Genomic DNA, 72,089 nt, shown 5'->3' with positions numbered 1-72,089 from the left:
GGCCCCTAAAGGCTTTCGGGTTGAGATATTCGATAGTTGGTGCCTTCTATAAAGGCACTGCTTATATGAATACAGGCTTGAACAAAATTTGTCAAATGAGTCTTAAAACAAAAAAAAATTATGTAACTATTTACACGCTACATGGAAAACGGGCAAGCATAACAGCTATAATAATATCTGGGGTTTAACGTCCCAAAGGCAAGCATAACAGCTCAAGGTATTGCTTGGCAGAGGGTAAAGTATAGAATGGTCAAGCAAAACTACAACGTTCGGTAATGAAAAAAAATAAAGAGCAGTTATTTGAATATGAGTGAAAAATAATAATGCGCAGAACAAAGCCATTGGATTGTTAATTAGAGGTGGTTGCTTCAAAGTTATCATCCAAAGTACTGAAATGTGCTGATGTTAGTTTCCGTAGCGATGCGTGATGGCAACTGGTTGCAAACCTTTGGCGAGATTGGTAGTGTTTAGAACGGCGCATCATGTAATTTAATTTTGTTAGGATCAAATCATATCTGAAAGCGGCGCAGATTTCGGGAGGAACACCTCATTAAAAAATGCGCCGTCCGTATGCTTACTTCATTAAAACACCGTTTCGTGTAGTGCTGAAAGAAAATTAACTCGAATCGCATGCTCGCTACACAAGTGTATCGAAACTGCATGACGTCATCCTGAAAATTGTTGCGATGCCTTGCGAAACCACGGCCTGGAATTCGCGCATTGCCGTACGTTGACGTGAATTATTGCAACTTTAATTAGTGAATTTTAATTAGTTAGTGGATTACGTGTTCGGATTCCTCGCGGAAATATAACGTCCACCGCATGGAGTACTTGAGCTTAGTGACTGCAGTTACTTTGTCTGTCACAAGCTTTCTTTTCAATTTTTTCGTATTGGGTAAAAAGAAAAAGAACGCTTTATACACAGCGAGAAAGCATAACGCAATTGTTTTCGTCTTGAGCTGTTCTCTCTTCGGAGATTTTCGTGTATGGTATAAAAAAATAAAAAGCTTTTCGGTTTTTATTTTTTTATCCAGACAGCAGATAAACAGCGAAGGGTTCTCGTATTGGCTGCAACTCTCACTGTACTCGCGACCTGGTCCCCGGCAGAGATGAAAAAAAGAAAAAAAAATAGAAACGAAGATATACGTCTAGATAAGTAATAAAGAAAAAGAACGTTGCCGAAAGATATGAGTATCGTCACAAATTTGAAATGAACGAAGTAGCGGAATATACGCGAATAAAGGACGGAATTTTCCAGGGAACCCTATTCAACCGCGTAGATCGCTATCGTTCTCTCGTAAACAAGCGTCGTCTACAGGTGCGCGTGTACTGAAAGTGAGAGCCTACGAGAATGCCTGCGTGCGATACTTTAAAAACGATAAGCACCACGCGGTGACATGCTTGCCTGCTCGTTCGCGGGGTGAAAGATAAACCGCCGTTTTTGTTTCGACTAGCCGCCGGGGAACAAAAAATAAAATCTTCGTGAAAAGACCCGATTAGTCGCGCAGGCGAAGCGCTTTTTGTTTACCCGACGCCAAAGTTCTTGCTCCTTCCCTGTATTATTTATATATCTAACCCGACGCAATGAACCGTCGGCGTGTGTGTGTGTGTGTGTGTGTGTGTGTGTGTGTGTGTGTGTGTGTGTGTGTGTGTGTGTGTGTGTGTGTGTGTGTGTGTGTGTGTGTGTGTGTGTGTGTGTGTGTGTGTGTGTGTGTGTGTGTGTGTGTGTGTGTGTTGCGGAGAAGCGGTGCCCGCAGGGGAGCGATATGGCGACCAGTGCGTCGAACCCGATAAGGGCGCTCTTAGGCAAACGCTACTTTGCGACGACGTCGGCCGCAACAACAACAACAAACGCGTGAGCAGTGCCGCATTTGGAGAGAAAAGCAGCTTGCGAAGCTGCGTTAAGTCGGCGTTGGAGGGCTAGCGACCTCAAGGGCAATTGCCCTTACGTTACACGAACTTTCGTAACATGGCTTACCACCACTTCGCGTGTTTCCCGTTGTCTACAATCCTCGTTGCGCGTTATGAAGCGGTTCGGGCTTCTTTTTTAATCGCTCGTGAATGCCCACGGGGTTAGTTCCGGAGCTCGCGTGCATAAGACGCCGTCGTAAAAGGCGAGCATATTATACCGGGGTCGTTAACCTAACTGCATGTGTTGACGACCGTGAAAACCTAATATTCGTTTGTCTCTTTCGTCTGTTATTATTTAAATGGCAGTGTTCAAACTCGAGAAATAAAATGAGCGCGGAGCGTTAATGTTAAAGTGGTAACGGCGTTCGTCTGCCCCGGTGTATTCCCTGGGTTAAATCTGTGTTTCGCGCGCTGCCGAGGCGGATCTCGGAGGCCACTTAGAGAGAAGCGCGTGTTTGAGATCTGCATCGCCAGGTGCCGCAACGATCGGAGCTCCTCACAATAGTTCAGTGAACTAGATCAAGTAGTTTTCATTACCTCCTGATAGTTATTTGTCCGTTATCTTTAGTGAAGTTATGCTGCGATGTCGCATGTCTCCAACGTAAGAACCAGAACCATCGATTTCTGTGTTTAGAAGTCTTTTTTCTGAATATTCGGAACACCGGAAGTAAGTTCTCGACCGGAAGTGATTGTAAGAAGAACAAGAGTGTCTCTCGACGCTCGTGCCGTAGAGTTTCCTACAATTACCACGAGGGAACGCCGGCGCTGCGATCGTTCAGACATCATGACAATGATGGGTGGTATACGGATTTGCCTAATCTTCGTACTTGCGCTTCGAACGCACTTGTGGCTTTGTTTATTCTTGTGTGTTGGCGTTCGTTTCGGATGAAAGAATATACCGTTGTGAACTTCGTGACCAGATTTGAATTGGTGAACCTAAAAAGGTTAAAGTGGTGAAGTGGAACTGCTGAATCTTGCTGAACTTCGTCTTGCGACAAAGTGAATGCAGGCGACGCGGAGCCAAATGGAGCCGAATGAACGAAGTTTAGACAAATCAGTGTACTACCCATCGTTCCAATGCTAGCTGAAGCGCCATGCGTTGCACCTCCCATAGACACTAGCACCAGAGGTTCCTCTAGTGTATCTATATGAATCTCTGTGGCTCGTGCCACTGAAAAGTACAGAATTCTAGGCAGAGGGGCAATCCTACAGCTGTGGTGTGAGCAATACCAAGAAGGCCAGTATTTGCACAGGAAAGGTACTCGGAGCTCTGCGCTAAATATAGCCTGCACAGAGATCTCTGTCTCCCCCTAAAATGTCACTGCTTGTCTATACCTGGCCACAACTTTCTGTGGCAGCACAGCCAAAGCTACGTGGGCGGAGCTTCTGCACACGGGTTACTACGGCAAGTAGTCCGTTTGCAGACGATTGTTTACAGGCACAGGAAAACGTGAAGTCGACTCAAGAGAGCCAGAAAACTAGAAATCGCAAAAAACGAAAATCCTTTGCCGGATAACCTCTCTTACTTAGAATGAAAAAAGTATTGAGCTAATACCTATTTCTTCTCTTTCTATGTTTTATTGCATGCTACGTAGCCTACAAATGTTAGCGTTCCCGAACTACATACAGCAGCGTAGTAAAAAAGTGTGTGCTTCGCTTCCATAGCCTTGGCTAGAGTGAGCTGGAAGAGGGTAGTTGGCTTGCTGGGATCCCCTGCTTGACGCCGGGTATGTCACATGTGTGGTGGCGCCACCAGCGACTTAAATGTGGGGCACTGCCTGACGGAGGCGTTTGTGCGCAACTGAAGTCATGCTTTTTTGTGCGCTGTTATCATATGCACTGGACGGAAATGCACGCGAATTTCAGCAGTGTAAACGGTGATGCTGATGTCGCTGAGACAATAAAAAATAAAGAAAGAAAACTAGCGCGAGCTAGGTGCGTTGGCCTACATGTGCGCGTAAGGCATGGTAACCATCTAGAACACTGTAGCACGGTGTATGCAGCTCTGCTGTTAGCTAGTTATGTGATGGTAAATGAAACAAACCGAAGACCGTCGGTACTCGGGCGAGTAAAGCAGCACAAAACATTCTTTTCTGAAGCTCTGTCGCCGTAAGTCGCGCGAACGCGCGATTAAACTGCATGCAGGACTCGATGCATGCAAGGGATGTTGCGCAAATTTGAGATGCATATAAACTGCTCTTACGAGTGATAAGCAGCGATGGCGAACTGTTCAAAGCTTCCGCGTGTTGCGGTTATCAATTGTAAACTGGATTCTTTGCATTTCTTGGGCAATACTTTCACCACGCACGCCTTTTACGAGCGTGTGAAATTACTGCCGATGCTGACCTTGACACACACTCGGGAGTTTACCACGAGCTCTTAATGTTATACATTCCACAGCATTTAAAAACCTGCAGCTGCTCATTCTTTCTTTCCGCAGATCTCCAGTACCTTGACTCTGTAATTTGGCTATTTCTGCACTGAATATTCCTATGCAAAGACTGTAAAAATCCACAGATAAGAAAAACAGGAAGCCACCCTCCTCAAGTACTGGGCACAAGTACATGAAGGAAGGATGGAAGGAAACAGAAAAAGGAGAAGGCAGGGAGGATTTATTCATCGGATATTGGGCACAGTTGCACACTTTACTTTGGCTGTGGGCTGCCACAGAAAGTTGGCGCCAGGTATAGTAAGTGTTTGACCACTGGCTGCAATGCTTAGAGACGTGGGAGGACCTTGAGACGTATGTCCCGGAAGAAGAAATACTGATTATTGTACTATGCTTTATCCTAAAGACAAAAAAAAGCATAGCGTTCTTCAACTGCACCAACTGAATTGTGGCTTTTTTCTTTATTTTATGTGTGTCGCGAATGCCGCTTTTAGCTAGAACCACGAGTGCGCGCACGCAAGCTTTATGCATCCCCTTGTTGAATTATGCATGCACTGTGGTATGCTGTTACTGTAAGCGGCTGTGACGTCAGCATGTATACTGTATAACGTGTCAGCTGTTAGCACCCGGCAGACTGTTTCTCCAGCTTTCGTGGAACACGGAAATGCATTTCCTTTCCATAGCGACGACCCACTCAGACTGTAGGAACGGCAGTCACCTTTCGTATTTCCGGTCTGAACGCAGTTTTACCCCACCACGTGCGTTTTTGCACTCCGCACTACTCTGTGTGTAAGAGTTAAAAGGATGAGAGGGACCACCTCGTCTTCGATATTACGGGCGAAGCTCCTTATAGCATCACCTGGTCAGTCGTCGCACCATCCGGCGTTCCCCGCCGTCGCGTCTCCCGTATCATTCAATAGATGGCGCTGTCCCATAGAGATGGCGCTGTCCCATAGGAGGCTCACCAGTAAATATACGGCTGGCAGTGCGGGCGATATGGCAACAAGGAGCATTAAGCGGAAGGTCAGAGAGGCGGAGAGGACTTATTGGATGACAGCGATGGAAAAGAAGCCGGCTCTGAGTAACTACCGAAAAGGAAAAAACGAAATAAGGAGGGAAAGGTTTTATGATAATTCAAGGGGAAGCGCTTTACTGTTTGAAGCAAGGTCGGGCTGCCTTAGAACGCGTAGTTATAAAGCGAGATTCAGTAACGAAGAAGAACATTGTACATGCTGCGGGGGAACTAAGGAAACGATGGAACATGTACTGATTGAATGTGGCGATATTCACCCAGGTATACGTGTGGGCACGAGTCTACATGAAGCCTTGGGTTTTAGGGACAACAATGGAAAGCTGAACACGTCCGCGATAGAAATAAGTAAGAGACGGTTAGAGTATTGGTGGCAGAAAAGTAGAGATAAAGTACAAAAATAATGAGGGAAAATAAGGTCATTCTGCCTTAAGAGGCAGAGAGATGGACCGTGAATTTATATTTTTTGGTATAATAACATAGATTTAATCAATGTAGATAAGGCATTAGGACAACATGAAACAAGGAAGCTTTTTTTCTTCTTTCTCTTTTTTTTTCGCCTTCGAGCCTGGTGGCAGACATGTCACCGCCCCGTTATAAAGGGGACGCTCATAGCATCCATCCATCCATCCACATGCAAACTGCAGTTGGGTGGCGATATACTAGATGGCGCTGTCCCATAGAGATGTGTGCAATATGTGTGCAAAAAAAAGAAAAAAAAGAAGAAAAGCAGCGGCACCCTGCACGCTAGATGGCGTGCAGTTTCGCCCAGCAACTGCTGGGCAAAACCACTGAACATTTCACGGTGTAACCATGATTGCTTCAGGAGCTTCGCCCAAGCTCTTCATCATTCACCCGTGGATATGCTGTAATTTTTATATCTACAACCACAGATGTATCCAGTTTTTATCTATTTGAATTTTTTGCCAGCTGCTGCCTCTGTATCCTGTCACAGTGCATGCATACAGTGCTCTCCTCATTCCCCTACAATTTATTAAACAGCGCCTACACTGAAAAAATTGGCTGTTACTTATTTTTGATGAGACCCGGCTTGGCACGTAGGTCTATGTAACTCTCTTACATAGGCCTACGTGGCAAGCCATGAAAAAAAAAAAGATTCCTGGCTACGTGCCTCTCGCAAGTCACGCCTGATCAGAAGCAGTAAGAGGTAATCTTTCTTTGTCTTAACGTGTAGGGTGATAGAAATTTGTAGCATAATTAGGGAAACTTACGTCATTTCTGGTTTATTTCTATAAGTTGTACTTTCGTGTTGTCAACATTTCATGTGTACTTGTTCAAGTTGCTTACGCTGGCCTGTGGTGAGATCTCTCCGCAATGCCAACAGTCTTAATTACGCCCCGATTTCGAGGTTTTCGGCAACATTATTTGTCACTACGTGCATATGTAATGCATTACGCTTGTGGAATCGTCAGTTCATTCGCTAATGCTGAGGAGCATCATCAGCACTCGCTGTTCACGTGCTAAATGCGCTACGTTTTACGGCTGCAGCGTGTAACATAATGTAGTGGCGTGTCTGGTTTCCAATACTATCTCCATCCATCATTTGCAGTAATCGCTGCCAACAATCGTAGGAGTCCTCCAACGAAAGCTTGATCGCCTTGGTTAAGTTGCGTTTTAATGGATAGAGTAATATACCGATAAAGCAGTCGAGACGTAGCTGCAGGAATGGACAGTGCGTGATGTTTCGTGTCTGTGAAAACCTTTAAGTAGGGCGCCTAGACGAACGACGTGTTCGCTGAGCAGTCACAGCGGAATCGATTAATGTATATCCCAAGACATAGCCTCCGAGACTTTCATAAAAATGCGCCAAGGACAGCAGTATAGGCGTTGCGTGATCTCTGAGCTCATGTCGAGGAGCCGCGCTTCCCTTTCTTCAATCACATCCGGCGAGGGGTGATGGCGTCGTTTACTCAATACGGGGCCTTCTGTCGTTAGCCAGACGCCGGTAATTTTCGAAGTTAGCTTTTTTTTCCAAGTTCAAAAAGCAGATTGAACGAGCGAACGACCAATCGCGCGCCAGTTTTTGCAGCTATTCCAAAGCAGCGCCTACTCACAGTAACGCGACGTCACATCTCTGTTCTCTCGTCTTGACGTCATAGCACTCGTGTTCTCGCGCCTTCATGATGAGGGGAGGGCTCTTCTGTAGTATGTTAATTCCGGCGTCACTGACGTCAAGATACTGCAGGTGACTCACCAAGCAATTACTGTGAAACACACTTTGACGGAAGCGCTTAGAGGCTCACTAGACATCAAGGTGTGTGTGGAAAATCGATGTATAGATGTACACTGCCGATTTTCACTACCATACGGAACTAAATACTTCTAAAAAGGGCTCAGCAATATACACACGCAATAATATACAGGGTGTTTCATGAAATGTGTCCTAAAATCCTAAAAATGAATTAATTGGAATATTTGCTCGCCGCCCTCGCGATTGCTTTTTCTGTGGCCGCAGATATCTCAACATGCGTACAGACATTACTAACGGCAGTAATCAAAGAAATTAGGTCAATTCGCTTTCTTATTAAGGCAGACAGACGACCGGGCCAAATGGCAGAATCAGAACCCTTCCGGCGAAGGAACCGTTGCGGCTTTGAAATTTCTATGAAAAAAGTGGACGCTGGTAATTTTAGCAGAGCGTTGGAATCGGCTAATTTCGCCTGCGAAACCAAAACGCGGAAGAGTGCTACTGCCATATCATTCCGAGACGTCCAGGATGAGCGGGCGTCCTTATATTAACCATCTTCACACTTCGTTTCGTCGGTGTGCGGGCTGTAGTCCGATTATAGCACTCACGGTCACGTATGTTAACGAACGCAGAAGAACTAACCCCACTGCAATCGTTGTCGTGAACAGTGGTGTAATTCTGGTCGTCTGCTGGTTTCACTGATCTGCGCTTCGGTTTTGGTTTTAATGGTGAATTCGGTCACTTTTCATTACTCTGCAATAATTGACAGAGGTCGCTTTTTTTTTCGAAATCTCAAAGCGCTTACGGGCTCTTCGCGGGAAGGACTTCAATTCTGCCATTTGACCCGACCACCTGTCTCCGTTAATTAAGAGTTAATTAAGCTTCTTTAATTATGAACCTAATTGATTTCACTAGTGATATTGATATGTCTGCCGCTACATAAAAGGCAATTACGAAGGCACCGAGGAAATATTCAGTTTGCTTTATTTTTGAGCATTTTTCGGACGTACTTCCTGAAAAACATTGGATGCCCAAACTTCTGTGCCTAAGTTCGACGAACGATAAAGTCTATTACACTACTCACTTCCCGTGATGAGACCAATAATAATAATAATAATAATAACTGTTGGGGCTTCACGTCGCAAAACCAAAAATTGATTGTGATGGACGTCAGGGTAGAGGGTTCCGGAAATTCCGACTGTCTGATGTTCTTTAATGTGCTCCTAGATCCAAGTACACAGGCCTCTAACTTTTCGCCTTCATCGAAATGTGGCCGCCGTGGCCAGGGTTCAATTTCGCGGAAGGAACCTAAAATGACGCGCGTAAGCAATTGTAAGGCGTGAAAATGGCTACCCGGAAAGGCGCTCTCTGCGGCGATGACTCATAGTTTCTCCAAAAAAAAGCAGAAGTCCGTGGGAGACGTCAAGAAAAACTTCTGCTGAAAGAAGACATCGCGACCTGCTTGATTAGCGAACTCGGGAACGTTTTTCTTTTTTTTTTTGTGCGGTTAAATAGCATCGAATGACGCTCGCACGTTTCGCAAGTGTTCGCAGCAAGCTCGCTCGAAAAAGATTAAGTGGTCCGCCATCGCGCTGTTACAGTCAATGCCTGTATAGTCCAAGGTGCTCGTATGGCGCAGTAGGACGTTATGCATGCGGGACATTTCGCCTTGAACCAAATTGACCCGATGCGATATGCGTACGCACGAAAATGAATCATCGCTGCGGGGAATTCGCGCGTCAAGCTGCGCGTGCGTCAGATTTGTAGCGTCTGATTGAATGAGTCATCCTGACAAGTTGACGGTGCGCTGTATTTTAGGCGCCCTCCTCGGACTTTTGCCCAGGACTCACTATATAAGGTGCCGGTTATAACGGTCAGTCAGTCTGCCCACCGCCCGGCACTACGCGAGTATTCACTTTTTCTTCACTGCTTTGGTCGCGCTAAATTATTTTTACTACCATGTCCAGTAGGTAAGTTGTTACTTCTAATAATAATGTCGTGTTGTTTTAACAGTGCCGTTTTGCTGTACGGTAATACCGTACCGTCGTGGATGGCACGCCGCTTTTTTTTAGTATGCAGGGCCTCTATTCACCGCTTCGATCAACTCATCGCAAGCTGCTCGCGCGGCTGGAAGGTTTAAAAAAAAAGCTGCGTGCCGACCGCGAGGATACGGTATTACCGTACTTACCATACGGTAAACCGGCACTGCTAAAACACTCTAACATCTCGGGCTTTACGTGCCGAAACCACGATAGTAATATGAGGCATGCCTTAGTGGAAAGCTCTGGAAATTTCGACCACCTGAGGTTCTTTAACGTGCACTGACATCGCCCAGATACACGGGCCTCTAGCATTTCGTCTCCATGGAAACACAACCGCAGCAACCGGGTTCGAACCCACGACTTTCGGGTCAGCAGCATGTACTGTACCACCGAGCCGGACAAGTTGTTGCTGCTCTGAAGCGTACGTGGAAATTTGTAGCGGCCATCTAAATTCGTTAAAAAGTGCTGCTGTCTCCATCGGCAAGCGAACTCAGCAAAAAATCGGTGGGATGAAAAGGGCCAGGATGTTGTTGAATGAACGATAGGGAATGATTTCACTGGACGGCTACTTCACATCGCACAGTAAAGCGCTGCAGTGAAGCTCACATGATAGGTCAACGAAACGAGAATAAATTTCGAACAAACGTTTGTCCTTTTCTTCGTATTCAGTTGTTGTGTGTGCGTGAGTTTTGAGAAATGCTACCAGACTTCAACGTGGCTTTTTGTCGCAAGACTGTGCATCAGGTAATCTGAACTGAAGTAATGTAGTTAACCTAACTAACTCCTCCACGTAGCGTGCCTTCGTGGCAGTTTTCTTTTTATCTTTTTATCATATTTGTCATTTCTGCTACGCACACTTCCTTATAGAAAAGTACTTGAATTGTTTCATCATTCTGCGGTTATACGAGAAACATAACCTAACATCCACCACTTCTTATAAGCGCCTGCATTAAAAAAAACAATGTCTGCATATTTGCATATTCTTGTTCTCTATTGCTCTGCGAATTACCAAGTTTCGACAAAAAGGTCATTTTTACTTTACTTTTTTTTTCTTTTTTGCTCCCTCCTCGTCGCACCAAGTCATGGCTGGGAATTGAATGACCAAACCTTCATGCCCACAGCGATGGCAACAGCAGTTTAAAGAATGTGCGACAAATAATAAGCAAAACCATTACTAACAAGCAAATACTTCGTAAAGAAATCAGTCACGCCCTTGCGCATCAATCGACGTCTGGAAACCCAAGAAAGAAGGAGCAGGCGACGTTGTCGTGGCGTTCGCTCATCGGTCTGACTAGCTGCTAACGTATTACCACGCAGCGTCGTGGTTAGTTATACGACTCCCAACTCACGCTGTTACAACCAGTCCCGCACCATTTTGTTGATGGCTTGGTCCCTGCTTTTATTTCTTTCTTTTTCTATATTTTTGTAGCAATAACACGCCCTTGTTTTTACGGCCCCTTGCAGGTGTAAACAGAATAAAGCCTCCGAGCCATGCACACGAATAGATGCGCCTGCTTTTCGCGTTTCAAAGGCGGCCTCCTGTGTAGGAAGGAGAGAGTTGGCCGGCAAAAAGAAAAAAAAATCGCGCGCTTCAGGTCGACGTCTCATATGTTCTTCACCATTATTTCACTGGAAATATGCGCCGCAATTTCGGCGCTTTTCTGCGGCTAAATCACGATTATGAGGCACTCCGGGTTGAATTTCAGCTCCCGGGGCAGATTAAGATGCATTCTCACGATGGTAATAATCGTGGGGGTTTAACGTCCCGAAACCACGATATGATTATGGGAGACTCAGCATGGAGGGCTCCGGAAATGTTGACCGACCTGCGTTCTCTAATGTGGCACCTAAATCCAAGCACGTGCACCTCTATCATTTCGCCTCCCTCGGAAATTCGGCCACCGCGGCCGGGACTCGATCTCGCGACCTTCGGGTCAGCAGTCGAGCAGCACAACCACTAGACCACCGCGGTGGGTCGCCGCAGTTTATGAATGAATGAGTGAGTGCTGGCGTTTGCTGTTAGCACTTCCTCATTCTCTGGTCTGGCAGGTTCGAATCCAGCTGAGTGATGACGTAACGGGGTGACGTCACAGTCATTCTGCGCACGCGTGAGCTGATCAAAATAAGCCTGTCGTTGGGTTGAGTGTGATCGCGTGGCCCAGGTTGGACATAGATTGACGCGCCTCGCCCCAGTGGAAACGCGGCTGCGGTTGCCGGCAGTCGAACGCCGCATCTACAAGCTTACATCAACTCAGCAGCTTAGCCGCAAAGCAACAGTACGGTGGTTCTGAGTGTACGTACGTGCATGAAGAGGGTGCACTCGAAACACGATTTGCCTTTTCGTTTCTCGCGAAGAGGCCTACCGCTCTCTTCAAGCAGCGAGTGGTCGAGGTTAGACTTGACGTCAATAGTAGACCGATGACGTCTTGGGACCGGTCAATATTGTCACTCATTTATCGCTCGTCCCATTGTTCTTTTATCTCTAAGAGTCCAGGCCGCCCGCACTTACCCGCATAGATTCTCAGTACTTACACGTGGCGGTCACCTTCGCGCATTTATCACGGCCATCTATCCACAACGCGGACTCTTTCAAAATGTCCGCAGCTGAAGTTTCGTACATACACTCTTGGCTCGAGTGGGCGTCCCCTCGCCTCTTGTGCATCTTTATTCTCTGTTTCTTTCTTTCTCTTTATTTGTTTTTAATGTCATCTCTTCGCGCGCGAAATATCAGTCTCCTCGTAACGTGAGGGCCCTCTGTTACCTGTAAGTGCCAGATCTTCTTGGAAGGAGCTTGCGTCAATCGATTCCGTAGAAAAGCACTAGGAAGTGAGCTAGCTGCTGCAAATGCAAATGCGAACAATGAACCCCACAACGCATGGGGTTCATAGTTCGCAGGGTTGCCGTTGGTGGCTACTTTGCGACCCCATCTGGCGACGGAAATTTCAGGTTCGATCCATGGCTACTTTCTGGACACTTTTTCAACTTCTGTTATGGAGAATTAGGTAGCTATTTTTCTTATTATTTGCATATAAAAAACAGTTTCCACGCTTCGCTCTCCCTCACGCTGCTGGCCATCTATGCCGAGACTAAGTGCAAGTTAATTTGACGCGCAGCACGTGTTCTCGTGTGACCTTGGCGAAAACAGAGATACGGATCAAAATGAAGCTTGGCTGTTCATCTTCAACCATATTTCACTCTGTACAACTGGGCTCGTATTATGTGAACTCTTCTAATCGAATTCGGCCTGCGGCTTCAAGGAAGAACCGCGTCAACGTTTATTGTCCCTACTGACTTGTTGAGTGGAATGCTCCATAATTACTCTGTATCTGGCAAGAACTCCATTCTGCAAAAGCTGTATGAAGGCGCACTGAATTCGCTATAATTTATTTATTTATTTATTTATTCGCTACTTTTCTGTAGCTTGATGACCAAGCAAGAGACAAAAATTGTGCTCTTGTGTCTATGGCCTTGTTTATTCAGAATAGTATTACTTATTGTTCAATAATAATATCACCGCCCTTACACCTTGTGGTGATCCGTATTTCGTCGGCATATACAGTTTCGCTCTAATAACTCTACTCATATTACAGCTTTTGTTCTATTTGGCTAACAATCTGGCGCCAAAGCTAAATATAATGGCTACTTTGGCTACCTTTAGCTTGAATCCTGGCACTTTTTCAAGTCCACCTAACGGCAACCCTGACAGTCCGACGAATGCTTTCTGAATTCGTGCGGACTATGTTCTCAATGCGCGAATGACTGCTGTGGTGATTTTTCTATAGATTTTCCCAGTATTAACGCGTGACAATATTAACTGTATCTATAGAGATTCGTGGCCTTGTTTGGCGATGGCTTCTCTTCACTGTCGCTAAATTCGGCTCAAATGAAAGCTCACAGCTGGGGCAGTAATGGTAATAATAATTGCTGAAATTTTTCGCGCCAAAACCGGGACATGATTATGAGGTACGCCTTAGTGGATGACTCCGGATTCATTTCGACCGCCTCCGGTTTTTTAGCGCGCAGCTAAATCTTAGTACGCGGGTGTTCTTTACATTTGGTCACCATCTAAATGCGGTCGCCATTGCCGGGAATCGTACCCGTGCCCTCGACTTCACAGCAGAGGCATAGATTAGGAGAAATAAATGGAAAATCAAACATACGTAGGTTTATCATTCCTCAAATGAACATGCATGAAATATAAATGTTATTGGTAAGTCGCGAATGTGGAGCCACCTGAGCGCCCACTTAAAGCACAAGAGAAATATCAACCCGAAAAGAAGAGAAAACACGCCAGCAAGGAATACCTGCGTCTGCAAAAAAGCTAAATGTCAATGAGCACAAGAATAGAAACAAAAAAAAAAGATACAAAATACCGAGTACTCTGGCTTTCAAAATAATCAGGTGTTCAAAGTTCCTTTGAAGATTTCCTCAAATTCGCGCGCAGCGGTTAATTGCACTTTGCTTGTGATGACACATTGAACGTCATGCATTTCCTCATAATAGTAGTCGATACTAAATTCATGGAACATGAACTGGCACGTCTGTTGTCGCACATTCAGCCTGTGAGCAATGGAGCAAGAAAGTGATTGCAAGACTGTAGCTTCGCTGAGCACAAAATGTTGGGAGATTAGATAGATAGATAGATAGATAGATAGATAGATAGATAGATAGATAGATAGATAGATAGATAGATAGATAGATAGATAGATAGATAGATAGATAGATAGATAGATAGATAGATAGACAGACAGACAGACAGACAGACAGACAGACAGACAGACAGACAGACAGACAGACAGACAGATAGATAGATAGATAGATAGATAGATAGATAGATAGATAGATAGATAGATAGATAGATAGATAGATAGATAGATAGATAGATAGATAGATAGATAGATAGATAGATAGATAGATAGATAGATAGATAGATAGATAGGCAGGCAGGCAGGCAGGCAGGCAGGCAGGCAGGCAGGCAGGCAGACAGACAGACAGACAGACAGACAAACAGACAGACAGACAGACAGACAGACAGACAGACAGACAAATAGATAGATAGATAGATAGATAGATAGATAGATAGATAGATAGATAGATAGATAGATAGATAGATAGATAGATAGATAGATAGATAGATAGATAGATAGATAGATAGATAGATAGATAGATAGATAGATAGATAGATAGATAGATAGGATTCATTGCTTTGCTTTAACCTTTTTGTTTATTCCGCTGTCGCGACGCCCCTAAGCGCCAGCTCCGAGAGGGCTGCCTCCATAACCCATTTTATTCAGCGCGCATATGTACAGTGCGTGTGACGTAGGTTGCATATGGCGCAAGCGGGCCCTCTGTATTTCCCAAGGCGCCGATGACGAACCAGCGGGAAAATGCCGGATCCAAGAGAACGTCTCCATTTCCATTAAACAATTAAAGATACCGTCCGATCGTTCACTCCAGTTTTATAGACGTATGTGCATCTACTTACGCACGTGTTCCTTCTGACCTAAACTGAACATTAAGGACGGTCTGTTTCTGTTTTGTTTAGTTTCCGAGAAATAGCGAAAGAAGTTTTCAAGTAGCTTAGTCTTTGTTGTTGGTTGTTTTGCTGTCTAGTGCGTACGTGGAGTGAAACACAGTGTCATTCAGCCGAATACTGAATTATTCACGCGTATAATCGGACACGTGATCTCATCCTCAAGATAGAGAAGTGCAGGAAAGAAATGAGATTATTCAGAGCAGATGTCCAATTAGCTTCCCTGTTCGTGGGAAAGGGAAAGACCGTGTGAAAGAATGAACTAGAAGAAGACTTCATGACTACACTTCAAAGTAAATAAGACAATGCCAATGTCAAACTAATGCACAAACACATTGCTAATGCACAATCTCAATGTTCAATTCAGTGCGTGGGCAAGTGCCTTAGAATTTTGCTGTCGTCAACCTATGGTCAGCGCATGACATCTCGATGGACAGGGTGTTGTTGTATGTGCCAAGCGTTTATATTCAAGTGAATCGTGTTGTTAAAAAATTTCTTAACCTAAACCTGAACGAAAGGAAAACGACGCTCATTTTTCTTTTCTGTCTCTAAGTGTACTTAAGACGCTAAAAAAAAAAATTTGCACCATCTCCCGCTAAAGGGAACCTTGTGTGGATGCGAAGCAGCGGGGAGATGGTTCGCTTGAGGGGGAGATGGCGTAATTTTTTTAGGAGCTCGCTCGCCAGGTTCTTAAGCAGCGACTAAGTCTCGCGCCGTAAGCTGCATCCATCCATTCAAAGCGGAACGCGAAGAGGAACGCTACGCGCGACCTGTCTTCCCTCTATCCTGGCCGTTAATTCGCTCAGCGAGGGCGGGGAATGCGGTCGACAGGCGCGCGAGAGGGGGGGGGGGGTCGGAGCGTAGTAGAGGAGAGAGAGGGGGGGAGCGGACGTTGACACTAGAGCTGTGCACGGGCCGTATTTCCGAGCCCGAGCCCTGCCCGGGCCCGCTGACATTGTCGAAGGCCCGCCCGAGCCCGACGGCAAAGGACTGCGAGCCCGCCCGGCCCGGCCCGACGTACGAAAACACAATCCCGAGCCCGGCCCGGCTTTTTGAAGGTTCGCTGCGAAAACAAAACATCGTTTTCCGGTAATGTGGCGTTTTATGGACCATATCAAAAATGATCAAACGACACGCTAAGAACAGTCTCTATTACACAGATTACAAATTACAAGTAGACGGCCTCATGCCAGCAACAATGGAGTTCGCTCGCGAAAGCCGTCACGTGTATGGGGTATGCCCATGCAAGCGTCAGCTTGCACGAAGGCGATCTACGTCGGGTCGCTCGTCGCTGTAGCGTGCATTTTCACTCGTATGGGATTTGGCCTTAAATCTAACGCGAACAGTCGCGTGGCGCCGTCACTAGCTCAGGTGGTGTTACTTCTCTGTTTGTCCGAGTGCAACAGAGGCAGTGCTTTATCTGCTCCCCTTTTGCTTAAAGTAGCAAATGGAAAGGAAAAGCGGTAAAGGGCGGTCGCGGAAAAGGCGCTGCATGCGTGCTGGAAAACAATTCCCGCTCATTCTCTGTATTTCGGGCTTGAGTCGGGCTTTGCGCCGGGCCCTAGCCCGGCCCGATAAATCTTCTAGTAGCCCGAGCCCGTCCCGGGCCCGAGGTGAAAATACGTCGGCCCGCCCGAGCCCGGCCCGCGGGCCGGGTCGCACTTTCGGGCTACCCGGAGCCCGTGCACACCTCTAGCTGACACTGGTGGCGGCGTTGACGCTGGCGCTTATCGCAGCGTTGCGCAGGAGAGAATGAGGCGCACGAGAGGGGGGGAGCACAGGAGAGACGAGAGAGGGGGAGGAGACGCGCATGCGCAGTGGGGGTGTGGGCGCCGCGGGAGAGACTGACAAAGGCCCCGCCGCAGCATTGCTTCAAAATTCAAAATGTCGCAGTTTTGCGTCAATACTTGCAAATGAAGTCAAAATTTGTACATTGTCCAAAGTTTCAGGGCATATTGAATGCCTGTTTGCATTTGTCATTGGGTTTGCAGAAGAGCTTCCTGAATATTTTTTTCTTTTGTCTGAGAAAGGGGCCAGTATATATGTTGCGCTGCATGCATCGAAATGGCTTCCCGAAGTACGCTTCCATAACCCGACACAACCCCTGAAGTGCCCCGGAAAGGTTTCGCGACTAGGACATAATCCGTCTGCAGTCACGGCCTCTGGTTTCTATTGTAAGAAGGTGAATGATACGGCTTCCTCTCACGATCTAGCACTTTATTTTCTTTGTCATCCATCGTTCGCGGTGGGCTCATGCCGCTGATAACGTTATCGGAGCGCTGCATTGTGCAAGTGACGAACCGTGACGACGAATCGCGCCGGAATACAAGTGCTGCGGGCACGAACATCAAATGCTTCCGCGGGCTGTATCCGACGGAACTGATTGCGGAGTCGCAGTCACATCCTACTATCGTAGCCCCATTTCGCCAGTACCCGGGCTGTCAACCCTTCTTAACGATGGATAGCATCCCTCATGCGTTGGCGTTGTTTATTTATTCATTTTTATTTATTTCAACATACTGCAGCCTTTAAAGGCTGTCGCCGGAGAGTAAGTAGCAAATACGAAAATTGCGAAACCAGGCAGGATGCACTGAACACGAGCATTAGTAGTTAGTAACGTAACAAACGAATTCAGCAAGTTGTTGCTAAATATGGCCTCGAGTCGTCTAGAAAATGTGTGAATAGAAAATGCTTCTCTATGCAAATGCAAAGACTAAACGCCTTTAGTCTTTGCCTCCGGCAGGGAAATTTTGTATTTTTTTCCTGCAAGTAAACAATGTTCAATGTTCAATGATAATAACTAAAGAGCTACTATAACTGTTGCATGATGCAAAATCAGAGCAAAAAAGTGAGAACGTGAAAATATGAAGTATTCGTCCTTTAGCATTCAGTCGCACCTGTAGAGACCATCGGTAGGCAGTTTATCTGTACTTCACGAGCAATTGTGGCTTCTCCTTCGGATAATCCCCTTCGAACTAACTGCTTGAAGAGTAAACGTTTTTCTCCTATTTGGTAGGGGATAAGATGTCTTAGCCTCGTCGAAAGCTGGCCGCAGCGCATTATGTTCAGTATAATAAGCGAATGACGACGCCCGATCGATTGTAACAACGAATTCCGGTCTTTCAACCAAACGAAGCTGCTGTACATGTGGAAGAGGCAGCCGATAAACAGGCGAGCTGTATTTTCTACATGCGAGAGTCTGTACTTCAAAGACAAACGACACCGCTAAACATCTGCGTGTTTCGCCGTTCTGCACTACTGACAAAGGGGTTGCTTGTAGGAACCACTAGTGTCGCAGGTGGCTGCTCTCTTATATATGCATATATGCAATGCTGAATCAAGGGCGATTTAGGCAAACGTGAACGAACCACGGTCGGCCTTATTCCATCTCGATTTCCCGCATTATACGTTTCTTTCCTTGGAAAAGTAATAGTACACGCTGACTGGGTTGATTGGTAGGTTTGTTCAAACGCGATTTTCGAAGGAAAAGATATTGCTACACTGCGCTGACGCACTAATATATATATATATATATATATATCATGTTAAGCCTCCTCACTACGCCAACAGATGCTTAGATGGTGTAATATTGCTACACCGCCTACCTTAAATTTCCACCCTACTAAGTTACTCAAAGCGTTACACAGCTGCAAAGTTTCAGCATCTTTTAATGAGACATGCCATTCGCGTCGTATTAAAAGGGCAGCAGTCTTAAGAGGGACACGACCCCGCTCGACGACTCCGTGATGTGTCTGAAAAAAGAACGGCCAGTCATTTGTCACCACTGCTACTGATGCACTTGAACGACTTAGAACTGCTTGTTAAGGAAAGTCCACGAAGTCAAAAAAAAAAGAAAAAAAAGAGAGATGAAAAGAAAATAGCAGTGCGCGAAATCACGGAGCCAATCTTTCCGCTCTCGTGCAGCGTCGCCTATTGCTCAATCACGACTGCTCGGCAAACTGCGCCTCCCGCTTCATATATACGAGGACGGGATTCGTGCGAGGGCTGACGGCGACGCCTGCTGGTCTGCTCTTCGGCTGTCGGCCTGCTCGACTTTCTTTGCTACGTTGCTTATGATCGACGGCGTCTACATCACGTCTAATCGGGTCGTGACGTCATTCGACCGCACTAGCGCCGAAGCCCTGCGCCAGATGCACGAGACCTCCTCCCCCTTTGAGCCTCACTCTCTCTATCTGCCGTACTCGGGATGACGTGATGCGCCCTTTCGCTGCCAGGCCGCGGCCTCTCGCGCCGTCTCTATAAACGCAGGACTTCTCCGATGTGCGCGCGTATATACGTGCGGGTAAGTCAGCGGCGTCTCTATATTCTTGTGTGTCTGTTTGTGAGAAAATGCCGTGCGGCAGCCGAGACCACTAACGGCCGCGTCATTATAGGCCATGGTGCGAAATGTCGAAATATGACGCCTGGGCGTGCGGCTTGCTCGAGCATAGACGCGGAGAGAACGGGCGTAAGGACAAACAGGTTTGAACGGCTAAAAAGAACAAAAGAAAAAGAAAACTCGGAAATAATATTGTCGTAATAATAAGCGGGTTGCATACCGCGGGGCGGGTGCTTTGACTTCGACTGCGCAGTGCGCCCTAGAGTGCTGAGGACGGTACTGCGCCAAAGGGTGGATGAGGCTAAGACGAGGAGGCGAGCAGCTGGAAGTTGCGGAGCTGCGCGCCCAAGCACTTTCGCTCTGGCGAAATCCTATTTGGTTTTCCGCCGATAAAGCGAAAGAGGGAGAGGGGAGAGAGTGAGAGAGAGAGAACTAAAAGCAGGGGGGTTATTCATTTATACTTCCAGCTTTGATCAAAGCTAGGATCAATTTCTAATGAAAAATAGCTCGAAACTTCTCGCGAGAAGCGAAGTGTTATGAAGCGACATTTTCCGTACCGCGTTTCGTAAACAGTCGGCGTGTTTTGTTTCGTAAAAAGCGTATCCTGTGAATTGCAAATATGCCGTGTTCCTTGAAATTCTCAATTCTTTTTCTCCCCTTTCCCCTTCTCCCGTCTAGGGTAGCAAACTGGGTGCAACCTGGTTGATCTCCCTGCCTTTCCTTCGCCTTGATCTCGCTCTCTCCCTCTACATGTGTTCGAACATATGTCTATTTGTGAAAGGATTGTAGTGTAAAGTATATATATATATACAGTAGAACCCCGCTGATACGTTTTTGAAGGGACCGTAGGAAATAAACGTAAGAGACGGGAAACGTAAGAGCCGAAAAACAGGAAAAACGGCAAAATATTTAGTTGTACAGAATTTTATTTCAATTCTTACGAGCAGCACGAAAATTGGCGCGCTCAGCCGCGATCTAGTCGATGGATAGAAACGCGGAGCTTAGGACGGCCTCATCCACAGAAATGTAATCAACGTATGTGATTTTTTTAACACCAACAGCTGTAGGCATGAAAGAACTAAGCACACGCAATCACGACCGGCGCGGCGAGTCCGACCGCGAACCGCACGCACGACCGTGCGAGCTCCAACCAGCTCGAACTCCTCCCGCTCTCCGACAAATAACGATGATGATGAGTCTACGCCAACGCGATGACAGAAGTGAATGCCAATCTCGAAGGCCTTGCTTTCGCGAGCAGTTACGTCATAGACGCCATCTTTGCAATTTGAATCTCGAAGGCCATGCTTTTGTTTGCATCAGTTGAAAGATTCTGTTGCTTGCGCCTCTCATGCGGCTAATATTACGGTCAAACGAGGCCAAGATGCGTGAAAATGCACCATGGCGGCTCTCTTTGGTAGTTACTCGGTCGGCTCCGAGCGCACTTCGCGACGTATCATACGGGAACGGTCCGACACTTACGACGTAACAGCGGGGTTCCCAATACATTGTATCCTATGGGATCTATGCCGGGACCGGCGGAAAACGATGTAACAGCCGGGAAAACGCAGCAGTGAGGAACGTAACAGCGGGGTTCTACTGTATATATATATATATATATATATATATATATATATATATATACCTCCGCACCTCCACCAAATTATAAAGATGTTTATTGGCGGACACTCGGCGAAGATGAGCGACAGCGACAGTCAAGGCGGGGCCGACTCTGCGCGAGCTGCGCTCTGTCCGAATAGGGCAACCCCCTAGAAGGGGCCGGAGAGGACGACCCACTTCAGGGTTCCAATAAGCTTCGCTACAATATATATATATATATATATATATGTGTGTGTGTGTGTGTGTGTGTGTGTGTGTGTGTGTGTGTGTGTGTGTGTGTGTGTGTGTGTGTGTGTGTGTGTGTGTGTGTGTGTGTGTGTGTGTGTGTGTGTGTGTGTGTGTGTGTGTGTGTTTCTATAAATCCGCAGCCAGCCAATCACTATTGATCCAGATGCGTTTTATACCATTTTTGATTTCATTCATTCGTTCGTTCGTTCTTTCGTTCGTTCGTTCGTCCGTTAGTTCCTTCGTTCGTTCGTTCGTTCGTTCGTGCATTAAAATGCGTATGCAAACAGTTTGGTAATGCCTGTGCCTCTCATCTCCTGTAACGTATTTTTACGGAATCTGCGAAGATACCACGTGAACTTAGCGCCAGCTTTTTATAAAACGGAAGAGTAAGAGCTTGAAAGCATGGGTCAAAAGTGCGCACTATTCTTTTTTCGTCTGTCTTTTTTCTTAGCTTTGTTAACATTCCTGATAGCGAGACGTTAGTCATTCAAACATTTCAGATAAAGTATCAACTAAAAAAAAAAAAAGTCGCGACAAGATTAAGGTCATGCGCGCGGCAGTGGGGCACGACCTCTGGCATAAACTGTCGCAAAAATCTGTCTAGACGTACTACGACTGTTGAGAAATGTCTCCTGCGAAGACACGGACATTTTACTGTGGTTCGCTACTGGGCCACAGTGTGGCTTAATATTCATACGTCTGCGTGCTTTGAAAATAGGTCGCACATTTAGTTAAGCAGACAATGTCAACGCGTGATATTTACCCCCTGCCGCATATCTTCCCGTTTCGAGAACGGCCTTTCATGTATGTCGTGTGCTCGAGGAGCACGAAAGAAAGCGACTCTCTACACCGCTTGCTGCAGGTACAGTGTTCACTGCTGGTAACAAAAAAGCGTTTATTCCAGAGGCGCCCGGACGCGCCTCCTCTCGTCGGGGTGTAATCCGACCCGCGCACCGGGATGGCGCGCTGGGCTGTCCGCCGTTTACACTACGCGGCGCGTGTGTGTTACAGTAGGCGAGGCGCCCTGCCACATCTCCCTCTCTTAAAGGAGTCCTGACACAAAAATTTTCGCCCCGCGTTTTTTTGCTGCAATGTGTTGCTGGGGGCCTGTTAGTCATAACACGGCACATAGTTTGCTGCAGCGCGCGACAGATTATTAATTACAAGCTCCTCATTACCGACACAACCTCAGTTTCGGTTTGACAGAGCTCCAAAAACGGCAAGCCGCCGGGTGCAACTATCACCACCTAGCGAGTGAAACGCTCGGTCACGTGAGCACACAGAACAGTGACGCATTTCCGCGCGGTCTGTCGTCGTCGGTCTCATCGTCGTCTGATGGCGACGATTTTCTTGCGGCGGGGATCGAAGGAATTTTCGACGTGGCGAATCACTTCATGTTTGACCCGCTGGCGAGGAGCGATTCGTCGGGAAGCGCGTCAAAACAGAAATGGCGGCTACGACGTCATCGTAACTTGTACCGGCTGCAACGGTTACGTAGGGGAAGTAGGGGGGGTCACCTCGGGTCACCTCCGAGGGTGTCAATGCACTAGGTGCGGCCTATAATGCTGGATCGCAATCGCGAACTTCAAAATTCATATCAAATACCTTCCAAGCTTTATTCTCTGCCGATATTTTGCAGGTGGTACACGCACGTACACGGGAATCGATCCAGCAGGCTATCTCGGCCGCGAAATTTTGTGTCAGTACCCCTTTAAGTGACTACACCGTAACGTTCAGGCACAAAGACTCTGCGGCCGGAACGGGTGGTGGTTGCTGGAACCCTCGATGTCTCTGCTGCAGCATCGTTGACTGGCTTGGGCAGTCAACGATGCTTCGAATGCTCTACCTTCGATGCTCTACCAACCGAGCTAACGCGGCGGCCTTCCCACCGACCACTTTATAGGGTAAATATGTACATTAAACGTGTTGGCGTCACGTGCTACGTGACGCCAACAGGCAGAAAAAGAGTGTTCCACACTCGCCGTCACGGCTATTGGCGGCGCTGACTGACGCTCTCACGTTTAAATGTACATATATACCTTATAAAGTGGACGCGGGGATGGCCGCCGCGGTAGCTCAGTTGGTAGAGCATCGGACGCGTTATTCGAATGTCGCAGGTTCGGTCCCTGCCCGCGGCAAGTTATCTTTTCGTCCACTTTTCTTTCTTCACATTTACCTTACATTTACTACTAATAGTATCCCCTATACTTTCTTGGCATTATTGTCTGCTCATTAATATTGTGTATAACAAAGAAAAACAAGCCCTCAAAATTAACACTTCTTTCCTATGATCACCGATAGTCGCTTAGGGTATGAAGGTTATCGAAGCCCTATGTTATCTTAATCTGTAGAACCGTGCATATCTGCTTCAACAGGGAAAGCTACAGAAATACAGGTACGCTAATTTCCTCGGCAAGCCACGGATAGATAGATAGATAGGTAGATAGATAGATATTGGGATGTACCGAGTTTCCGAATTTTTCAACGCGTCAGGAGCACGCCTCGTCCTACAAATTATCGTCCTACTTCCCTGCAAGTAACGCCCTCTTGTGGCCTTAAGTGCCGTTGAAAGAGAAGAACTATCGAATGGCGTTCACGTGGCGTCGTTGATTTACGCTAATGGCTCGTTGAAAATGCTTCGAAATGCGTGCACTGCCGGCGCACTGCGGAGCGTGTCAAAAACATGCGCCGGTCGACCAAAGGTGTGCGCGTGCGTCTTTTGCATGAATCATCTCTCGACGTTGCCTTCTTGATGCGATTATCATTTTAACCTGAACGTTCGCGACAGACGTTCGCTATGATTCAGACGGGTCCCCTACTATGTACATACCCACGTAAATTAACAGCTCGTCGTCTTTGATGTATGCGTGTGTCAAATGTTCGCGGATTCGCTCACTGTGCGTCAGTCGCGGTATTATTTTGCGTTTTTCTGAGGAGTATTCATCACTGTCCAACGACGTGCGCGCGGCAGCCAAGAAATAGAAGCAAAATTAGCCGCCGCTTAATCACACCAATCGCCGATGTCCAAGCGTAAGTGACGACGCGTTGTCGTTACTAATGATGTATAGCTTGTTTTGACGCTGGCTCCTCTAGAGGAGTGTGCGCCTAGGCGCGATGACGGGTCGACTTTTAGCGAGCTGACGGGGCCCGCTGCATTTAACTTGGATCAATATTGTCAATAAAGAAAAAAGGATGCTATTGCGTCATGTGCTAGTTCATGCCATCTTCGACAAATGGCCCCGGTGCGCCGTTCCAGCCAATCATAGCAGCGCTTGGGCGCCCCTGCGCGCACCAGTGCAATTCGTCAACGAACATTATCTCGTCGCGGCGCCATCTATCTATAGTCTTACTGGCCTGAAAGCAAATACATTGCAATAATAATATCAAATCATCGCTTATACCTTGTCCTCAGCGCCTGATCAAACTAATCGATGACTTATTTTGCCGTTTAGTTCACGCTGTCACGATGAGGAGCAATTAAAACGCATTGGTATTTAAGCGGGAACAGCCTGCAGGCGCTGGCAAGTTGCCATGCAATCGCGAGCGCATCAACCAACAGAACTGGAACTGCACCGCACACACACAAATATATATATATATATATATATATATATATATATATATATATATATATATATATGTGTGTGTGTGTGTGTGTGTGTGTGTGTGTGTGTGTGTGTGTGTGTGTGTGTGTGTGTGTGTGTGTGCGTAGTAACCTTTCTTGCGATAGTTTGCGAAATGCAAAGCAGAGCACAGCCCGGGGCACGATTAGCTTTCGCTTTTGTGTCCTGATATTCGGCCACGTTTTTCGCTTATCGCAGGCACACCTCCGCTAGCGATAAGCGATCGCGCCAAACTCGGTGATTGTGCCCGCCTCGCGTTGCGCACGTGATCAAACGCCGCCGCCACCGTGCACCGTAACTGCCACGTGCACGGCTGCTTCGGGGGGCGTGCAAATGCGTCGACAGGAACACGTGCATGGAAGCGCGCTACGTCACGTGATGTAAAATTTGCGCTGACCGGAGTGGCCATCCGGCGAGCTAGCCAGCTGTTTTCGGTAGTGACCCTGGTGACCCTTCGACGACGCAACTTGTGAATACGATGTGGCAAGTGGCCTCGTGTGCCCGTATCTTGTTTTATAGCATTCTCAACAGTAACGTTAGGTAGTTTTTGAAGCAAAACTCGCTTGGCGTGTCCAACTTAGTCCTAGCGAGAAAGCCGCCATGTCGACAAACGACGATCTCCTGGCATGCACCGTCGGGGACAGCAGGACCGTTACCGCGTGAGTTGGAACTCTACGAACAGCCATGCGCGAATGTGTCCACCACGGTAGATCAGTGGTTACGGTGCTCGGCTGCTAACCCGAAGGTCGCGCGTTCGATCTCGGCCGCGGCGGTCGCATTTCGGTGTAGGCGAAATGGTAAAGCCCATGTACTGTGCGATGTAAGTGCACGTTAAAGAACACCAGGTGGTCCAAGTTTCCGGAGCCCTCCAGTACGGCGTCCCTCATAACGATATCGTGGTTTTGGGACGTGGAACCCCAGACATTTGTTTTTTATAAGCGAATGTGCACCACGCATCTCGCAAAGAGGTTGCATGCCGTTTGCGCGCCGACTCTTGTGATACGAAAGGCGACGCGCCCATCTAAGCCTAACCGCCCTCGGCTCACGTATCCGAACGCCGCGTACTGTTAAAATGAGCTGTAAGACAAAGAAACTTCTCTTTTCTCCGCTGTCCAACCACTGAGTCGGACGCGCTACATTTCGAGACGATAGTGGCACTAGCCATTTTGTTCACTGTCGATTATACTTAGTCGCCATGGTGATTTGATTCACGTCAAGATTACCATGTAGTCCAGTCGGCTTCCGTATGTCGTGGGTTCGATTAGCGTCCCCCTGGGAAGCCTTTGTTTTTCATTGCTGGCAATAAATGCAAGAGCGCTCACGTACTGGGCTTTGTTCACGCGAAATTATCGCCTGCTCTTAGTAATATATACGCGGGTCTTAACTGAGCCTCCTTGCACATTCCTGTAGCTAATTAAACTTCGGGAATCGAGCCCGTTTGATGCGGTCTCGGCAGGGTCTTGTTGAGCAACTGATGGCATTGGCGTAGCCACGAGGGGGGGGGGGGGGGGGTCAAACTCTTCCCCCTAATTTTTTTCAATTTTGCATGTGCATATAACGCACACATACAAACGCACGCACGAACATACACAAGGTATGGTGGAACACCCCGCCCTCACCCCGAAAAAAAATTTCCGGCTACGCTACTTTTTTCTGATAACTGTATCTCTTAAACGAGCAGAGTACTTTCTGATAAGCACCCGCAGCGTACAATTCTTACCCCTTTTTGTGCCTCTCTAACTTCACGGTAAAACGCGAAATACAGTGCTCGTCAAATGAAACCCGAACACCGGCAAGCCGTCGCAGTGGTGTAGTGCGCGCCGTCCACTTATCACCATGGACAGGCGCGCAAAATGCGCACTGCGGTCAAACCGGATGCGTGCGCCTGTCAGTGGTGATAACTGGACGGCGCGCACTATGCCATGCGAAGGCTTGCCGGTGTTCGGGTTTCATTTGACGAGCACTGTACTACACTACTGCTGCTTGGCCACTGGAAAACGTACGGCAGTGACGCGATTGCGTCAGCTTCAGCGAGGCCCGCATGCAGTGTTTATCAAATCTTAACGTAGTTGTTCTCTTTCAAGATTCTATCGACCAAATATAAAATGCGCTATGCTGAGCACGGACGCAGTCTCTCGACGATTTCGGCGATGGCGCAACGCAGGCGCCAGACGCCGAAGTGACTCTGCCGCCTGCGTCTGAAGGAAGGCGGTGGGTCTGTGCACGGTACTACCGCATGCGCGCATATATAACGTGAGATATTTGCGTTTTTCCCATAATTACGAGCAAATACGCGGTTTGCTCTTGCTTCCATCGAAAGTGCGGCCGGGATTGGATCCCGCATCCTTCGGCCCAGCAGTCGAGCACCTTGACCACTAGACCACCACCGCGGCTAGCGCGTACTATTTTCTCGGGCTACGGATAGTTGTATCGACATGATTGTACAACGGTACCAGAGACAAGAAAAACGATACTAAAGGAGCATTGTGTAATACCACAAAAGCAAGTTAAAGGTGCAGTGGGGAGGCTGAAGTTGCGCACATTTGCTGGAAAAAAACAGTATTATAAATAGATCACCAAGTCGGATGACCAAAAGAAACTTTGCAAGTTTTGGAAATAAGAAACATGTTGTGTCGTGAGACTTCTGTCATTGTATCGGGGAAAGATTTCTGTCTCCTGTCAGGTTCTACAATACTTGCGCAGTAGACATGTACTGTCGAGCTTTCTTTTTTTGCGTGTGTGTTGCTGCAAATAGAGAATTGTAGTCCTGTTTATTTTTATCTGGCAGTATGTATACTGCGTGGTCAAGCGATACCTCTCGCTCGTTCGTGCGCTTTGTAGCTTTCAGGTGTCAGTGCACCTTGCTGCACCTTTTAGTTTGTTTTACTTTGTCTCGTATCGCTGCTGGCACTGATGTACAGCCGTACATTTTTTTTTTTAAACCTGAAAGCGCGAGCGTCGACCGACGAGTCGATAAGCGCCGTATACAGAAACTCACGGAGGCGAAATGAGCGAGAATACGCGCATGAACAGTCCGACGCAGCCTTGTTTTAGGGGCGAAGCACATTAGGGTCTCGGCTTGTCCGTGTGTCATGTCGTCGTCATTGTAGTACATCATAAACGGGTATGCGCCACAAAGATGGCGTAAATCCCACTACTAGCGACCGGTCGATACTATGCATGTTATGAGTTAGAGGTTCGTCGTTACTGCTTAAAACATTGTTTGGCTTAGCAGCTGTGTCAGAATCCCCGACGAAATTTACCCAGGCGCTCAAGTTTCTTATCTAAAACCAGAGACACAAACGGGATCTCTACGGTAAAGTAATCTCTTCGAAACACCACTTCTTGAAACATATCTGCAAAGTGATGGTGCTTTACTCGCCACCGGTACACTAAAGATGAAGGCAACATTTAGCCCACGAAATAGCCGACGACGTTAGTGGAGGTGGAACAGCCCTCCCTACATGCCGTAGAAAACTGAAACCGGAGATGTATGGAAGAAGCACCTTACGGTAAGCTGCATTCCAACGCAGTTGTCCGACGACGTTAGTGGAGCTGAAACACCCTTCCCTAGATGTCCGGTTTCAGGCTTGGCACCACTGGTGCCTCATAAGAGGAAACTCTCTCAAAACAATGTGGCGATTTACCTCGGTCAGGCCCTCTTCCTCTGTCTCTTATTTATCTTTAGCACCGATTTTACTGTGGGAAACACCGCCGCACACTGCATGCTTCGCCCCTCCCCAGATTTCACGTTAGTGGAGCTGAAACACCCTTCTCTACATGCTTCGCCCCACTCCAATTCTGTTGTTCTGTTTTACAGCGAAATCTGTTATGAGATAATTTCAACGGCCGTTTTTGGCGCCGTAGTTGTCCGCCGCCGCCGGTGTCCGTAACCACTATCGCACGAAATAAGAAAAAAAGGAAATAAGAAAAAAATTTCCAGGATGGAACGAGGTTCGAACCTGGGCCCTCTGCGTGGGAGCCCGGTGTTCTACCTCAAGGCCATGCCGGTGCTTGAAACTGCGTTGCTTCATGTCGGGAAGGAACCGCATTAACATTTGTAATGTAGCGTGGTAGAAAAGTAAAATAACAACCAGGCGTCACACAAACGCGTATTCTGTAACCGGGCGTCACACAATGCAAATTGCGCAACGAGTGGGTTGTTGAGTGCTTCCAACCCATTACAGAGGCCTCTACGATAATTCTTCATCGTCATCAGCCACAACATCAACAAGGTGCACATAATGCCTTACAGGTGTTTAGCGAGTACCACGGTTCCCCGCAGAATGACGAAAAATTGCGTAGTGGCTGCTTCCCTACTTCACAAAAATTATGATTTATAGTGTAGTGGGTTCCTAACAAGTGCACTTCTATTGGTTGCGAAGGAAGCCCATAAGGCTCCCATGATTCATTTCCTCAGGCTCTCAATAAAGTTAATTCCTTCTCTCTCTCGCTCTCCGTTTCTTCGGTTAACGTATGTTATGAAGCGTGGTGGGGCAGTTAAATAATGACCGGGCGTCACACACTATGAATTACGTAACTAGAGGGTCGTTTAAAGCTTCCAACCCATTACAAAGGGCTCAGCCATAATTCTTCATCGTCATCAACCACCGCAATAACAAAGTGCACATAATACCTCACAAATGGTACCTCGCTTCTCCGCAGAATAACGAATAATGTCGTGGTGTGTGCTTCCCAACTTCCCAAAAATTATGATTTGTGGCGTAGTGGGTACGTTGCTAATGTACTTGTATTAGGCACAGGACTGCTCATCGCGCGTATTCTACTTCATTTCGCTGCTGTGCTCTGCTAAACGGCGCATACAGACTCGGTCGTCGACACTAGCGCGTTCATGTTAAAGGGCCCCTAAACCACCCAGAGGTCGAAATTTAGTTGTGGCGTTGCAGTTGTGCACGAGTCTACAGCGAACGCTGGCAGAGTTGCACGCGCTTTCTCGCTTCGCTCTTTCCTTCGCTAGGCTGCGTTCGTCGGCTCGTCTGTCCACCTCTCCGAGTGCCCTTCCTGAGCGTCCGAGGTGGAAACGCAAGAAGCGAGCGCATCTGCTAGCAGAAAACAGGCTCTTGTACGCCCACTGACAGCGTCTCTTGCTCGCGACGTCACTCAATCATACAGGTGACGTCACGGTGGCTGTTGTCGACAGAGCAAAGGCACGGAGAGGAGCAGGCGAGCGTCTGTTGGTGGTTTAGGGGCCTTTAAGAACATGGGCGATTGCGCAGACTGAAGTGAAGACATACATGCCGAGAGCAACACTTGATTGCGTCAGGATCCATGATCTCCAGGGAAAGCATCCGACCGGCCAAACATTTCTTTTTTCTATTTCTTTTGTGGTAACTTTTATTGTCTTCATGTGGCATCCTGACATAAAACGATTACCATGTGTCGCTCGAAGACAAATGACTAAGAGACGCCGCTTGTAGCAACCACAATTAGAGAATGAAAAACAATGACCTGCGAATATCACTGACAACAGAATTTGTCATCAATCTCGCGCGTTGGATGTATAGCTTGTTTATTAACGCTCCTAGTATGATACTTTGTGGTAATGCATGATGCCACGCAGTTCGTGTTGCAACGATGGCAATACAGGACAATAATGTGATCAGTCCTGAGGTGCTATGAGAACTTCTTTCGTTGGTTGACGCGCTGAGTCTGATACATAATCATCGAGAATGCTCACAGCGCGGCACGACTCCAGATAGATGCCGATTAGAAAAGCACTTCGCGAGATTAAAAATCGTCACCGAGGCAGCAACTTGCTGCACATTAACGCTGTGAAGTTTGCAAGCCGCCCATCACACGCCTATTAAAGCAAAACAAAGGCAGCTCTCGCGTAATGCGGCGTGGCACATAACGAGGGGCGCATTATATATATATATATATATATATATATATATATATATATATATATATATATATATATATATATATAATTTGCTATTTTAAGCTTATCCATTGCCGCAACGATAATCATCATAAATTCCGTGGGCACTTCCTTTATATAACATCTCATGTTCTCTCCTCTATCCTGTCACGAACGCTATGAGTTGCCCCAATTGCAAAATTCGGAGTGCTAAGAAAAATGACCACGGTGCACGCGAGCTTGACGACTCTATCTATGGGACTAGATAACCGCGCAAACGCTACACATCTTTTTAAAGGCGAAGCTGTTTAAGCTAGCCGCACTTTATGTGTGCGGCCTATGTGAATACTACCATCATCATGAACGGGCATGTGCCAGAAGTTAGGCAAATCCCATTACTCACCACTGGTTCACTTAGAGAGAAAGCTACAGAAAGAAAATAAGACAAATGCAGGGATATAATAGGAATAAAGACATAAAAAATAGAAAGAGAAAGAAAGAAGCAGAGAGACAAAGAAATGAAAAGATTAAGACAGAAATAAAGAGGAAAAAAAGCAGAGAGAAAGGCAAGAAACGGAAATAAGCATAAAAAGAGCGACAAAGAGAAACTGAAACAACAAAATAGAGACACAGAAAGAAAGAAAGAAAGAAAGAAAGAAAGAAAGAAAGAAAGAAAGAAAGAAAGAAAGAAAGAAAGAAAGAAGGAAAGAAAGAAAGGACGAGGAAAGGAGGAAAACGAAAGAAAGGAGGAAGAAAAAGAAAGACAGAAAACGAAGGAAACGAAGAAAGAAGGAAAGAAGGAAAGAAAGAAGGAAAGGAGGAGGAAAGGAGTAAAGAAGGAAGGAAAGGAAGGAAACGTAGGAAAGAAACGAAGGAAAGAAACGAAGGAAAGGAAGAAGGAAAGAAACGAAGGAAAGAAACGAAGGAAAGAAGGAAAGAAAGGAAGGCCACTCAGCTGCGCTCTTCCTTCGGGCTTGGCACGATAGAGCGAATCTGCCATACTAGGGAACGGGAAAGGCGACGGCGGCTGCGAAAAAGAGGCCGAAGCAATGGAAGCCCTTCGCCAACGTAGATCTATGAGAGGCGCGAACGCTTGGTTCTGGAGTTTGGACCATCTGTGTCGTGACTAAACCTAGCTATAAAGCCCCGCAAAAACCTAGAAGCAACCATATTAGACTTCAGAATTGTCCACTTTCGCTGTTTCAAGCCTTGCGCGACTTAGTGCGAGCTTCGCCGTGTTTTTTTGTTTGTTTGTTTTTTCTTTCTACGAGTATTGTATATGAAATGTGGATTGGCAAAGTTCTGCTTAACGGCGTATTCTGACAGAGCTAAGCCTATCCAGAATTAGCCCTCCCGGTCTCATACTATCGTTCTCTTCATTGTTTGCGACATTCCTTTATTTATATTATTTATTTTTTTTTGGGGGGGGGGACGAGGGGGGTAGATACTTCTCGATGTGATGTTAGAAGTCTCGATGAGTACAGGTACCGAGTCAACAGTAAGTCATGAAACGGCGCTGACTGATTTCATCGCTTATACAAAGCGAAAAGTGTATATTCGGTCTCCAAAAGTGCTCCCGACAATTAGCCAGTAGGTCATATTCAGTTTTCCAAGAAATTACCTGATAGTTTATCCACATTGGTCCTGAAAGTTATGTGACCGGTCTCCAAAAGTACTTCCCAAAGTCATGTCGTCGAGGTAAAGGTCAACTGTTGTTTTGTTGAGCATGGTTTGTCGTTGAGAGACTGGGGAAAACTGTGTGTCGCCTCTCGGCTGTATTTCCTGGCTAGAGCATCTCTCCATTGTGGATCTATAGATGGCTGCTCTCATGTACCATTATTCAAATGTACCTCTAGTTCTCATGGAGAGAGGATTCGAGAAATTTCTGCAAACAAGCTTACTGCGCGTACCTCTCGCCATTAACTGTTACGTTACATTCTTTTTTTTTTCTTTTTCGCTATTGACATTTCAAATAATCCGCGCCCAGCGATTACTTTCGCGGGCGCGCTCTGCATACGCGTAATGCGGTACGCCAGTAGAATATCTCGCACATTTCGTGAAGGGCCGCTCCTTTGTTAGTACGCGCCTTAACTCATCATGGGTCGCGGCGCATCTGCATTCTTGGGAAAGGAGCGCCGCCGCATATGGCGTGGCGCAGGTGTTTTAAAACGAGCTTATAGCGGCGGCCGAGAGACGCTTTCGTGAATAGTCGACTCTCCTGCTCTCAACACCCATCTGGTTCCCTTTATTATTTTTATTACGTTTCGGCAGGCGCGAGCCGTTACTCTTTTGTTTTTTTGCTCCCTTTATTCTGTCGAATGTTCCGGGCTAGTTAACCTAAAACAGGTGCTGATAATGAATAATAATAATAATATCTGGGGTTTAACGTCCCAAAACCACGATATGATTATGAGAGACGCCGTAGTGGAAGGCTCCGGAATTTCGACCACCTGGGGTTCTTTAACGTGCACCTAAATCTAAGTACACGGGCCTCAAACATTTTCGCCTCCATCGATAATGAATACTTGCTGATAATGAATGCTTGCATGAAGGCGCTCTGTCCGTGACGCGCCAGAACTTTAGGAAATTGCGTGAAAGGTTTATATTTCTTTTACAAAAGCGCATGCGTTGTACATTGCATAATTATGCGTCGAAAAAGGTGTTTGGACGACAGGACAGTACCAAGGTGACGTATACCTTGGTTGTTTCTTCGCTAGTGCCACTAAGTGTGTGTGTGTGTGTGTGTGTGTGTGTAGACAGACACAGACAGACACAGACAGACACAGACAGACACAGATAGATAGATAGATAGATAGATAGATAGATAGATAGATAGATAGATAGATAGATAGATAGATAGATAGATAGATAGATAGATAGATAGATAGATAGATAGATAGATAGATAGATAGATAGATAGATAGATAGATAGATAGATAGATAGATAGATAGATAGATAGATAGATAGATAGATAGTGTGTAAGTGTGTTTACCCTTAGTTTTCACACAGGTTGCAAAGTTTATGTAGTTTTGATTTTGTGCTCAGAAATGCTGAACGGTGCGAAAACTGAAATGGAGCGAAAGACGATGCGCGTCGACGGTGACGTCACCGCTTTCCGTTATGTCTGCTAAGCGAGCATGGCATTGCAGTTGCATTGCGAAGTACATGCAAATACTGGACGCATCGTTATTGCGAACATTCGTTTGTTTTCTTTACCTGAACCACAAAAATACGCGCAGACTGGAAAATAAAACATTCTCGTGCAATTTTTGTTTCTACACACTCCGCATTAATTTTGACCACCTGGGCCTCTTTAACATTTACCTAAATCTAACTACGCGGGGGATGCTGGCGTTTTGACCACATCGTAATGCGGCCTCCTTGGTCGGCATCCCCCTGTGCTTAGCAGCGCGAACTCTGAACCTTTAAGGCATAACCACTACGGCGGGCGCGCAAGCATCGACCAATTGCTGACGTCACACACTTGAAGCCGCAGTAGCACCGGAAGTCGCATCGACGAAGCATTAAGTCACCTTTAGCTATTACGAACTCGAGGGCGTGTCACGCATTTTAATGTATCTTCCTTGCTTCGGAGAAAAGAGATTAAAGTTGTAAACGAATGCTTCAGTTCAAGGTTGTTTCGTATTTCTCGTTAATATTCCTTGAAAATATATTACGTAAGCGCGAAAATAAAGCGTGCGCTCCGATGACACGATGAACAGCAGCTTCTGCGCAGCTGCCGAAGTTCCTGGAACACTTAAACGGAACACAAGCAGCGGCAAGTTTTTTACTGGTTTTCTTTTCTCCTAGGCTGCGATAACTCAAAGCTCCGCACATCCGTGACCCTCACACTGCCGAAGCAGCTGTTTACCCTGTAAATGTATTCGTATACAAGGCAATGATACACACAATACGCCGGGATGGCGCGACGTTTATTTATTCGTGTTCACTGAATTCCTATTCCTGGTGATGCCTATGCGGTTCTCTCGTTCTCTTGAGACGTTTATCGACGCCACCGATTCGTCGCTTGCAGAATTCGAGTTCGTTTGTTCTTTAGCACATGAAACACATGTACGCGTATAGGCGAAAGCGACGTCACCGGTGAGTTTTCGTTTTTTGCCTGTTTATTTGCTCGTTTTTTGTTCCGTGATTGTATTAGACGTAGAGTAGGCGTTCGAGCTGTGGAGCAAAAAAACTTCGAAAAAGAAATGTGCACAGTATCCTGTGCTTCGTGCTGGTCTGTCGTGAATCTCGTCGCGAAGAATAAGTGCAACGGATAGTTGCAAAAATAGCGCAGTGGTGCGCCAAGACGAAGCACAGTGCTTCAAGGACGACCGAGACCGTTCGCCCTGTTCGGTGGGGCAGTGTATTGGGGTATATATATATATATATATATATATATATATATATATATATATATATATATATATATATATATATATATATATAGCTGCAATGATGAATCCTTCTTCACTATTTATCAACACTAATGGGCTGCTATACCCCAGCTCGCACGTTGCACCCCATATGTATAAATCGCGATAGTATCAGTGGTTTCAACGCCAGATAAGACTTTATGCGGACAACTTGGCGATACCTTATCTTCCAGCTAACCTCCCTGCCTTGCCGCGTTACTTTGATTCTCTCGATATCTCTCTCTATTCAATGTGTATGTGTGGCATTGGTCATGTTTCCATAATCGACAAATTGATCCATTGTGTATCTTCATATTCCTTTTTTGGGGGGGGAGCGGGGGGGGTCAGCGGGTAATGGGTGCGTCCTATTGCACCGTAATGTGAATGTACTTCGCGTACCTTTCATCGTAATTCTAACCTGTAGTTAAGCAGCACTGCACCACTTTCGTCTACCTCATGACACGAAAGCAGTTATCAGCTATACAGGCAGTGACGGCGTGAGAGTGCACCATCCATTATCGCTGATACCTCACTATCTAAAAGGAGCGGCGCGTATTTAGATACCTATGTGGCCTTGTTGTGGTCAATGCTGTTATCAACTTCGTTGGTGTTGTTGTTATAAATACCGGGCTGTTGTTAGTTACTCTTTGCGGCGTGGCTTTGATGACTGTCATGCTACCTTTATTGTGTTAACACTCTATCGCGTTCCGTTGTTTTTCCTTTGTCCGTGTAGGGCCGGGTTGAGGTATACAGTACTGTTAACCTCCGTTCTATATCGTGTCTCTTTCCACCTGCAGTGAATCCAGCGGCCTTGCCCAAAGCGCCGTAACCACGGATCCCGTCCAGGTTCATCACCCCGAACCGTTCCCCCTGCCACAGGTGAACATGGTGAGTACGGCTGCTTTCAACGCATAGTTGAAAACTGTACAAAGGACAATCATTCAGTTTAGTTTGCCGCTCTTTGCTATACTTTGCTGTGAACATTAGTGACACCCAGCGCTGCGCAATTTACGTCAGCTCAAACGAACCAGTTGCGATAAACGCCGGGCACATTTTAGCGCCGATATTCATAGCCGTTACACGCGTACAGACAGCTCGGTCAGAAACAAGTAATATCGAAGTAATTCGTGGCATACACTTAGTAAAATCACGCTGAACAATACTGAAGTCAATGAAAATACTGACTTTATTTCCTCGGCGTCTTTTGAATATATGCTCTTATAGATGAAACAGACCTCGCCGGGATGGCTTTGGGCTTATGGAGGTGGGCTGTGGAAGAGAGGAGGGGGGTAACTATTCCTAACAGTACACTCCCTTAGAAAAGTTTTTGTAATTATGCTGACGTTTTTGTGTTGACTCTCTCTGTTTTCAATATACATTTTGATTGCATGCATGCCACAGAACAGCATGCGCGATTTTTTGTCAGGCCTATGTGGAATGTCTGTCCGCGTACGCCATTTTTATACAACCCGCGGTAAGGTATTGATGAGTCGTAGCCGGTCCGCCAGCTCTCAAACTCCATTTAACCGGCGCACGCTGCAAGGGCAGTGCTTTCAGTGGACTCTTAAATAAAAGTAGCACCTCTGTTTTCAACTTCCTCCCTTATGTCTGTTATGGGTACAAGGTTGCAGGTTTGTTTGCAGGACTCGATGTCCGCTTTATGACGCGGGCTGGCTGCACGATTGCTCCAGTATACACCACACTTTTGGTCTGCGTTAAAGAACCACAGGCTATCGAAACCTTAAACTGGAGTCCTACACTGAGGCATGCCTCATAACACTCTGTAGTTTCCGAACGTTATATCCCATTTAGTGTGCCAGGAACGCCGCTCGTTATGTAACAATAATTGTTGGGGTTTTACGTCCCAAAAACCACGATATCATTATGAGAGACGCCGTAGTTGAGGGCTCCGGAAACTTCGCCCACCTGGGGTTCTTTAACCTGCACCTAAATATTACACGGACCTCTAGCACTACACCTCCAATGAAATCCGGCTGCAGCTGCCTGGATTCGATCCCGCGACCTTCGAGTCCGCAGTGAAGCACCAACCCTTATCACCGCGGCAGGGTATCGCTCGCTATATAATAATAATAATAATAATAATAATAATAATAATAATAATAATAATAATAATAATAATAATAATAATAATAATAATAATTGTTGCGGTTTAACGTCCCAAAAGCTCGCTATATATAGACCAGAGTTCCTTTTACTGCAGTGTCTGCGTTTAGAGAAAGCATAGACGCAATCTTGACACCATTTGTCACCTGACGTACGGCCAGAATAGGTAGTGCAGGTTTGGCGACGTCACAGCTAATGGTCAGCTAATAATGGCGGCAAGCAGGCCACAATGATAGGCTGAGTGATATTGTGCATGTTCGTTCGTTCGTTCCATGTAACCCACAGACCTCCCCCAAATATTACTGTCCCCTACAAGATAAAAAAAAATGCTGGTTTCTACGCAAGACGCCGTTTGAAAGCTATTGCGCACATATGCGGTACATTTTGTTTTAGTTTTCCGCACTGCTTCACTTTTCAATGCGCATTGTGTGCAGGTTTATCCGACACAGCGATGCATGGCGTTATGACGCACTACTAAGTTAGACCCAAATTTATGCCGTTTTACTGGGCCTGTAAAGTATATTTGGCATCTGTTAGATATATACCTTTCTTTGCATCTCGTGCGTTTCGAAAACACGTGTCCCGTGTTTGCGAAATCTTTATTGCGCGTTTCGAGACCGGTGCTGTAATAACGCATTTCGTTTGGAACGCGACACATACGTGTTTCTCCGCAACCTACGTTTCGCAAACTGTTATTATATAAAATACCAGGTGCTTTTTCCAGCAGGAAAGATTTTTTTTTTCATTTTATGCGGCATGGGCTGTGTATATATAGATATTTTACGTAGCGCTTACTCAGTTAGCTATGCAATTTCGGAAACCAAAGTGTGGAGACGGAAATATCAGAAATAAAAACAGAATATTCATTTCTTTAACCAACGCAGTTACCACAGAAGTTGCAGCCAGAGTGTCATAGAAATTTTACAAACACGATGTTAGGGGCCCGTGTAGTGTGCGATGTCACTGCACGTCAAAGAAACATTAGATGGTCAAAATTTGCGGAGCCGTCCACTACGGCGTGCCGCATAATAATATCGTGGTTTTGGCTCGTAAAACCCCAGATATTTCGATTACAAATATGTTTGAAGTATGTGAAATTGAGGGAGTTGGTACAGGAAGATTAAAACAAGGGCTAATACCCGGCTTGCTACCCTAATTGAGGCATGGATGGTAGGACTACAAGTGCAAGAAAGAAAAATATGTAAGGGTGCACCCGGAGCACGTCCTCATAATTGCGACTTTTCGCAGCACAGGCTAATAGTTGTCAACGCTGTGGTCGTTCACCGTTTGTCCTTCTTGGAAACTTCAATTCGTGGCCCTTTCTTTAAACGAGCCATAAATTTGGCATCTTAAGGTGACTATAGGCTCATGACACAAATAATCCTTGAACAGGGGGGGGCGGGGGTAGCTGCAGCCAAAGTTTCAACAAGCAGAAACGACTGAGACGCGCGATTGAGACTTAAGACAGGTGACACATACACATACAAGCGCTATGTGTATGTGTCTCCTGTCTTCGTCTCGATAGCGCTGCACGTATCCAAGTATGAACCGACTCCTCCAAGCTTAAGCGCTGTTATAACTTGTCAAGAATGCACTCGATCAATATACACGGGAGGTCACTCAATATAAAGTACTTCGTCGCCTAAATTCCTTGATGCGATTAGTTTTGAAGACCGTATGCTACACTACCTGTCACTAAACCTTTAAGTGTCATGATCACTAAGCAAACTAGCACAGAGCACATCGGTGAGTATGCCGGAATAGATGAGCATTAATTGCACGTATTTCATGTGTACAGTGCGGTGCGGCCAATGTTCGCATCTGATCAATGTATCAGATATTTTAAGAATGCGAAAAGCTGAAAACGCTCATTTAAAATAGTTTGTACGTCAATTCCATCAAGGGTTTGAGTGTCATCGACCAAATCAGGTCTTTGGAATTTGTTAATAATTGTGACGTATATATCCATTAGTCACACTAATGCTAATAACTTCCGAATAACACCGTAGGGCATCGCCTTGGCCGTCGCACTAATGACATTATAATTTTATGCGCGCCGCTGCTCGACTGGCAAGTGTGAAACTTTTTTTACGTACTCTGTGGCATTAACATCACTAACCTCACTTCACTTAAATAGGATGCCGTCTGTGCTTTCGAAACGCCGAATGTGAATTAAACGGCACTCCTTTTATGTCCTATTGACGTCGGCACTGCGCCGAGTGGATTTTTTTATTTATTTTTTTTGTAGACTAGGTTCTTTCACGTGTACTATATTCTTCACAGAACAACGTTTCACTTAGCTACAGATTGAAACCTCTTTAAAACGCATTCTCCAGGAAGTCGAAACTATATTAAAAAAACAAAAACACGTGAACCTTTCGTTTCATGAACACTGAAAGAACTAGCGCTAAAGTTGACGAGCACGAAAAGGAGAACAGACAAAGGACTGGCGCCAGTCCTTTGTCTGTTCTCCTTTTTTGTGATCGTCAATTTTAGCGCTTATTCTTTCAGTGTTCGTGGATAACCAACTAGCCCAACAGTCTGTTCTGTTTTCGTTTCAAAAGTCCAATTCCATATATAGATGTGCTGTAGTCAAATCAGTTAGGCAAGGAAGAGTGTTGTTTTGACGCGCAGTTTACGAGAAACCTTTGCGCCAGCTGTTCCCATACGCTACATGAAACAGCAAAGGAAGCGTTAGGAAGAAACGTGTCGTAGGTATACCGTACATTCATTGCGTGTCTCACAGGCTAAAGAAAGAAGGAAGTAGATACGGCGTTAATGTTGTTTTCACGGCTGCCAATAAGCTAGGTAAGATTTGTGCCGCTGTGCAGAGGAAGAATGAGCGAGTAAAAGACAAGAAGCGGACCGATATTTGTTGCGTAAAACACACCAACAAATTCACTGATTGCCGTACGAGTGTGGTGTATAAGGTCCCTTTCAGCTGCGGCCGCTTCTACGTAGGAAAGACGGGCCGCTGCATTAACCAGAGATTATTGGAACATGAGAGATCGCTAACCGGAAGGTCACCTTCTAATCTACCTTAACATTGCCGATATTGTAAGTGCACGCCAAAATTCGGTGAATACGCAGTGTTGTACAGGCATAGAAATGATGAAACGCGCCTGATGATTGAAGCATGGCATATCGAAAATAGTGGTAGCGCATGCGTGAGCCAACCGTCGATTAACTTGCATAAAGATGAAATCAAATGCCTTTAGTTATCTTCCACGTAGACCGCCACGCGTGCCGGATTGATAGGTTCGCTATGGGCATGCGCAGATAAGTTTTCGTGCCTTATTTCTTTTCCGCCGTTGTGCGTCTCTACAGTTGTTAGTCGGCGTTTGTGGTGCCCTGACTTCTTTCTTGTGTCCGTGTTTGCAAGCCCTATCTTTTTACGATGAATACTTACCAACTAGCTCAGCTCTGTTATTCTAAGCAAAGGACGAACGATTTTGCTCGGCATTCACAGCGCCCGTATTAAGCTTAAGTATTAAGTGAATAGGTGCGCAATGTTAACCATAAAATGTTAAAACTTAACCATATAGGACTGACTTATTAGGGCTGTGAACATTCAGCCAAAATTGCCGAAAAATAGGAACATTTAAGAAAACTGAAGCGTGGAGTTTACAACAATGATGCAGCCACTGAAATTTACGCCACCGTTTTCTTAACTTCGCTTATTTAGAGATCAAGAGTGGCACAAAGAAGTCATTGTACACGGTTCTTTCACTAGCAATTTACATTTGAGGACGAAGTTTTCGGGATCATCGTAAACGGCGTAACAAGTATTGTAGGTTTAGCAATTCAACTTCTAAGCATTTACACAATACAATGGACTCCTAAATTTTTGACGCGCTACATGCGTCTTGTCATGAACCACACAGGCTGCAGGTAATGATGAATGCCTTAACTGTGTCAGGAAACTGTTTTAAATTTTTAAATCATGCATTCTCGGAGATGCCTCTGATACGACATCTGGCACCGAATGTCCGGAGCGTTCCGTGTTGTTTTAACTGCACGCAATAAAAAAAGCACACTTTCGTCATAACTCCTTTTCTGTAAAAATTTATGGTGCGTTAGCAGCTGTCTAATTGAGAAGTACGCTTCAGATAACCGAGTTCTAGAAAATTTTGAAAAAAAGTGCAGAAATGTATGTGATATTGCAAATACTTTTGGACCTATGGAAGATTAATAGAATCTAAAGCTTTCTGTTGGAGTCATCGAAGTCACGTTCAGATAATTAAGCTGACGCGGCAGTGACGGGCCGCGCATGTGCTGTCAGCCGCACTGCTCCTACCTCAGTAAGTCAAACGAGTTTGATACGAATTTCGACGTATCGCTCCATCATCGTGTTTGTGTTTTGTCGTATGCAACATTTGGAAATGAATCACGATTATTCCTTTTGATAGTATAGTTATTGGCAGTTGTGTGATAGCCACTGGCGCGTGCCTATTTTGTAAATTATTATTTAACGATGATTTTGTGAACCTCGGTTTATTCCAATAGGAGCATAGGCACACTCAAGAGATTGGTAGCAGCATGCAGGTCGCCATCTCCGTCCTGCCAAACAGTGTTCTAAATAGCAAGATGAATTCGGCATGGTTTCTCTATCGGTTTAATAATTCACCGTAAGACCCCAGAACACAGTGTTTTTTAAACACTGTGTTCTGGGGTCGTAAGAATAATTATTGATACTGTTTTGAATTTCACTTAAATCGCGGTATTGCGAAGATAGACGTGAACACAGCTTGCTTCCCGATATTTGACCGTGCTCTTTCTCTCTTATACACAGCAGAGCGAAGGACGCCTAGTGTCGACACCCAGCAGCGAGAAGAGCGTTCTCACACTGGGCGCCGAGAAAGGGCTGGGCAAGAGTGGCCTCACAGTCAGCATCGTCGTCGAGCCGGTGGACCCATCCGCGGCGGCTTGCGTGGACGATGACCCCTACAGTAAGCATACTAACCGCGTAACGTAACACGCTCCAGGAGTCAAAGCGTGTGTGTCCGATGATGGAGATGCTATGATAATCATATCGTTCATTATCTGCGGCAGCATGAAAGTTTGGCTACAGGACACCCTGTTGTCCACTATAGCATTGGTTTAACGTTTTAAAGCGTACCAAATCGCTAATATTAAACCATAAAAATAATAACGCTTTCTTTTGTATAAGCCATCCGTAAGATTGACATTTATTAGCTATGCGTAGAAATGGCATTTATTATGGCAGGAAAAGAGAGATCTTGCTGAGTCATATTTCCGACTTGTAGTCTGCCTTGAGGAAGGAAAAGGAAAGCAAAAGTAGAGATGTGTTAGTTATGAAAATCTGGAAGTTAGTCAACGATCTTGTATCGACGCATGTATCGATTAGCATGTATCGATGAGGAGTAGAAAGGGTGGTAGCGATCACGTTACGTTGCGCCGTATAGATATGCGGTGAACATGAACTGGATACAGAAGTTTAGAGGTCAGAGTTATGACTCGTAGACTCCGTACTCTCAGGACTTGTTAAGGCGAAGTGACAACCTTTCACGACCATATATGTCAATTGAAATACTGATACCAATAATAATCTTCAGGAGAGGATGCCTTGGTGAAGATTTCTTTCGCCGGTGAACTGCCCTTTCGTTGAACTGCTTACCCCGACGAGTAAGAAGCGACGTCGACAGCAGTGCGATGCATGGTGCGGTGCCAACCACAAGGAAAACAACGATTAACAGATTAAGTTGATGGAATGTGCCGCTGTGTTGTTAAATGCGACTCACCTATTTACGGATCTCGTCTCTATTCGGAGTCATTGCGAAGTGGCGGGACATCAGCTATGTAGTGGACATTAACCTGTCGGCTAGACGGAATGTTGAAGCAAAAACCGCTTGCATTCAGTTTCTCGCCAGCCAGCCAGTTTGTATACCATAATTCTGTAGTTTTAGAGCGCAGCTCTTAGTCGCCCGTTCCTACGTTGAGTGGCGTCGCCGTCGCCGTCGTAACCGAGAGACATGAACAAAGAGACATGAACAAGTAAAAGGAAAAAAAGTATTCAACATCGAATGGGATTTGAACCCTGGCCCTCTGCGTGGCAGCCGAGTATTCTACTACAGGGCCACACTGGTACTTGAAACTCAATTCCAAAAAAGACCCTATACAGCCGTCATGTCGGGCAAGGAATCGCGTTAACCTATGTAATATGGCGTGGCAGAAGAGTAAAATAACAACCAGTCACCACAAAATGCTAATTGCGCAACGAGTGTGTGGTTTAATGCTTCCCACCCACTACAGAGTGCTCAGTCATGATTGTTCATCGTCATCAGCCACATGCAATATCTACAAAGTGCACGTAATGCCTCACAGATGTGTAGCGGGTACCTCGCTTATCTGCAGAAAGACGAATAATAGCGCAGTAGGTGCTGTCCTACTTCACAAAAATTATGATCTAAGGCGTAGAGGGTTCCTTGCGGAAAGCCAAAACTTCAAACACAGTTGGCCTTGCCCCAACACGAAGCTGCGCTCATAATTCGCATTAGGCAGTATTGTAATCGTCGGTGAATTTTTATAAATTCCCTTGATCAGTGGCTGTGCTGGAAATTCATTTTGCAATGTTCAGCTGACGAGGGTATGCATAACCCGTCATTCATATGGGATTTTCTCTTTTTACTGAAGTAGAACTTTCGCCTGTTTCACATTCCGATGACACTGCGTACAACACTGTGACACTGTGTACAAAGAGTACAGCATAGTTTGAGAGAGTAACAACGACTACTCGTTAACACCTAATTCAATTAAATGTTTTAGCAGAATGAAATTTCAAAAATGAAAGGCACATGACATAGGGAACGGTTGCCAGATTAGAGAGGTCCTGGTATGGGCAAAATATCTCAAGGGGATTTATGCTATTCCAACCTTGTATCATAAGCGAAAGCCAAAGAAGTGTCACGATCGTTGCTAATTACCGATAATGGACGAAAATGGTCTTAGCATATTTCGCGAACTTTAAATAAAAACATAATATAAGAATTAAGCAGCCTGACCACTCGCATAGTCAACAAACATCGAAGCAATATAAAGCCATCCTAATTCCAGCAATGTAAGCTAGAGCACTAAACGTAACGCTTAAAAACTTGTGCCCACCAGTCAGCTGTACTTGTTGACGGTTCAGCATAGTGTTTCTATGGTACTTGGTTGAAGGACCTGTTTAGTAATGCACAACGCTTACTTACCTATATATCTTGCTTCTCTGGAATGTACGTGTTAAATTGCGGAAATTTGTTCTGACAAGTTCTTTCTTGACATTTCGTACATCTTTTGTTCTTTGCAGCCTGCAAAACACCCACACCCGCCGAGGAAGACATGGTTCGAAGCCTAATTGTAAGTTCCTCTCTCTTCTACATAGTTCGTTTGGATAAGTTCTGCCCCACAACTGTCGCAGTCATGATCGTCATCAGACCTTGTTGAGTTAAGTCAACCACAAGATAAGACCATTCGTAAAGATCCTGCGCAGTCAGTTGAATTCGTCCCATGATTTCACTTTTCCAGCGACATAAACGTTGTGGTCCCAGACTTACCGTGTATACTCACTTTAGTAAAGGTCCCATCCGCACCTGCCAATAACATTCACATGTTGTGGGCCACTTTGTCTTGCTGCTCTTGTCTTGTTTCCTCTATTGTATAGTAATATATTACGCATAAATCAATAGATCGCTGAAGTACCTTTCTACAACCGCACTTTTCCCATTGTTTTCCCATTGGCGTGAACTTTGTCGTTTACCAATTCACTGGGAACAACAAGGGAACTTTAAGAGGTGTTCTAATAACGTCGTCAACAGATCACCACTTCCGAAGTTTTCGGTATAATAGTTTCCGCTTTCCGTAGCAAATCCCCCCCCCCCCGCTTTCTCTTGTTATCTAAGATAAACAACCTGCAAAACGCTTCCCTGAACCACTTAAGAAAAAAAAATGCTATTTTCTCCCTAAACTACCTCTTTGTCATGTTGGTTTACCCGGATACGGGAAAACTCTTCCGGCACTCTTACTTGCGGAGGGCAGAAACCTTGCTTCCGGTATAAAGAACAGAAAGAGAACGGCGCGACATAGCGAAGAATGGTTCATGAAAGCTGTTTTATTTTTGTATTTTGTTTCTTCGCGGAAAGCCTGATTGATGGCGGCTGGCTGGTGTAGAGAAATGCGGGCGCCTTTCGCTTCTTCTTCTCTTCTTTCTGTACTGTCCCGCGCTGATGTGGGTGACAGTGTATAGCCCTAATGGATGGCAGAATAAGTGGCTGAAGAAAGTAGGTTCTCCGCCACTGCAGTTTTTTTTTATTATTCTTTTTTCCTTTTTCCTCGTGTTCTTTTTTTTTTTTTTTTGCTTTTCGTGTACCGAACATGTTTTGAAAGAATGGATGAGGATAAATTGTCGCTCCAAGCATGAATAATTCTTTTTTTTTTTTGCTTGCTTCGTACTTCGGCTAGCGCATGTCAGGAACGCTGTATAACCTCGCAAACATACCTCAGCCTGGCGTGCTGGGCGCCAGGAGCCCGCTTTATAAATTGCCGTTCGGATGATGGATGCAGGAACGTCCCAAAGCAACGCTTTGGCTCGGAAATGCGTCACGCCATGGCCGGAATAAATTTTGACCAGTCAGATATGTTAAGACGCACATAAATTCGCGTAAAGACGTGAGTGGTCAGCGGCGTGGCCGAGGGTACTATACCGGAGGGGGAGGGGGGGGGCTAGACCTGGCCACCTTATGCGTACTCTAGTATAGTATACTTTCCGTTGGGCTAGTTGGGGCATTTTTGTCATAAATAGTAAACCTAGGCACCAAGAGCATAGCCACGCAAGAATACGTAGACAGTTAACGCATATGTTCGTTCCACTGTGGCGTAGCCAGAGGGTGGCACACCGGGCCCGTGCCCGGCCCCCCCCCCCCCGAAATCTTTCTCTCGCGCTTCTTTTTTTCTTTTTGCCTCCCATCTGCCTGCCCGGCCCCCACTTCAGATCAAGGAGGGGCCTCCCTCCCCCCGCGAAAAAAAAATTCTGCCTACGTCCCTCGTTCGTTCGCGCCTGTATTTTTATGTGTGCGTGCATATTTATAAACTATTAACTAGGGAGACGGGGGCAAGGAGATTAAACAACCTCCCCTTCCCTGCTAGCTACGCCTATGCAAGTGTTATTTTTCACGCATAATCAAACCTGCCACCTTGAGCCGATGACGTAGCAACAGAGCAGCGAGAGTGATTACAGCGACACAATACTTAAAGGAGTACTGATATGAATTTTAAATATTTTCGGATGGTTGCGCTAAATAAAAGAAACACACTGGAGTCGAGGACCCTAAAAAGAGCGTTGTGGTGCCTGGCAATGCGGCGAATATATTTTTGATATCGCTACTTTTAAAAAAACACTTTCGGTTTCTATATCGAGAGGGCCGCTTCTCAGCGCCGTGTCATTGCAGTGTGACGTCACGGGGACACAGCAACTCGCGACGTACTAGCGGTACATCTTTCATCTGCTCGCGATGAACGTAAACAACGATTAGTGAATTGTGGTCCAGCGACGCCGACAGTGAGTTCTGTGATTTAGGCCGCATGCAGGACGCAGAATTCTCAAACTCAGTGGAACTGTGTTGACTCGTCGCGATAATGTTCATTGCGATGGCGTTGGCTTGCAGATGCTAAGCGACGAAAACTTTAAAATCTAAGTAAGATACTTTATACCTGCTGTCTGACTCCGGCGTGTGGAGAGCGTCAACACTGCATACCAAGCAAACGTAAGATGTCCCTTTAGTGATGTCTCAAAATCGTGTCAGTACTCCTTTAAGGGAATTCCGGTAGCCACATAAACTGCAATCTGCTTAACAACGTGAGGGTTTGAGCTAGTGTGTACGCATTCACGTTTCTTGGCGTCTATTGTCTGAAAGCTTTTGCGTTTAGTATTGTTGAGTATGGGCTATCTGCTGCTTTGCGTTGGGACATGGCAAAGCTGTAAACACTCTCAGGAGCAAACTGAAACCTCACACTAGGTGTGCTCTCCCCTGGCCTGTTTGGTGCGTGGTGTTTAGCAAGAAAAACGGCGCGAAACACGGTGGAAGATCGGCTTTGGCAACTTCGCAATGTATTAGAACGAACCCAGTCGGTACCTCGCTACTTAAAAGGACGCACATATAGGTGGCAGTAAGAGTATTACTAAAATTGGTACATAATCAGCTTAAACCTGACCGAAAAGCACGCAAAAGATGCGATGTAGTACTCTACATTAGCAACAAAATTTCGTCCTGAGCACGATGGTTTCGGGGCCAAACTCTCGCACTCTTCCAGGTCACGAGAAGTACATTGACATATGCACCAGTGCCGTCCCGATGCCACTGATTGAAGCATGATTGTTAGCATAGAGAATCTGCCTTGGTCGTACAGTAGTTACGATGCACGGCTGCTGACCCGAAAGTCTCGGGTTCGATCCTGGCAGCGGCGGTCACATTTCCGATGGAGGCAAAATGCTAGAGGGCCGTGTGCTGTGCGATAGGAGTGCACGTTAAAGAACACCAGACGATCAAAATTTCCGGAGCCCTCCACTACGGCGTGCCTCGTATCTGTTTCTTCGTGCAGTTCCAAGCACTAGTCGGCAGGCATTGGTACACAAAGTGATGCGATCGCACTTGGCGTTTTTCAAAGGGCAAGCCAATCAATAATCGCGAACAAGTCGCTGCCTGGAAAGGGGGCAAGCCTAATAATTTTTAACACGAAAGTGTTTTATGCCAGGGTCCACCAAGTACATCCGTTACGGATATGACGTCGATAAAATGGACGCCAACGGGTGAGAAAGAAAAAAAGCAAGAAAAAGATCCGCCGCTGGGAATCAAACCCACGACGTTCCGGCCACGACTGTAAGCGCCCGACTCTAAACCAACTAAGCTACCTTGGCAAACTTCCCAAACGCGCCTTATATCTTTCACACATTCTCTCTTGCAAACATTCTCTCTCTTGCATTCTCTCTTGTTGGCGGTGTAGGTAGGCGGGGCGGAGCGGGGCGGAGCGGGGCGGTGCCACCTCTACGAAGTAGGCGTCAACATGGGTGCATCCACGCCAAATGGTGCTATAGCTGCCAAACACGAATAGACATTGTACAAGCTCTCATATATCGCCACTCAATAAGCACTACTTCTGTGAAGACACGTTTCACTTTCGTGTTATACCGATTCCTATGACGGAGGGATCAGCCATGATATTTTTTGGACATGTTCATTGCGAAAGAAGGCTTGAGGTCGACAAGAAGACTGACCTTGACCCTGCGCGGACTTGCACGTCATCGGAAGAACAAACTCGCAAATAATTGCCGTCTATAGTTTCAAAGGTGAACGCATGTAACGTCGGCAGTTTCTACAACGAAATAGATTGTGTAGCGTAGTGTGAGAGAAAGAGAGATGATGAGGAGCTGCTGTATGCACGTTCTTTTCATATATTATATTGACGCCTGTGTTTTACGTTCAAAATTTATTAACGTGACTGAGCTCTTCACGTATTTCCGTCTCGCCAGAAGTAGTCTTATGCTCAGTGCGAAATGTCAGACCTTTGAGTGAAAGGGTAAATATTACTTAGATGGTAGGCAGAAAAAGAAAAGGTTTTTTTCAGAGATCTGTGTGGCGAGTACCACAATATCAATCGGGACAAGATAATTAACCAAAGTGCACTTATTACCTAGCTCAAGTGGGAAAAGTCGGGCTCTGACGCTCGTACATAAATAGTCTGTCTTATAACCTGCAACGTGGAGGCTCTATCGGAGTGGCGTAAACTGTGAGACGATACGAGAAACAGCGCGACACACGGGACAGTGAAAGAGAAGGTCCGTCTCTTTCACTGTCCCGTGTGTCGCGCTGTTTCTCGTATCGTTGAACATGTACCAACCGGCCCAAATACGCACCTTATTGTAAACTGTGAGGCCACGTGTGAGGTCACGTGAAGAATTAGTGACACGGCGTCTTGTTACAGTAGGTGCGCCGTAAAAACGCATCGAGCTCTGCGTCTCGAACGATATTGATTTACCTCAATACATCAATACATTAGCCAGCACCACATTGTAGTTTATATTGTTAGAAAAGTTTGTATTATTTGTCCCTTTTCGCGATTATGTTCCCTCCAGCAGTTATGATGCGCTTACAACTTCTAGAGGGAATGTATTCGTCTAGCCTCACATATGCTAATTAGGCACCTCTGTTTGACATTGGCCCAAAGCTGCTGTGAATTATATGTAAAGTTTTAAGTTAAGCAGCTGTCTGAATTTCATCGAAAAGATATCCTTTTGCATACACAAACCTCTCACGACATCGTTTGCCCTAAAATCTTGCTTCCCCCTTTGTTTTTTGCTTACGCGCAGATGAACGCTGAGCTGCGCAAGGAAGAGTTCGCCAAGCTGCTCGAAGAGCATGCCCAGATCGTCATGGAGATCAACAAGGCCGAGAACAGCCTGGCATAGCCGCTCGTGGCGAGAAGAGAATCGCCACTGTTACCGCCACCATTGCCACCTCCAGCGCCACTTCACGGCTGGGGGCAGAACCGCCTCCTAGGCCAACGTAGCACCACCAACACCAGACGACGGGCGTCTCCCGCAAGATGTCGTGCCACGGGGCATCCCACTAGAAGGACGACGTCTCATCACAAAACCTTTTCAGTTGATTTCCTGGACCCTTCGCGGGTGAGGTGTTCTGAATGAAAGGAAAAAAAAACCACTGGGCTCTTCTTAAAGCGGGGAACATTTGTTTTACTCTAGCGCACCTTCCAGTGCTCGGAGTTGACGTCCTGACGCATTGCCAAGCGCGTCGGTGGGCGTCTCGTTTTGTTTTGTTCGAATCACATTGCACAGTGGGAGTTGGCTCTTATAGTAATCGCACTTGTCTAAAGTTAACGAGCGAAGATGGAGGCTTCCCTCTGGTTTCCCGAGTTTGAAAGTTCGCAGAGGGCCGTTATTTTTCGGTACTACCGACTTAACTACTCTTGTTTAGCGCTAAGCACTAACAATGAACAACTTCGCATGCGAAATTCCTAGTCCTCACTTGTAGCGATTCGTATGGGTGCCATGAGTCTGACAAAAACCGCTGGTGGTAGTGAGAACGGGAGCTGGTTTCAGCATTTTTTTAAAGTCGCCAGTATTGTTGCTGGCGCTTGTAAAATGTACAAACTTTCGCCTCGATGACCCAACCGTTACACTGAAAAGCACTTTGGCCACGCAAATGAGCTTTGTAGAGTGACGTCAGCAGGATCTTCAGCGTCAGAGTAGCTGGCAAGTCTGTCTGTGGTCGCCTCACAGGAAGTGACGTAGGCACAGTGTTAGTAGAACGACTGCCTGTTTATGCACTCTTTATTACCTATGCGGCCGGTCCACGGTTTAGACCAGAAAGAATACACTTAAAACCCGATTAGAGCACAGTCGCTTCTGATAAGTTTACACATGTCGAGCATGAAGGATACAGCAATGTGGCTTGATAACCTCTGACAGTAGCCTCCGCCTGAGGTTAAGCTCGAAAGTAGCGTAAGTTTGTATTTATTGGCACGAGTAACAAACAACACTGTGCATCGACGTAGGAGAACATCCACATAGTTTTGTCACGTGTGTCATGACATCATTCGCTCTCACCTGCGTTTTTACGTCGCGTAATCGCAAGTTGGCATGATGCATTAGCTCTTCACTGGCGCTGTGCGACTCGTGCGTAATCGTACGTCGTAAGGGCCTAATTGGCAGCTTGGATTGTGCGATGTTCGCCCAACGATATCAGAATTAAGTGCATGCATTTACGTTCACTGTAGTGACGTGGTTATGTTAACCGGTTTGAGAAAGAAAATCATGTTCACAGAAGTGGCAGGTAAACCGGTTACTTTGCGTCTGGCTAGGTAAATTAACGCCATTACGGGTGTGAAGATTTTGTGCGGTTCGTCGATACTCCTTGTGATTCTTCTTTTTATCGCAGTTTTATAACAGCTGCGGGCAACGTAAACATAAGTGTTACTCTGCCACAGGACTACTCTTATTGAATATGCGATGAAATACCGTGCTGTGAAGGTGCAAGCGACCCTTTATACTGATGTCTGGTGCAGTGCAAACTTAGCCAGTTCGGACTGAATAATTGGCCTTTTCTATTGCAAAACACACAATACGACACAATACGAATGCTTATTACTCTGGCCTGGAGTGCAGTCTGCGATCAGATGTCCTCTTCGGCTGAAATTACGCTGGGTTCCTCGTTCAAGTTTTTATTGAACAGTACCACTAAGTGGTGAAAGTTAAATCCGCTGACTCACTGACCGTAAACATTGTCTTTGTATAACGTTACTGTCGGCTAAGCTAGTTTACCAAATGTGGGAGTCTTCTGAGCACGAAGTTTGCAAAACTACAGTTCTGATTAGACGACCGCGGTCACGTCAATCCTTTAAGCTTTTGCAGAGATCTTTGACTGATTCGACTCTTGTCGACCGTTTTTCGGCTACTGGTTATTTTGTTCTTGAACATCTTGAACACATCACAGATACCACAAGGACACCAGAAGAGCTAAGGACACACCGCAGCGCTGTGATTGTTCGGGTGTCCTTGTATATGCTTGACGTTTAAGATGTTCAAGGACCATTACCAACCAGCCTAGCTATAGATTCCTCGACAGATTCCTTTGTTGTGCCTGTTTTTTTTCTGTTTAGTTGACACCGCATGGGTGCTTTTTTTTTTTGCCACCATGCCGCCCTCATAACCTTATCTCCAGAAACCCACGCTTTTGTTTTTTCCTCAAGTCGTAGCATGGGGTGTATACAAAAAAAAATAGACCCACGTCTCTATCTGTCAACCCGGTGTGAACTTAGAACGACACATGTCGGGCCTGCACCAAGTAATGCTCAGGCGTTGTATTTAAAGCAGCACAAATGTGATGTCCTCTTATATAAACAACTGTCCGGATCACGAAGGTTGCCAGATCTATATTTTTTTCTCCTCCACATTGATCTTGTCCTTCGTGTCGGACACCTCTGCCGTTTCGTGTCTTTACTTTGGCTGCCAATCTTTGTGTTCGTGTTATCCAAATTTATATTTTTCGCTGCTTTCGACGAATATGGTTGTGTGCTCTCGCTAGATTTCCCGAGTGTTGCAGTCACTCTTGTAGCGATGTACATAGCGTCTATTGTACATTTTTTTTTCTTCATTTGTTGTTTCATTTTTGTCCAACTTAGCTGAAACGACGTCGGGTCGTGTTCATAGTGTACACGTATAATATATGTGTTAGAGGCGTCGTTTCTATTTTTTGAATACATAATTTTTTTTGCCTTTGTGGTAACCAGCGTGAATACACTATGTGAATAGTTGTCATGTCAAGCGGTTGAAATGAATAACGCGTGTAAAGTGATGTTTGTGATGTAACTGTATGTACACAACCGATAGAACCGTAATACCCTGCAGCTCGTAGCTTTCTTTGGGAGGTGACGTTTTGTTCGTTTTTTCACAGCTTTATCGTGTGAGATTGATTGCTTGCAGAATAATATATTTTGGGATATGCACGACTGATCGCCATTGCTTCACTGGGTGTTATAAGCGTAGCGGATAAGTTATCTGGCCGTTTGACCAACGCGTTCAATTTAACTAGGGTAGGCGCTCTCATAAATTGCATCTCGGTACGCTGTAATCGACCATAACACGTTAAAATATACTTCGTGATGTACAAGTACAGTCTCCGAGAAACAGAGTTGATCGCGGCTCTGCCCTACACGTTTCACGCCAGCAAGAGACTGAAATATCATCAGTCATTGCGGTCTGCGCGTCGGTTCAATGGCGTGTCACCAGATGCCGCCACCAGCGCTGCTGTTGATGTACGTCATCAGATACCGGTGATATTCGCGTGCGTCAGTATGACCTATCAGTTGTGCTTGAGTTTTGCCACGTTGTGGTACGTTGTGTCCCAACACTTGCATTTGTACGCCAGGAATGGTGTATACTCACGTTTTGTGTGGGTCTAATCGAGTATTTACATGTACAACAGCCTCGAGATTTCCGTGAATGTGCGAGAAGCAGTGGCGTTTGTCGGTATGTGAAAAAAAAAAACCCGGCGCGGTGGTGAACAGTTCCTTTTATGTTTCGCGCAAGCTGCAAGCGCTGGTCCCCTTCGTATGTATTTCAACACGGCGCGTACGTGAACTTCCCAAGCCACTTGTTTTTGTTTTGGTTGTTTGGTTGTTTGTGTTAATCTTTAGTGGCGTGTGATGAGGCTGTCGTCTGCTAGGAAACTTCTGTTCTTGGAAGCTTTCACCACGTGTGATGCAAACTTTTTTTTTTTTTGTAAAGTTCCCCGTAACGATTCCCCAAGCACTGAAGCTGCGTTGCAGGCACTGTGCTTTAGGAAAAAGCACGACAACAAAAATATTTCAGGAGGAGCGTTAGTCCAGAAAACTCTGTGCAAACTTGTGAGCTTTTGGCGTTTTTCGGGAATTCAGGAAGCTGAAGTCAGCTTCGTCACTTGTTTGTCAGGACGCGAAATGTTGATTACTTCAGCTAGTAATGAAATTCTGGTTCGAGAGTGGTTAACGAGCCTCGACTCGAGCACATCTGACCACCGATGACTCGCAGCAAAGTTCTGGCTAAGCTGACTCACATGAACGGATGTTCAAGAACTTTGGCTAATTCAGCTCCTGTATGACATGAGATTTTCTCAGGCATAAAAACATAGCGGATGTTTCGTTCTATCAAAAGGAAATGCTTGGTGGGGAGACTACGCGGTATTTACCCTTTCACATTGTTGTTGCGAGTGTGTGCAAGGGTCGTTGAACTTTTTGTGTCTGTGTAATTTATGCTCTGTCCTCTACGTTATTTAAGTGAGAAACAAAAAAACCAAAGCGAAGCGTGTGCTTCACTCGCAGTTCGGTAGCAGCGAATGTGATCATGTACCCGTACAAGAAAGCCTGTTTGTATAGAATTTCTAAGCGTTTGTTCATTAGGTGTATCTTTGTGATTCTTGTTTATACATAAAGTGTCTTCACACCGCACGTGCCCTGCGTTGTTTCCTTTGTTCGTTTATTTTTGCCTTACATTTTCTCCTGAACTCTGAGAATCTACTAACTTCAGATGGGCATGATTTGATACTTGAAATACAAGCACGTCACACAGGAACACAAGAAGTCTCTGTGTAGTTACGCCCTCGTATTTCAAGTATCGTGAATCACCAAGTCGCCCAATCAAACATTTTGTCATGATTACTTTGTGTCATTGAGCTTCTAACGGAAACTGCTTAAGGAAAATTCTGGCGCTGAAGTGCCTGCGGGAGCTGTGTGCGCGCGGTGAAGCAAACACGAAAATTTGAAGGCCACTTTGTGAATTAATTCCAAAGTGTGTTCGGCGAAAGCCTGTGGCCATTCGACTGACTATGCCATGGTATCGGGGCAATCCACATTCTTGGCTGTTGCGCTTTGACGGACGGACGCCGCCGCTGGACGCCGCCACCGCACTGCGCAACAGTTGCGCAACGCGCGTTGGAAGGAGCAACGCGCAACTGTTGCGTGTTGACGGACGGACGCCGCCACCGCGCTGCGCAACAGTTGCTATGCGCCGCTGTGCCATCACGTGATTGCTGAGAGAGTGTGAGGGGGTGAGGCCACAGCTGACACCGTGCCAGGGCACGAACGGACGGATGGATGGACGGACGCCGCGAGTATGAGACATTAAAGGGTTTCGCCTTAAAATGACTGAAAGACGGCGTTGCTGTGCAGCCATTCCAGGGACAGCATGTCCTTGCAGTCGTTACACGATGACCTCACGGGAATTAGTGTACGCGTGACGGAAAGACTGACTCCCTGGATTTGAAACTTCGTCACACTTTTTACAAATGCAAAAACTAGCGATTTTCGCACATGTGCGCGGTAACTAAATGTAGTGCGCGTTGAAATACGTTATTGCTTGGAAATCAGGAAGGACGAGGCGAAATCGATTACGTGCCAAGAACGTTTGTACGTACAAGCTGGTGGATTATGCAACTAAAGATGCTAACACTGGTTATCACTGTAATCGTACCTGAATGACCACGGTGCCTTAGCTGCATATCGTGAATTTCGTAGTAGAGTTCACAAGCTTACCACCGCCAAGTGGCCACTCACGGCTGCACCATCTGTATTGATTTCTATAGCCGGCGTTTCTTCTGCCATAAGAGAGGCACGACGATGACTATTACGGCAGAAGGGTAGGACACTACATCCTGTATTGAAAAGCATTTTAGTTCACGCTCGGCACTGCGTGATGCGGTGCACGGTGTTCTCCATGCGGAACCCACTGTGAATGTGTTCCGCATGTACGACAAGCATTGGCTGACTGCCACAACGAGCGCACTTCTTGACAGGTAAGTGTTCGGGATTTTTGAAAGGAAGCGTATAAGACGGGGCACAACGGCCAATCACACCAGCATATTGTCACGTGGTCGTGACGGTGAAGAACACGAACTCAAGCAGGTAAAGTTGAAACACTTAATTGGGCGAACTTGTGCCCACGAAAAGCAGTGACGCACTCAGCGCAACGACAGCGTCAAGCACAATCGTCGCTCGTTGGTAATCTGATCGTTGGTGCAACTCATCGGCTTTTGAAGTTTGAAGTTTATTGTATTCCTTAACAGAGAGAGGATAAGGAGCTAAAGGCTACATTGCCTGACAAAGGTTCTTCCTCCTGTGCGCATTCGGCTTGCGTGTATACGTGGTTTCGGTGCAATTAAGTACAACACTAGAGCTACCAAACAATTCAATTACACATGCATTTACATAATTTTTACTGCAAATAAAGCAATACAGCTAGACATCACATACACTTCATGAAAACAAACACATCATACAAACACTTCAAGAATATATACCTAAATGCAATAAATTATGAACTTTCAAATTGCAGCACAAGCCGAAAAAAACGTACATACGGTGTACATAAAGTTAGTGAGATTTATTTTTATTGATAAGTTGTCGTGCAATGTAACACAAAGTTTTTTACAAATTGTTTAGAGCGGGGTGTATAAAAATCTATATGATGCTCAACAATGTTTCATAGCCGGGGTATTTGATAATCTAGGTCCTGACGTCCGCAGTTCGTTCGCATGAGTTCGCATTCTCGATTGGTGGCGTAATTGACATCGATGAGTAGGAATGGGTAGGCTACTAACATGGAGCCTGTGCTTTTAGGAGCTTGCTCCTTATGCTCGCGACTTGTCCGTTGTCGGCGGCGTGTACACTAGTTCTCATTGTTCCCGCCAGAGGCGCAGCTGCGCTCTCTCCGGTGATTTCAAGAATGCTCACTACATGGCGCGCCGCCGCTCAAGGCGGCGCACACCATTTAGATACACACCATGCTCGGTGCATGCGCTAGTTAGATAGGTAACCGCTAGAGGGCTGCGCCTCTCGTTTGGCGCTCGCGTTTGACGCGCTTCCTTTCTCTTCGCCGGGAGCTCACTCAGTGAACACTCTTCGTTGCCGCTCCGCAGCATGAACACCCCAGCCAAGGCAGCAGCGCGGCGGGCTCGCAACGCAGCAGCAACTCGGGCTCGCCGCCAAGACCCTGCGGTGAGAGCCCGGGAGGCCGAAGCGAAGAGGGCTAGTGTATATAACAACATTGTCACGTCTATACATGATGGTAGAGTAATGTGTACGGAGGATTCGCGGGTTATTCGATCATCTCCAAGCAAGCTCCTCCAACATCATTCACTTCGTGGATATGGCGGTGATATTTTAATGGGCAAAAGTAATCTATAATAGTAAATATACATGCAGAATCGGAGATTCCCGCGTTAGTGTTGGTGGCCGCGTTAGTTCCAGAATAAACTCGACTACTCACGTCGAGCGCAGTCTTATCAGAATAGTCTAAAACAATGGGGAAGGCTCCCAGACATTCCTGCGCACCTTATACGCCGACTGGTGCACGCGTCAGAGGCCGTTGATATTAAAATACAGAACGAAGTGCACGCGGCAATAGATATATGGGGGTCGTGACCCTCCTCCTATGGCAATAGCTATCAGTAATATGAATATGTTAATTTAGATATCTCTGATACACGTACAGCGAGAAAGAGAGAGATAGAGTCACGAAATAGTTAGAGAGATAGAGCCATGTGGGATAGAGGCGGGAAGATTGCGCAATGGCCCTCCATCTCACCACTCGGTTTCCTTTGGTAACATCGTAATGTTCTAAGAACAGTGAAGAACCTTGTAAGGAGATAAACCTGTGAGTCAGGAGTTTACGTAATCAAGCACGATCGTACCAGGAAACTCTATGCGACCTGGACCTTATGAAGGCTCCGCAGCCATCATGCACCGGCTCGCAGGTTCCTAACGTGTCGGTTGGTTATTAAGGCGAAAGCCTTACATGCCTCATCAAACGGGAAAATTGACTGTCGGCGTCAGCACGAGTGATATAAAAAATTTGCATCTGATGATGTCACCACTTTACGTCATCGTGACGTTGCAGATCACATAAATTTGTGACGTCATCACAGGACATCGCTCGCTTGGTCAAATTTGGAACCGATCACGGAAGCAGTGCGAAACCTAGTGAAGTGCAGAAAGCTTGCAGTGCCTCCGATCCTGGAGGCCGTACAAAATCACGTTAGATGCAGAAAGCTTGTGGAGATGAGAGAGGATCAATACATCATCTGAGAGGAAAAGAAAGAACAAGGCTCTCGCCTTCGACTCGTCTTAGCCGAATGCATACGGGGCCCTGGGATTTCTTTTTTTTTCGTTCTGCCCTATATATGGCTCACGCCCACAGTGCGGTATTGGCCAAGAATCGGCTGCACTGGAAAAATAATTATTCCCCAGTCACACGGGGTACTTTCGATCGCAGTCCGGATTAAATTTCTCCATCGCGACTGGCTTCATTGCGCGAGCTGCGAACGAAACGCCCGACGCAATCAGCAGATGCTGTCTCGATCGGGCTCAGTGCATCTTCTGTGACCGTCGTAACACTCAAGTCTGGACAAAGCACTAATGAAAGCTTTTATGGAGATCAAAAGAAAAGTAAAATAACATTATGCTTTATGGATTCAGCAAGGCAACTTCACTTTCAACGGCATCGAGATCTCTCAGCCTTGCTGACACGCCTTGCTGACAACGCCTTGCTCACAACATCTTAAGTGACTCCCGAAGTGGCATGGAGGTCAATCAGATATTTCGCAACAGTATTTAAAACATAACCTTATTTTCTTCGGAGGAACGGCGACAGAAGAAGCCGGTCACTTATTTACCCTCTCGTCACCGCTGCAGATTGGGCATAGGGGCATGTGCGGCACTCTAGCCTAATGATGACAAAGGCAGACAGTCGACAGCTCCATCTTTCTGAAGGTGGATTTGATTCTTCCATTACAGCCCATACTTCCAGTCCAGGGGAATAGGAGGTCTCTGTCCTTGTTTTGTTCCGCTATAATATGTATTCAAGTAAAGACCAAGTAGCCCAAATCACAGCTTTAACTCTTCGTGCGGATAGCGCGTCTGCTCTTCTCTCCGCTCTTCTTTCCGTCTTTCTTTACCCTTTCCTCCTCTCCTAATGTAGGGTTGCAAACCTATGTCGTAATTCTGGTTGACCTCCCCGCCCTTCCCTACTTTTTATCTCTCTCTATCTCACCCACATTTCGTGTGGTTATAGGATTTCCACTAAAGCAACGGTAACAGCGCCCACACATTGCCCTTTCCTAGACAATTTAACAGTAGGGTAACCAGAACTTTGCGCACGTCATCAGCTTGGGTTGTCTCCACTGCGCACGCATCATACGCTACCTACTATTTGGGTTGGCGTGCCGGCCCCTGGTTTCGAAAATAGCGTGCGCACCCAAGCTGCCCCGAAGCACCTTTGCGTCGGTTTCGCGAGGATGCGAGCGCAATTATACTGCGCTGGTATTTACGAGGGACAAACCCTACTGTGAAGCATCTCTTATGTAAACCCAACAAATTCTATAAACTCGTGGTCTGGATATCCAATTCGAAAGCTTCCTACAGTTTATGCAACTAAGCGTCGGTAGCTGTACTGGTTGGTTCTAGTGAATACTGTGAAACGTTGTACTGGCGAACAAAACCATGGACAGACGTTTCTCTTACTATCCTGACCATGTCTTAGTTCGCCAGTACATTGTCCCACAGATCATGCAGCATCGGAATTGCTTAACTTCCGGTGAGCGACTAAAGTTCTGGATAGAGGCACGGGTTTCATGACGGACACCGCACAGCGGAGAGCCGCTCAGAAATTTTTACCGCTAGCGTATTTCATAACGTGTGCCGAAAGCCATATATCGTGCCACCATGTTGTCTCGTACGCGACGCGGCTGCCACTACCGACATCGCACCCGCAACCTTGAGCTAATAAACAAAGGGTCGTCGCTACCGAGCCCGTGCGGCGTCTGGAACTCAGAACTCGCCAGTACATTGTCCCACAGATCATGCAGCATCGGAATTGCTTAACTTCCGGTGAGCGACTAAAGTTCTGGATAGAGGCACGGGTTTCATGACGGACACTGCACAGCGGAGAGCCGCTCAGAAATTTTTACCGCTAGCGTATTTCATAACGTGTGCCGAAAGCTGAGTAAGCCATATATCGTGCCACCATGTTGTCTCGTACGCGACGCGGCTGCCACTACCGACATCGCACCCGCAACCTTGAGCTAATAAACAAAGGGTCGTCGCTACCGAGCCCGTGCGGCGTCTGGAACTCAGAACTCGCCATTACATTGTCCCACAGATCATGCAGCATCGGAATTGCTTAACTTCCGGTGAGCGACTAAAGTTCTGGATAGAGGCACGGGTTTCATGACGGACACCGCACAGCGGAGAGCCGCTCAGAAATTTTTACCGCTAGCGTATTTCATAACGTGTGCCGAAAGCTGAGTAAGCCATATATCGTGCCACCATGTTGTCTCGTACGCGACGCTGCTGCCACTACCGACATCGCACCCGCAACCTTGAGCTAATAAACAAAAGGTCGTCGCTACCGAGCCCGTACGGCGTCTGGAACTCAGGAGCCGCAAAGGCCAACAGGTTAGGTATACTGTACTAATTCAGACATTTGGGACTTGGGCATATTTGCCCATTGTTCGTACATTAAAAGTCGCCATTACCAAGTAGATGTCGCGACATGTTACCAAGCGTGGCCATTAAGAAAAGGAATTATAATTAAAGGCTGCCATTATTCCGAGTGCCCAAATAATATCATGATAGCCATGTTATCGAACAGCACAGACATATGTTGTCCACGTAGGGGAAAAAAAACATCTGTATGTCCAGTTTATTGGCTGAATACAATAAAGTGCGTGCACGAAAATTTAGAAGCGCACATTACATAAACTTAAACCGTATAAATAAAACCTGCGTTACAGTGGTTTCAGTAATCGCCGCCTGTGCAGTCAAGGCGTCCCACACCCCGATGGTTATCACACAAGTTCCAGGATATATTCGCAGCAGTTCCAATAATAATCATACCTGGGGTTTAACGTACCAAAACCATGATATGATTATGAAAGACACCGTAGTGGCCGGCTCTGGAAATTTCGACCACCTGGGGTGGTCGAAACGTGCACTTAAATCTAGGTACACGGGCCTCAAACATTATCGCCTCCATCGAAAATGCAGCCGCCGCGGCCGGGAATCGATCCCGCGACCTTCGGGTCTGCAGTCGAGCGCCATAACCACTAGACCACCGTGGCGGGGCCAGCAGTTCCAGATAACCTTCGGAAGTTGTGCCTTGTTCTTCTCAACGCAATGTCCGCATGGAGGATGTTAAAAATGCGGTAACGCATTTAAAGAGGAAATTGGCCGTGAGGTATTTAGTATATATCCTGAATGACGCGGTGTTCCAGCTTGCCGGAACGTCGGCTCCAGCGCCGACACCCCTTCGTATTCACGAATTTTTCATCTTTCCAAGCTTCAATCTTCGCCTGACCTTCTGCCTTTTTAGGGTGTTGTATATTTTATTATTATTATGCTTGTTTGCCGCGCTTTCGAGCAAAGTGTCTTTATTATCCTCCCATTGCTTAGTTCTTGTTACACGTTATTGATGTATCGTTTGCATAGGGAGTGCACTAGTTTCTGAGTACGCGCGTTTTAATTCTTCTTTTTCCACCCCTGTAATAGCCAAAAGGGGGCTTACAGTATAATAAAATGAAATTATATGAGTATCAGGTTTTCAAAAAAGAAAAGAACAGCGCTCTGTGTAGACATACGCAATTCATATGAATATCCTTGCGAAATGCAACGAAGAGTTCGTATGGCAGAGTGTTAAAGCTGTCGAAACGAAGGCTTACTCTCAGCCCCCAAGTCTCTAAAGGAAGCAGCTTGGATATCCGAGATCACTGAAAGCAAACCGGAATTTACGACACCGCGGAAGCATCAGAGAAGAGGCTCCGGCACTCCGGCACTTTACAGTATCGCGTACGGCTTGAGTAAACACCGCATACGGCGAGTCCACCTGGCGGCTAGCGCGGGCAGCAGACGCAGGCCGCGGCGACAAAGTGAAACTGGTCTCCACTGCGCGCAGAGAGCACAAAACGAAACGAAAGCGTTAAGAAACAATAAAATAGAAAAAGAATAACGAAAGAAGTGGATTCAGCTTTCTCTAACGGTTCTTGTAGGCCACTTCGCGCCAAGAGGGGCGCCCTTCCCAGCGCGGCCAGCAGATATAACACGGGCCGTAAAAAGGGAATGGCTGTAGTTCCGGGGCGTCCAGGGGAGAGCCGGGCTTTCGGACACGCACTCAGCCCAGCGCTCTCCGGCCCTTCGCTATAGCGCGCTTTACGGTCTCCACGATGAGTCGCTGTAGCCGCGTGAGAAAAGTATGAGCAAGGATCACACGAGGCTCTCGCAGCGCGGCGTCCGAGAGAAGAAGGGGGAGGACAGGGGACACTTCAAATCCCGACGGCTCAGTCGCGGTGGCGACACGCTTTGGAAAGGCGTCTCCGGACAAGTATAAATGAGCCGCCCGGGCACATCGATTTCGAGGAGGCGTGGGAGCTGTAGACACGGATGAAGAGAGGGCGCGGTATATATACGAAGAGGAGTGGATGGATGTAGATATGAACGGCGTAGAGGCATCGAGCGGCCTGCAGGGAGGCTGAGATGTGTCCGCTGTGTGTTTGTGTGTGCTCAAGGCCACGGAGGAAAGAGCAACCTGCAGAGGGAATGGAGGAGAAAGAGATGGAGGCCAAACAATGCGTAGTCATCACATCCTACTGTGACAAGACCTTCCTTCTATGGCGTGTGTGCACCTCTATTGCTGGTTGCCATGGAGGCGGGGCAGGAAGTAAGCGCGCTCGACGCTAAGATCTACGACACTTCCGGTTAAGGTAAAGCGAAAGAATGGCTGTGTGGATCTCGTTTATTACTGAGCTATAGAACGTGCTATAGGAGGATAAGTAATGCAGCTCCTTTAGTGCGTCAGCGAGATAGCTGAACCGAGTGGGGGGGGGGGGAGGTGTTCTGGCGTAACAGGAGTTAACACCACACTCTAAGAAAAGGAAGAGGCGACTGTTTTGCGAGGCCTGACTTCCAAGGTAAATGACTCTCTTTAAAAAGACCCATGAACTCTCTATAGGGATCATTATACACTCTTCGAAGTGTCGCGCGACACAAAAGGGAGTGAACGTGTCTCTCTGAAGAGAGTCATGTATGTGACAAGTCACGACTCAGCGAAGAGAGTAACACGTATTCCTTTTTTTCATTTCTTAAAGTGCCGCATGAGTGCTGTTGGGGCCTTTACCGCCTTTACCGACTAGGTGACAGCTGACAAGAACTTTATTTAATAGTCCTGAGGAAATTGGTGAAGGGAGACCTAGGGCTCCCCATCAAGTCGGTGGCTCCGCCCAGGACGGAACCGGGAGGCGGTGACTCTCGGCGACGGCCCGGGCCCTCTGGACAGCCTGTACTGTATGTCTCCCATATTTGTTCTGATAATATATTTTATATTAACCATGGTACCTACCGGCGACATAAAAGCTCAGATCAGGTACGTATTTCACAAATGTAGCAGGGGTCAGCATATGTCATGTCGATAAGTAGCGTTCCTCGGTGTAGCCATCTTCTGTATCCCATCGCACAGACCATCGTCATAAAGTCGGACTCGCTTCATGTAATACTGCGCACTTTTATCATTCATTTCTACCACGAACCTCTCGCGATTGGAATGGCCTTCCCGCGGACGTTGTGAACATTATTCATCATGAACAGTTCCGTAACTCCATAGCTAACATTGTATACTCAGGTTCTTTCTAAACTCACTGTAAGTTCACATTTTGCTCTATTGTTTCATGTGCATTTTCTCTTACTTTTTTGTTTTTTTTTTCGTTCCTTTGTTTCTTGTTTTTTTGTGTCAAAGTGTTGTTACCATTCCCCCTCTGTAATGCCTCTGGCCCTGAGGGGTATAATAAAATGAAATGAAATGAAATATAGTATAGATTCATCGCTGTTATGGCAACGTCACAATAATGAGCTTTGTACAAAATGTCATTTCTCCCGCTAATACCTTAATTTAGACACGGCGACACTTACTCCGTGCGTTACTTAGAGATACTTAAATATCATGTACTCTCATTTGGTATACACCACTGAATCATGGGGCGTTACTTACGCATTTTGTACCGCCATAAATTGGCTATTGAGAGAGGAGCGGTAAGATTAATCTCCTAATCTGTCCCACGTTCACATCATGTGTTGCTTCTTTTAAAGAGAAAGCTGTTATCAGACCACAACAACAGTGCCATAGTTGTCCGCCGCCGCCTCCGAAGTCCGTAGCCGCTGTCGCGCGAAATAAGAAAAAATGAAGTAAACTCAGAAGATATCCAGGTCAGATGTCAATTGAACTCGGGCCCTCTGCGTGGCAGTCGAGTATTAGACCGCAGAACCACGCTGGCGCTTGAAACTCCCTTGCAAAAAGACCCTACACAGGCATCATGTCGGGCAAGGAATCGCGTTAACGTATGTAGGGTAAGGCGGGGCAAAATGAGACGCGGGGCAAAACGCGACATTTTGACTTTGCCGCCCTCTACAGCTAATACAAGAAGTACCTTTTCTTTGTTTCTCTATTTCAGCGATAGGTGCCGATAGTTTTCGGCATTTTATGTGTAAAAGTTGATGATTGCTCACAGCGTTCGCGCGGGAAAAATTGCGCGGCTGATGTCAGTGTGTTTGTGACCCGCCAAAAGGGGGCGAAATTCTGCTCGGCCAAATTTTCGGATCCGTGCATGAAGCTACTCCGGCATGAGTACAACACTCTAATTATTTATGTTGTTACTTTATTCTACTAGCTACATGCCACCAAAAGTGTAGTTCATTTGGTGCCGTGGGCCAAAGGGGAACTTTTTTTTAATTCGGGCATGTGAGAGGGACAAAACGCGACAAAAAAGGCATTGAATTGCCTTAGAGAGTGTCTTATTAAGTGAACCATTTATTTACGCTCATTATATATGATATTTTTTGTTAAGGGTAGTGCGGACGTGCAAGAGAATATCATCTAGAGTTTCCTGAGAGGAAAACGACATGAAAAAAGCACTGAATGCTTTTCAGGAGTTTCGGAGCAACATAGCGCCGGGTTCTGTGTGGATTCAATGTGTGGAGTGCATAGACTGGGCGCATGAAGAGTGCGTGGAGGCCCACGGAGTGAATTTGAAATGCTTCTACTACAAGAACTGAAAGGATAAAATTTTTTCACGCTGTCTCGTGTTGCCTCACGCAGCGTCTCGTTTTGCCCCGCAGGTTGGGGCAAAATGAGACATGTGGTGCATTTTTTGTTTCTTTTTAAAATAATATTTTGAACCGTCACAGCATAACCATATTTATTTAGCACATACCTTGTACCCAAAAGAAAGTTCCTGTGTTGACATTTTATGGTAACGAGGGAAATAGAAAAAGATATTCACTATTTTCAAATTTTTGTCGCGTGTTGCCCGGCCTTACCCTAATATGGCATGGCAGAAGAGTGAAATAACAACCAGGCGTCACACAATGCTAATTGTGCAACGAGTGTGTGGTTTAAAACTTCGCAACCACTACAAAGTGCTCAGCCGGAATTATTCATTGTCACCAGCCCACTGCGCGCTAGGGCGCGTCCCGCAGCACCTCATTAAAGTTATTTCAATCAATCAATCAATCAATCAATCAATCAATCAATCAATCAATCAATCAATCAATCAATCAATCAGTCAGCCACATGCAGCATCAACAAAGTGCACAGAATGCCTCACATATGTGTAGCGGGTACCTGACTTATCCGCAGAAAGACGAAGAGTGGCATAGTGGGAGCTTACTTACTTCACAAAAATCATGATTTATGGCATAGCCGACACCTTGCACGCATTTGTATTAGCTGCCACAAGAGAGTTTGGAACAGCTCTAGAAAGGGCGCTCTTCGAGCTTTCGCTGTGACTGTGCTGCGCGCTGCGAGCAGGCCTGGCTTTTTTTTTTTTTTCCTGAACGAAATGATCTTCTCTTTATGTTCGCCCGCGACTGTATAAGCACCGAAATAGTACGAAGTGTCGCTATCAAGTAATATGCAATCAACAAAGTATGTCATCAACAAAGCGTGCCACTAACGAGCACATCTAGCAGACCGAAGTCATGACAGTTTTTAATATCTTTTCCTTTTGCGCCATTTGACTCCCCGGTCTTTTGCGTGCGGCAATTAGTCTCACATTTCCGTCAGCACGAGATGTCTTCGTCGAAAAATGATCTAATACGGAAACTCCATAGTAGCTCGCCACGCCCTTTCCAAAAATTTCTCCATTTGCAGCCGTGGGCAGCTTGAAACGCTACGACGGAGCAGCGCCCAAGTCTTACACGTTTAGCAGGATCATCAGCTTTCGTACAATAACATCACAGAACATTTACAGGGTTAAGCGAAGGCCTAACCAATGCCTCTATTATCTGGGGCGCATCGTTTTTATCCGCTCTAATGGGGCGTCATATGAGGACGCAGTAATTATTTCCTGGTTCTGGGGCTACAGGTTGAAAACTAATGAGGACACGTTTGTCCGAGGCGAAACGGTAGACGTTGACACGCCAATGTATCGAATCCCGACTCCACTCGTAATGAATCCGCAATCAGTTCGTTGTCTTCAAAGTTCGCGCAATCAGCATTTGCGGGAATGGAGAAATGATGGTATTTAATGACGAAAGACTATACGCTTTCCTTGTCTTTAATGTTTTAGACGCTGCTGTCGCAAAAAAAAGGCTTCTTGTGCAAACTATGGTAGGAACATATTCAGTTGGTAGAAGATGCTGCAATGCCTTTGGCTGTCGCTTTCACTAAAAACATAGAAAACAGCCACGCGTGGTGTCACCCTCGCATTTAGTTATGGCAGCACTGTGAAGTCAATCCTATGGACATCTTGAATTGCGGCGTGACGCTAGTCAGTGCAGTGGTTAAGCAACATTGACCAACATTGATAGAGGGCTCCGCAGTGGGCCACAAAGCTCTGGTAAGCAAGAGAACAAACAAACAAAAAAAAACATGGCAGATCCCTCTGTCATAGCAATCGGTATTAACACGAAAGTGAAATGTGTCTTCACAGACGTAGATGAGCGTTTGTTGGGCATTCTTTCGCCCCAAGCTCGAAGGAATGAATGCTACAGCAACAAATTGTAACGTCACGCGAAGAACGGCAAGCAGTTCGAAACTTGAAACGCGCTGCTCAAGCAGAAAGGACGCACTGAACGAACATACACGGGATGAGTGCGAACTAACTGTCACCGTTGTAACTTATTTCTATGTGAGCAGCGTGCTCCTTTCGCAAAAGCGGCCGCTGCAGTGAGCGAAGTGACCTTCGTGCTCTCAACGCAAACTTGCGATGAGAGCACAAGACGTACAAACCACAGCCATCACGAGATAAGCGCGCGCACTAGCGACCACGGCTTGTAGAGGCGCGCGCTCATCCCCGTGGGGCGACGACCTTTAAAGCGCGCTCTTCGAGCCCTTCGCGCCATCTCGCTAGTGATAACGAAAACACGCTGATGTACCACCAATCTCTGAGTACCGCCACCGGCAAATGGTGTATATAAATAGCTCGCCGTTAGCATGGCAAAGAACGTACCGCCTGTGACCGAATCGTTTCGCGCCGCGCGCTGCGGAGCGAGGGGTCGTAAGTTCGACACCCGGAGACGGAACTTTAGATGCGAAAGCATCTTATGCTTGGGGCAGTGTCCCTTCTGCGGCGTCCGCACCCATACTGCGCATGCGCGAACTCTCCCCCTCTCCTGTATGGAGGTGGGAGGAGGTCGCGTGAGTGCTGCCTCCGCTTCATTTCTCCTCTCCCGTTTCTCTCTCTCCGTCACAGCTGTGCGCTCGTATATAATGCGGCGCGCGCTCTCTCCCGTTGCACTCTCCTTCGCAACGCGCTATGGACGCTCGCGAAGCTGAACGTAAACGGCAACGCCGGCAAGCGAATCTCGAAGCTGCGAGGCTGCGAAAGCGCGCGTTCGCTGTGCTTCCGTCATTCTCTCTCTGTACAACGGTGTGCGAAACGCCATGAACAACGTCGACCCTAGGTGCAGCGGCAGCGCCACCGCCGCGGAGCAGAGGAAGTCTCGGGAAGCCGAACGTAAACGTCAGCGTCGGCACGCGGTAATTCAAACGCCTCGACAACCACCGTCTCATAAGTCACATGAGAGAAACGGAAATGCAATGCGCACCCCCCGCGATGCTTTCGCATCCCACCATGGCTGCAGGAGATGATGTGTAATTTTCGTCTAGTATCTTTTCTTTGCCATCTGTTAGTCTTTATATTATACAACGTCATATTCGTGACGGAAATCCGTCAGTGGAGCCGTGGTGGACCCCGGCATAACACACTTTCGTGTTAAAAAAAGAACTGATTGTGGTGATAAATATATAGCTTGTGCTTATTGAATCAGTCCAATAATATTATTTTTGCTGCGCGGTACTTGTGTATTAAGGGCGTTTTTGTATTTTATGAGCGATATTCTCATAATGTATTTTTTTCATTTATTTGTTTTACTCTCTTAGCAAAGACAAAGGCTAAGAATAAAATTATTTTCGGTGCCATTCTGGGGAACCTACTGTATGGAAATTATTGCTGTTGAATAAAGCGTTATTTTCTTCTCTAGGACATTTCCTGACTAAAAATGAGTCAAATATATGTATAGCCAGCAATAAATTCATCAGAAAAGACCCTAGTGATGTTAATTAGGACTCTGGTTCATTAAAAGGAAGAAATAATTAAGTTCAGCGATACGGCGAGGGCTTTGCTGTGGGGCCCACAGTTACCGAGGAGAGCACACGTAAACATGGGAGAAAATGCATGGCCTGCCCTTAACAACGCCAAAGAATGTATATCGGAGCACTATATTGAGTTTGGTAGAGATAAAACATGAAATAACCTTCCAAATGTCATCAAGGTAACACTAGCACATATTAATGCAGAAAAAACTCTATAATGTTCGGGAAATAAGTTAGTTAATAATGCTTCGTGAAGTCTCCTGCGACACTACAGATTTTACGAATGCTTCAACTTATAAGTTCTATTAAAAACTGCCACACTTTCCACTTAAAGGTCGCGTTTATTGCTTCCTTTTTGTTATGACGGGGTATGTGGCACTACTTTGCGTCAGGCCCGCAGCCAGGACTTTTTTTCTATACGGGTCTGGTTAACGTAATATAGGTTTCTTGTTTTTCGAGTTGAAATGTATCTTGTATTAAAGAAATGCCTCGTTCTATAATTGCTAAGAATTTTCTCTAATTGCCTTTATAATAGATTCCACGCTGTCTTAGCCGGCCACACGCGGATTATTGGCAGAATATTTCCCAGACCTATCTTGTAATCAAAGAAAGAAATAAAGTAAAAAACTGTATTATTTATTTGTTTGTAAGCCGTGTGCATTCAATATACTGTACACACGAGTTGACACCACCTAGTAGGTTCAGAATAAGGGAAAAACGGAATGGTCAAAAGTATATTCGAGAAATACGCGTATTTAGAGCACGCACTTATGTCAGTGTTCGTTAAAAATTTTGTGATTGCATAATATTCTTCGACACCCATCTGGAAGATATCACATATATGATATGGTGGTGTACGATGTCGCCACGCGCTCTCTGTAAGTCAATAAGAAAAGTTATTAACTATTTTTCTTCCGTAAGTTGGACGAAATCTAACCACCCTTCTTGCCTTTATCTCTCTCTTTCTTGGTGAGTCAGCAAGAAGCATTGCACTTGGCGTTTACACTTGCCATTTAGCTGCGTAGGCATTTTTGTGACTCGGCTTCACGTATTTGTATAATGAATATCTGCGATTGGCTTTTCATGCATGCACTCACTAAGAATTTTATTATAATTATTCGCAAGCATTGATATGTAAACAGTAAAGACAAAAATATGTAAATTTGTTCTCATAGTGAACAGCGTCTGTCAAAGTGGCTTCTTTGAGTTTCCTACAACACCCGCAAACTACAACAGTTACCGACACTTAACAGTCTCATCATCAGCCTGACCTTCTGCCGGGCAAAGGCCTCTCCCACGTTTCTCCGTTTAACGAGGTCCTGTGCGTGTTGCGGCTACGTTGTCCCCCCAAAACATCTTTATCTCATCTACCCAACTAACTTAATTCCTTCCTCCGTTCAGCGAGCTTGTCTTCTCTTGGAATCCAATCTGTTACTCTTAATGACCAGCGGTTATCTTAACAGTCTCGCTCTCTTCTAAAGGCGTATCGCTTCATTAGCTTACGCTCCTTTGTATCGGGCATTGTTTAGAGCGTAGACGGACGTCGTTGCGTAATACGAGCACAGCGATCTCAGAACGCTCGAACGGACGGACGTTCACCCGCGCACGTCTTAATAATCCAAACAATGGGATTTCGTTGGTCTTCCTTTTCTATATTATTATTCTTAAGGACACTAGACTTAACACCACTGACACGTGGCTAAGTGAGCGAAGCGTTTCGAAACTGTGGCTCGTCCACCGAGCCAAATATATCCGGCTTCGACGTCTATTTTCGCCAACTTTACTACACGCTACATACACCAACACCCGAGAACGGCCACAACGGCCATTCGATCAACGCACGCCGCGCTACTCAGCGAAATTGCGATGGTGCGTTGGGTTTCGGAAATCAGTGCACACGTGTCAAAGGTATCGATTTTCTGTTATCTTTTTCTCTACAGCAAAAGCTGTTACTTACACTCTTCATAACAGCTATGAATACGAGGTCTAAGCGAAGAAGGGGGATTTATTTCGCAAGCGTCATTCCACCGCTATGCTTGTAGACAATGAATCGAAATAACCTGCAGGCCGTGGGCTGAAGTTTTCACAGTTAGTTCTGTAAGCCTCACACGTGCCTGCACAAAACAACTCCGTCTTTCGGAGTTGTGCCTCAAAGAAACATCGCCGCAATCGCGTAGAGCTAACGCATATATGCGGCAGTTAGATGGCGAGCTACGAGACGCTTGAATCATTTGCACCATAGTTTGCAGACTCCTAACAAAGTGAAAAAGACCCGGAGGTGTAGAATAACAGAGAGTTGAGCTAGTTGGCGCGTGTTCATGTTAAAAGACAGGGCGTGCAAACGAGAACGCAAAAGAGAATAAAAAACAAACGCTGGAATAAAAAAAAAACGGTGAAACCGACGAAATCACTGCGAAAAATTGGCGAAAAAACGGCGAAATCAAAAACGGGATCAGAAAACGGCGTTTTTAAATGTGAAGCATTTCTTACCGAACTTCTGCGACTTTGAGCGTATCTATCTATCTATCTATCTATCTATCTATCTATCTATCTATCTATCTATCTATCTATCTATCTATCTATCTATCTATCTATCTATCTATCTATCTATCTAGCCGCCTACGACTTTGTGCTCTCTTGGCCGTTTCGTTAATCGGATGTATACCAAAATTCGTGTGTCACAACATGGCCTTATTACGAACATAAATGACAGGTCATATCATGAAAACCATGACACGCATGTCATGAACAGCATGATTTACATTCCACGGCCTTTGGGCTCTTGCGGCCGTTCCGTTAATTTCATATATACCAAAATTGGTACGGCATGACAAGAATTCATGACGAACGTAATGACAGGTCCTAACATGCAAATCATGACGCGCGTGTCATGTGCAGCATGATTTACATGACATGGTCTCGGGGCGCTCGCGGCCGTTTAAATGAAGGGATCGATATATACGAAAACTGGTATGACGAGACATTTCTGTATGACGAACATAACTGACACGTGGTAACATGAAAATCGTGACATGCATGTCATGCACGACATGATTTACATGCAACGCTCATGGTGCGCTAGCGGCTGTTTGAGTAGATTGATATACACCAAAATTGGTATTGCGCGATGTGACTGTATGAAGAACATGAATAACAGTTGGTAAGATGAAAACCATGACATGCATGTCATGTATGTCATGATTTACATGCCACGCTCATGATGCATACGCGGCCGCTTCGCTAGCTTGATGTACACCAATATTGGTACTGCGCGAAGCGACTGTATGACGAACGTAAATGAGACATGGTAACATGAAAATCATGACATGCATGACATGCACGACATGATTTACATACCATGCTCATGACGCACTCGTGGCCGTTTCGCTTGCTTGATATACACCAAAATTGGTATTGCGCGACGCGACTGCATGACTAATGTAAATGAGAGGTGGTAACATGGAAATCGTGACATGCAGGTCATGTACGACATGATTTACAAGCCACACTCATGATACATTCGCGGCCGTTTTCCTAGCTTGATATATACCAAAGTTGGTATTGCGCGAC

The 72,089-nt window shown here is 46.1% G+C and overlaps 1 protein-coding gene across 1 annotated transcript; it reads left to right on the top strand.

Annotated features, from left to right (window-relative positions):
• Nucleotides 1–25,494: 25,494 nt before the first annotated feature.
• LOC119373755 (uncharacterized) lies at nt 25,495–54,337 on the top strand. The gene is made up of 5 exons (XM_037643818.2): nt 25,495–25,580; nt 36,016–36,106; nt 42,135–42,291; nt 44,652–44,701; nt 49,704–54,337. Exons 1-5 carry the CDS (start codon nt 25,522–25,524, stop codon nt 49,800–49,802), a joined length of 456 nt encoding a protein of 151 aa, XP_037499746.1. The 5' UTR covers nt 25,495–25,521; the 3' UTR covers nt 49,803–54,337.
• The last annotated feature ends 17,752 nt before the right edge of the window (nt 54,338–72,089 follow it).

Source organism: Rhipicephalus sanguineus, chromosome 11 (genome assembly GCF_013339695.2).
Source record: "Rhipicephalus sanguineus isolate Rsan-2018 chromosome 11, BIME_Rsan_1.4, whole genome shotgun sequence".
Lineage (NCBI taxonomy): Eukaryota > Metazoa > Arthropoda > Arachnida > Ixodida > Ixodidae > Rhipicephalus > Rhipicephalus sanguineus.
The sequence above is the reverse complement of the archived record's forward strand: the minus strand, read 5'-3'. Positions and strand labels throughout refer to the sequence as shown.

Excerpts from the sequence above, each read along its gene's own strand:
- LOC119373755 (XM_037643818.2), top strand. The coding sequence starts at position 25,522 with ATGTCGACAAACGACGATCTCCTGGCATGCACCGTCGGGGACAGCAGG. Across the intron at positions 25,581-36,015 it reads GACAGCAGGACCGTTACCGC|TGAATCCAGCGGCCTTGCCC; the intron begins GTGAGTTGGAAC and ends TTCCACCTGCAG. Across the intron at positions 36,107-42,134 it reads CCCTGCCACAGGTGAACATG|CAGAGCGAAGGACGCCTAGT; the intron begins GTGAGTACGGCT and ends TCTTATACACAG.